Below are 70,081 nucleotides of genomic sequence, written 5' to 3'. Positions count from 1 at the left end.
GCTCTCTGGCGGGGACCGAGGCCCTGAGTGTGTCACATTCACTTGGAAACAGAACCCTTAGCTCGGGGACTCCATCCTGGGAGGGACCAGCTGAGCACGAATCCACTCTGAGGTCACAGACTTGCACTCCTTCCCACCAGCGCCAGAGGTCACTGGGCGAGGGTGTGGAGAGGAGGTCTCCACGCTCAGAGCGGGGCGGGGCGGGAGAGCACGCGGGCTGCAGAGGCCACTGACGGAGCCCGGAGCCACTCGCGTGGGCCTGGGCAGAGCCTCTCCCCGGTGCCTGGCGGCTGGGAGGCTGCACGACCCGTCTGGGCACATTCTGCTGGGCCACGAGGTGTGGGAGGGGTGCAGGCGAGGGGGTGATGGGGCACAGCAGCAATGTCTTCAGGAGATACTGGGACAAGAAACTGCTTGGCAATAGAATGAAATCCCGGATGTCCTACCAGACCGACCCCCAGCAGGACACACACTCAATGCCCCTCCAGGCCTAACGACTATACTCCAAGCAGAGAGGACAGAGGGGTGCAAACCTAGCACTCCTGACAGCTCTGGCTCTTCCTGGGCAGGCAGGAGACAAGAGCGGATGATAAAATGCAGGATCTGCGCGTGCGGCAGTGAGTCTGCTGGGCTGAAGGAGAGCAAAGGCGTTCTAAAAGCCCCTTTCCTCAGAGATCAGCCCCTCAGGAGCCGAGTCCTACAGGGGCGGCAGGACACGCCTGGGACACAGCGTCCGCGCAGCTGTCTGTGCAGAGGTCTCCCATCCCCGGAGGCGAGAAGGAAATCTCGGGTGAGGAGCCATGGGCAGCAGCAGTCTGGCAGCCCCCACAAATCCCAGCAAGCAAAGGAGAGGCATCTCTGTGCAGGGGCCTGCGAGCAGCCAGACCAGGGCTCAGACGTGGGTGAGGCCTGCCAGCCGGGCCCTGCTCCTGCACATACAACTCTTAACCGCAGTGACTGTGGACGCCCATGGAATTCTCTCTGCATTCTGTGAGGGAATAAAAAGTGGGAAACTGGAAGAAAAGTGGGTTCCCTAGGGGGCCTCCGTGGTGGTGCAGGGGTTAAGTCTCAGCACTGTGAAGCTGTCCGCAGCCCCTGCAGCACATTCCATCCCCGGCCAGGAGGCTACCCACATGGCGCAGCAGACCTCTCCTGTCTCCCCCTGCTCCCCGCAGCGGTGGGTTTCGTCAGTCTGCCTGTTCTGCTCCCCATTCTGTCTCTGGTGAATCCCCTCACCCCCGCAAATCTGGACTATACCCCAGTTCTTGTATGCATAAATAAATAAATCTTTAACAAAAAAAGAGAAAAGTGGGTTCCCTAAAAACAATTACATTTCCTGCATTTTTTCAAAGGGAATCTCGTCTCTCCTCATTTAATCTTCAATGCTTTTCTGAATAAACAACAGCCCTCAGGGCAATGACTACACTGCTCCAGGTTTCCCAGGACCCAGCCCTGGGGCAGGAGGGCAACCCCTCCAGAGCGCTGATCCTAGCGAACCAAGAACAGCAGAGTGGGGCTGAGCACTCACCGCCAGAGTGTCCAGTGCGTCCACGAGGGTCAGAGAGTAGTTCCCTAGGACGTCGTTGATGTTCAGGTTTGAACTGAAAAAGAAATGAGATGCAAGTTAAATAAAAGCACTTTATTAGAGAAAGCAGCCGCAGAAACGGAACACCCATCGGCAGCACAGGCGGGGGGCCGCGCGGGGGGACGGGATGGCCGGTCTGCTCCCCAGGTCACGTCCTGAGGGTCCCAGCGGGTGGAGGCAGGGGCGGCGAGGCAGTGCCGAGCCCCGGTGCTCACTCACCCGCCCTCCCGCAGGCCAGGAGGAGCCTCGGAGACAGTGAAGGAAGGACCGACAGCCGCAGAGATCACGTTTAATGTTCATGAGGGAAAAGGCCCCTCTCACTTTCCCGAAGGCCCTGACGCTGCCGTCAACCCTGGCCGCGCTGCAGCCCCGGGGCTCTGGCGGGTGCCAACCTCCCCCAGGCGAGGCCCCAAGGCTGGTCCTGCCCCCTCAAGACCCTGCAGGGGCCCCGGCCAGGCTGCGCTGTGCCACGGCGCCATGGACAGAGAACGGGCAGGCCGGTTTTAGATTTTTAAACATAAAAAGGGCTCTCCTCTCACATGGCGCCGGCAAAATGCAGGGCTGCGCCTCCTGGCCCTCTCCAAGCAGGGCAGGCCCTGCCAGAGGCCCTCCGCAAACGGGCACTGTGGGCTCCCATGGGCACCCCAGGGGCTGGAAGGGAAAGGGGCAGAGAGCGGGGAAGGGCCACGCCCACTGGGGGCCCCACACTCACACTCGGTTCTGCCAGCTCAACGCTTCTGCCCGGCCCGCGTGGCGCGATCCCAGGCCTGTGCTGAGAAGCCTGGCTCATGGGAACTTTCAGCGCAGAGCCTCCCAGCCGGAAGGTGCTGGAAGGCAGGGCCCCAGGGCCCCGCCGTCTCCCGAGTCACACCGACCTGCGCCCACTGGCCCTCCAGCCACCCAGGCCCGGGCTGGAGGGCCGCCCTGGCTGCTGTGCTTCTCCTGCTAGGTTCCGAGCAGAAGGGCCCAGTCCAGCGCGTCTCCCAACCAGGGCTGCCCCGCGGCCGCCGACAGCGAGCACCTGCAGGAGCCACACGCTGAACGCGGACTTGCAGGACCCAAGCAGGTGCCTTCGCGCCTCTCCCCCAGACGAGCCACCCCAGGACAGGCGCTGCGGCCCCACCACGCGGTGCTACGCCCCTTTCACCAGGCGCCGAAACAGAACCGGGAGCGGGGGAGGGGAAGGAAGGAAGACACAGGCTCCGGAAAACCCGGCAGGCCCCCCACAGACCCCACAGACACTCCCGCCGCCTGGCCAGGCGGACTGCGGCTCCGTCCCGGCATCCAGTCGGCCCGCGTTCCTGCCGCCTCTCCTCAGTGGCTGCCCCGTGCCCCCGCGGTGACCGCCCACGCCTCCAGCCACCCAGCACGGAGAAGCGGGCAACCGCGGCGCCTACGGGTCAATCTGGTCACGAAGCTCACAACCCGCGAGCAAGGCCCCCCTGACCGCCCGCGCCCGCCCAGAGCCGGCGGCCCACAGTCCCGATGCGGGGGCTGAAGGCTGGGGAGGGGGCCCGTCGGCAGGGGCCGGGCGGGGGATGCAGGAGACGCGATTCTGCAACAGTCACAAGTGTGACCCGCGGCCCCGGGGCCTGGGGGTAGGGGCAGAGCAGGCGCGAGCCGGGGCCTGTTTCTGTTTCAGCGGCCGAGTCCCGGGCTGACCGTGGCCACCGCCGCGAGACGGGCAAGGGTAACCCCCCGCACTCGGAGACACGCTGGAGCTGCCACCCGGGCCGGGGAGGTACCGGGCTGGCGGGAGGCCTGTGGCTGACGGGAGGGCTTGCTGCTTCTCCAGTGTTCAGGTTCCACGCACTTCACGTTATCACCCGCCCTCCTCGGGCCGGCAGGCGGGCAGGTCAGCCTCGCGGGATCGCCCAGAAACAGGAAAGGGTGCCCAGAGCACAAGGCTCTCCCCAGAGACATGGCCAGGCAGCCTGACCTCAGGGTCCCCACACGGTTACTGTACAAGCAACCCCCGAGCCGCCCCCAGAGACCTCATCCTGGCGGGAAGGCCCCGCGCTCCGGAGGGTCCCCGGGTGCCGCAGGGGAAGGCCTGCATCAGCTCTGCCCAGCCGCAGCCACAGGCGCGTCTGCTCCCAAACCCTTTCCTCGGGAGCAGCGGCTCTGCCCACCTGCGGCCGCGCGGGCCTCCAGGTTTTCCCGCCTCCTTCCCTAATAGACCTTCCTTTTACAATGTCAAAAAAATAAATAAAAAGGCATAAAAGCACCCCAACACCATCCCCGCCCATCCCCGCCCACCGCCACCCAGGCCAGGGGGCCCAGGCCGGCTCCCTGCCTCACCCCAGGGGAGAGCTCCCAGAGGGCGGGAAGGGGGTGCTGGGGCCCCTCTGGGCCCGCGCAGGGGGCGAGGGCGCCCGGGCCAGCACAGGGGCTGCGCCAGGTGAGCCGAGGGCGCTGGGGGCAGGAAGGGGCCGGGCCTGCTGGCCGGCAGGATTTTAGGCTTTTTTCCCTTCAGATTTCAACGTTTTCCTCCCCAAACAACCCCGACGGGCAGCAGGGCACGGGTGTAAAGTCCAGGCGCCGAGCAGGACGGCGCGCAGCCTCCCCGGGGCCGAGGCTGTCAGAAGCCGGCCGAGACCCCCGGAGACCCCGGAGACCCCCGGAGAGGCCAACCCGGGGCGGCCCGCGGGGTCCTCCCTCCCTGGGGACCGGCTGTCAAACCGCTGCCAGGCCGGGCCCTGGCGGCCCGCGGGGGCTCCCTCCCCGGCCCAGGCGCCAAGGCCGCGCACCCCGGGTGCGGGTGGAGCGGGCCCGGGGCGGGGCGAGAAGGGGGGGCCGTCCCCCCCCCACACCCCGCCCGCGCCGTCCTGCGGTCAGGCCGGCCCCTGGCACTCCAGCCGGGGCGGCGTTAGTCCCGGGTCGCAGGGGGCTGGGGTCCGGGGTCGCGGGGGGCTGAGGCCTGGGGTCCGGGGTCGCGGGGGGCTGGGGTCCGGGGTCACGAGGCGGGGCTTGGGGTCCGGGGTCGGAGGAGTCCCAGGGTCCGGGGTAGCGGGGGGATGGGGTCCGGGGTCCCGGGGGGCTGGGGCCTGGGGTCCGGGTCCCAGGGCGGGACCTGGGGTCCGGGGTCGCGGGGGTTGGGGTCCGGGGTCGCGAGGGGCTGGGGTCCGGGGTCGCGGGGGCTGGGGTCCGGGGTCCCGGGGCGGGGCCTGGGGTCCGGGGTCGGGGTCCCGGGGGGTCGCGGGGCGAGCCCTGAGGGGGTCCGGGGTCGGGGTCCCGGGGTCCGGGGTCCCGGGGCGGGGCCTGGGGCCCAGGGTCCGGGGTCGGGGTCCCGGGGTCCGGGGTCGCGAGGCGGGGCCTGGGTCCAGGGTCGCGGGGTCCCGGGGCCCGGGGTCGCGGGGCGGGGCCTGGGTCGGGGTCGCGGGGTCCCGGGTCCGGGGTCCCGGGGCGGGGCCTGGGGCCCAGGGTCCGGGTCGGGGGTCCCGGGCCCGGGGTCGCGAGGCGGGGCCTGGGTCCGGGTCGCGGGGTCCCGGGGTCCGGGGTCGCGGGGCCGGGGGCGCGCACTCACGGGTCCCCGCGGTCCGGGCCGCGGCCGCGGCAGTGGATGGGGTTGAGCTCGTCCTGCGGGAAGGCGTGCGCCATGTAGCTGTCGTAGCCGAAGGCGAACATGCCCCGCGCCCGGTCGCGCATCCGCGCGCGCAGCTGCGGCGGGAAGGCCCGGCTGTAGCGCCGCTCGTACTCGTCGCGGGCGCGGCCGCCCAGCACGGCGCCCCAGGGCCGCGGCCCGCACGCGCCCGCGCCGCGCCGGCCCGCGCCGCGCCCCGCCGGCCGCAGCCACGCCGGCCCCGCCGGCCCCGCGGGCGGCCCCGGCCCCGCGCCCGGGCCCGCGGCGGAAGGGGGGCGCGGGGGGGCCGCGGCCGGGCGGGAAGCGCGCGCGCGGGCCGGGGCCGGGCGCCAGCGCGCAGGCCAGCCAGAGCGCCGCGTGCAGGCCGAGGCGCAGCAGCAGCAGCGCCAGCACGAGCGCCCGCCAGCGCATGGCCGCGCGCCGCGCCGCGCATCCTCCCCGCGCCGGCGCGCGGCCCCTTTAAGGGGCGCCGTGACGCACCCGGAACCGGCCCGCGCCCCCCCCCGCGCCCGCCCCGGCCCGGCCCGGCCCGGCCCGGCCGGCCGGCGGCCCGGCCCCGCGCCCGCCCGGCCGCGGGGATTGGCCCGGCCCGGCCCGGCCTCGCGGGGCGCCGCCCGGCCTCCCGCCCGCGCCATAGGCCGCGCCGCAGCCCCGCCCGCAGGCCCCGCCCCGCCGCCTCTCCCCCCCAGACGCCTCAGGCCGCGCCGCAGCCCCGCCCCGCACGGCCCTCCCCTCACGCCCCGCCCCCCGACGCCTCAGGCCCGCCCCCGAGCCGGCGGGCCCCGCCCCCAGACGCCCAGCACCGTCCAGGGGCCCCGCCCCGCGCCCTCCAGGCCCCGCCCCGCGCCCTCCAGGGCCCCGCCCCGCGCCCTCCAGGGCCCCGCCCCGCGCCCTCCAGGGGCCCCGCTGGCGTGGCGGGCGCTGGCCGGTCGGGCGCGGGGCGCGAACTTGCGGCCAATGGCGGCGCGGCACGGGGCAGAGCGCTCCCAGGCCGCGCCCGCGGGGCAGGCGGCGCTGAGGGGCGGGGCGGGGCGGGGCGGGGCGGGGCGGGGCGGGGCCGGGGTCCCCCGAGGGCTCGCGGGCGGGCGGCCCCGGCCGGGTCTCTCGCGCCGCCCCGTCCCCCGCCCGGCCTGAGGCGCGCGGCCGCCCCGGGCCGTCTGGGGCGCGGCCGAGCGGGGCCCGAGGAGGCGGGCGCCGGCCGGAGCCGCCCTCCGAGCCGCGGGGCGCGGGCCCTGCTCCGCCGGCGGCGGGGGGGCGGGGGGGCGGGGCGGGGCGGGGCGGGGCGGGGCTCGGACACCGCCCGGGGAGCTGCGGCCCCGCCCGCGCCCCGCCCGGCCGCCGGAAGACGCGCGCGGAGCCCGCCCGCCGGCCGCGCCGTCTGCGGCCCCGGACCCTTCGGGGCCCCCGCGGACCCCGCGAGCCCGGGGGCCGTTCACAGGCGGGAGACCCCTGCCCGGCCCCCGCGCCGGCCCCCACCCCGAGCGGCCTGGGCCTCGGCGCCCCGCAGGGCGCAGCCCGGGGCGGGCCGGTCAGGTGTTTCGTCTCCGGTTAAGGTGACCCAGAGGGAGGAAACTGCTCGGGGCTCGCCCTTCCGCCCAGACGGGCCCCCTCGCCGGGAGCAGCGGCGGGGAGACCCAGACCGCCCCCCATTCCATGAGGAAACCCCGAACTTACAGAGGAGCTCGTGGATGCTGCGTGCTGGCGCCGGCTTCCCCGCAGCCCCTCCCCGAGCGCCACGCGCTGACGGAAAAGAAAGCCAGATGCACTTTGTTTGATTTTTAAGATTGATTTATTTATGCACACAAGAGCTGGGGTGCAGGCCAGAGGTGTGGGGGCGAGAGGACTCCCCAGAGACAGAGTGGGGAGCAGAACAGGCAGATGCACTGAGACCCACTGCCGAGGGGAGCAGCGGGGAGCTGAGAAGGGTCTGCTGCACCGTGTGGGTAGCTCCCTGGCGGGCTGGGACCCGAACTCGCGCTGCGGTGTCTGCCCACGGCTGGGGAGGGCTGTCTTCAACCCCTGCACCGCCAGGGCGGCGCCTAAATGCACTAGGTAGTAAAAATGGCTTGGGGGTTGGGGGAGTCACCAGCTCAGAACCTAGACTGGGCAGTGAGATTGCCAGGCCCGACCCAGTGGCAGCTCTGCCCTCTGAGTGACCTTGGAAGGTGCTGTTCTGAGGCTGTTTCCTCCTCTGTACAAGCCGGGCGCTGAGCGCAGGGCTCAGCAGGCTCCTGGCAGCGCATGCAGTGGACGGACAGCCACTCCGGGCCGTGAGCCCACAGTGTTACTCTTAACCCCTCCTTTTGAAGCATCGAGTCCAGCATCGAGTCCAGGTCCCAGGGACATACACACCCAAGTTGCACAGCTGCGTGAGTTAAAAAACTAAGCCCCTCCTGTTTCCAGGGCTCTAGCATAGAGAAAAGATCGAAGACAGACAAGTGTAAAATAGGAGGAGGGCAGAAATGCAGTCTAAGCTCAACTCAAAAGCTGGGACTTCTCAAGTCCAACGCGTGTGCGAAGGGCTGAAGCTGAAGCTACTCCATCCTAACTCCATCAAGGTCCTGGATCTCTGCGATGGGGGGTCACATCCCACAAGGTCATGCAGATCCCATTTGCCTCAGGCTTCGATGGCCGGCAGAGGCATTTCGCAGCCTTTGTAGACAGCCGTCCCTGGAAACAGGCCGGCGCCAGTTTTCCGAACCAGTCTTGCGAAGGTGGGTGGTGAATCACCCTAAGCAGCAAAGCCACAAAAGTCTGACCTCAAAGGATCCTCCTTTGAGAGGCTGCTCAGGGCGTGCTGTTAAATAGCAGGGTTGAGATAGACGACAAGGAGAGATTTCCTCCTCTAAGAAGTTAGGAATTGTTATCCAAAGCCGGATTCTTAAAGATCGAGTCATGTATGATGCCTTGGGAAACTCATTCCTGTTTCTGAAGCAAGACACGCTTGCTGCATAAAGGGACTAGAAACTCAAGCGAAAAAAGTCTATCCCCTCCAGGGCCTCTGCGGTGGCGCAGCGGGTTGAACACAGTGCTGTGAAGCTGTCCACAGCCTCTGCAGCACGGGTTCGATTCCCGGCCAGCCAGGGAGATGCCCACATGGTGAGGCAGACCTGTCCTGCCTCACCCCCTGCTCCCCTCAGCAGTGTATTTCAGTGGATCTGCCTGTTCTGCTCCCCACCTGTCTCTGGTGAATCCTCTCACCCTCCCGCACCTCTGGCCTAGACCCCAGCTCTTGTATAAATAAATAAATCTTTAAAAAAAAAAATCCCCTCCAGAAGAAAGGTGGTCCTGTTTCATTAGCTTGGTAAGAAAAGCTAAATTTCACACTTGGTTTAAAACTGAATAGTAGGGCCTCCCCGGTGGCGCGGCGGTTGAGCGCTGGGTTGCAAAGCTGCCCGCAGCCTCTGCGATGCTGGTTCGATCCCCGGCTGCTCCCCGGCCACCGCGAGGGTCCTGCATGGCGCGCAGACCTCTCCTGCCGCCCGCTGCTCCCCTCAGCAGTGTACTTCAGTCCTGCCTGCTCTGCTCCCCGCTCTGGCTCTGGTGAATTCTCTCACCCTCCCGCGCTTCTGACTGTACCCAGTGCTTGTATAAACAAAACAAACAAACAAACAAATAAATAAAACATGCCTCTATTAAAAAAAAAAAAAAAACACTGAATAGTACACATTATCATCCCCATCTGTTTGACAGGTGGAAATCCAAAAGTTATCCGCATACCACATACACTGAGTTGGCATGACACGGGGGACAGAAGCAGGGAAGGGCTGTCACGTGTCCACACTGACGGACGCAGCCTGGGTTGCTGCACAGACACATGGCGGGGCTGCGTAGACAGGCCACAGGTGATAAACCACCCGGGTGTTGACCAACGCGTGTAAACTGAGAAGAACCCACACACCATGGCTGAGGAGGAACTCTGCTTCTTGCTAGAAAGATGCACCAGTAAGTGGAGAAACCAGTTCAGTTTTGAAAGCCTTGTTTAAATCAGTTGGCTAGTTTTTTCTGAGTGTGATCTTCAAAGCATATTTATTTCTATTTACTTTGCAGTTTGCATTCTAAAAAACACTAGAATGATGAATAAAAATTAACACAAAGTTTCCCCGTCCTCTGGTGGTGAAGGGACAGCTACTCAGATGCAATCGTGGGATCAGGATTTCATGGCTTTATGTATTTTCAATTTTTTTTTTAAAGATTTATTTATTTATTTATACAAGCACTGAGTACAGTCAGAAGCGCGGGAGGGTGAGAGAATTCACCAGAGCCAGAGCGGGGAGCAGAGCAGGCAGAGGGACCGAAGCACACTTCTGAGGGGAGCAGCGGGCGGCAGGAGAGGTCTGCACGCCATGCGGGACCCTCCTCCGGTGGCCGGGGAGCAGCCGGGGATCGAACCGACGCCGCAGAGGCTGCGGGCAGCTTCCCAGCCCAGCGCTCAACCGCTGCGCCACCAGGGAGGCCCTATTTTCAATTTTTGATTCATGGACTTACCTACCTACTAAAAAGTCAACTTACTCAAAATAAAGGAACTTAGGAAAAAAGCAGTGCGTGTCCTTTCCGGCCTTGTTTGACCAAGTCACATGCTGCCATGATCTACCCAGAATTCACCTCGCCAGGCCTGCCCCACGCCCTGCCCTTGGGTTGTGGGTGCATCCAGAACTACACCGATTTTCAACCTTCCTGTGAAGGGTGAGGAGAGCAGCCACTTACAGGAATTAGCTGGTGACACAACAAATTATAGCATTTTGCCCTCAGAGAAAATGCAGGAAGAGCAAATAATGCAGGCATTGGGTGGACAGTGGACAGACATGAGAGGCTTTTATTTAAGATTTATTTTATTTATACAAGAGCCAGGGAACAGTCCAGATGCGCGGGAGGGTGAGAGGATTCACCAGAGACAGAGCAGGGAGCGGAACAGGCAGACTGACGAAGTACACTGCTGAGGGGAGCAGCGGGCGAGACAGGAGAGGGCTGCTCGCCATGTGGGTTGCTCCGCAGGGGATCGAACCAGCACTGCAGAGGCTGCGGACAGCTTCACAGCACTGCACTCAACCGCCCGCGCCATCTTAAAATGCAGTCACGAGAGCACATTGCGTGACTCGACTGGGGCAGAGGATCTGTTCCAGGACACTGTAATTAGAACTGTAGTTCTACTTCCCGTGTGCAAAACGGAACCCTCGGGTTTTGCTGGGACTCCCCGCCACGGCCCACCGGCCTTACTTTAAAGGAAGTGCTTTCTAACTGTTCCACATTTCTTCAAGCAACCACTACAATCCAACAGAACCTCACAAAACAGCAGGTATAAAGCGTTAAACAGTAGCTCCAAACCATTTCCCCCCAAACCGGCGGCAGGCACAGATCTTTTCACACGACACGCTGAAGAAAACCTTACCCTGCCGTCTGGAGAAATGCTTTCCAATTTCTAATGGCTTTCAAGACATCAGCCCCTGTGTGTGCAGCCATTTCCTATCATTGCATCATTCTGTAAAATTCTGCGGCCCCATCCCTTAACTGTTAAAAGTGCAAGCATTCCTGGAGTTGGGGATTGTCCTCGAGCCTGTTAGCATGTTCACACAGAGGAGGGGGCATCTTCATGGCTCTCTCTGCTTCCTGCTTCCATACCTCTGGTACCACAGCCGGGGAGCGAGAGGAATCGAGCTAGAAAGGCTCTCCATTTTCCAGATGGGAAAACCAGGAGCTGGGGCTTCAGTCACTCCCCTCGGGCACTGCTAACAGCCAGAAGTGGAGCCCATCCCCCCGACGCCAAGCCACACCTGGCAGAGCCCACAACCCCGGATCATTCAGGCTGACAATTCTGGGCCGACGGATCCCTTCTTTCCCCAATCCCAGACCTGCCAGCCCCAGCGCCATGAGGCTTGCAGGCCCTGCTCCTGGTGCCTGCTGGGAAATCTGCATTCCAGTCCTCAGTTGTTGAGGAAAGTAAGAACTGCCTGCGAGCTAGCGAAAGAAGTGGAGTAACGAAGAACAGCTCCTGCTGTCACTCCCAGCCACTCCGCCCTGTTGCGGCCCTGGTCGCAGGGGCCCGGAGTATGGAGGAGGGAGCCCTGACAAGGGCCCCCGTTTTACGCACGGCTGAATGTGAAACAGTAAGTGGGGGTGGGGGGATATTTACCAATCCACAGGAAGCACCTGCAGTGGGCAGCCCGCATGGGCGGCTGCAGGGAAGTGGGTTTGCTTCTTCTCTTCTCTTCCAACAATCGTCAGTCCCATGTGCTGAAGGCACAGCCTTCAGTTCGTCACAAAATTAAAATACTTCGAACTCTGGGCGCAGTGGTTTCCCTGTTGAAAGGCACATTAGAGCACTGGCCACCGATGTTCCGGGTTTGGCGGCGCCTGCGGCCCATGAATTTCCACTCCAGCTCTCCATCTGCCAGATGCCAGGAGGCAGGAACTGCCGAACTACAGGATTTAGTGTAACTGACTGTACTGGGCAGGATGCACAGGCCGGCATGTCCTCGGTCAGAAACAGCCAACACTCAAGCGGCCAGAGTACAGATTACCTGGCAAAAGCCAACAGGTGGATTTTAATCGTAGTGGCTGAAAGCAGGTATACACTGAGAGTCAAGGGTCCATCAGCTCCATGGACACCGCATTCCCCAACCCCCCCCAGACTCCCCAGTCTGCCTCTCTCCCTTCAAGAAGCCCTTTGTAGGAGACTGGTGCGAAGACCGGGCTGACAGCTCGACCAGCTGTTGTGCCGACACAGTCAAGAGGCTTAAACATGACCTTCCAGGAACTTCCATCCCAGACACTCAACCACACATCCAGGTGGCCGACGAGGCGAGGACTGGCTGGGCAGGATGACCGGTGGACGGAGGCCAGGCTCCCCTCAGCTGTGTTATTTCAGGAGATCCGCCCGTTCTGCTCCCCACTCTTTTGTCTCTGGTGAGCCCTCTCACGCCCGGCACCTCTGGCCCACCCCAGGGATCGTGTATGCACACATAAGTCTTTAAAAAAAAAAGGGTGCCTTAGGGGGAAAGTCACTGTTTCTCATGTGTAAAGTCTCTTCATTCCGGAACTCAGTCACTAAGAAGGCATGTCTCGTGATTTCTGTTTATTCGTAGAGTTTGTGCTTTTGAAAACAGCTGGATAATAAAATGCTTAACTAGCTCTTGCCACTTTTAAAAATCCCAATGTTAGCATATCACAAGTTTACAGCATGTCCACCTTCCACCGCCCCCCCCCCAAAAAAAAACACAGTATCAATTCTTGGGCCTCCCCGGTGGCGCAGCGGTTGAGCGCTGGGTTGCGAAGCTGCCCGCAGCCTCTGCGGCGCCGGTTCGATCCCCGGCTGCTCCCCGGCCACCGGAGGAGGGTCCCGCATGGCGCGCAGACCTCTCCTGCCGCCCGCTGCTCCCCTCAGCAGTGTCCTTCGGTCCTTCTGCCTGCTCTGCTCCCCGCTCTGGCTCTGGTGAATTCTCTCACCCTCCCGCGCCTCTGACTGTACCCAGTGCTTGTATAAATCAATCTTTAAAAAAAAAAAAAACCACAGTGTCAATTCTTGATATTTTAAAAGTTTATTTCTATCTTAACTAGCCCACAGACCCAATTCTTCGAGAGCTGAGCTGATTTCTTTCCAGCGCAGTCTACGGCGCCTGCTCAGAGAGACCTTCTTCCATCCCCTTCCCAAGTCAGCACCTTCCCTCATGATGCACATTTTAAGTTAAAATTGTCGATACAACCCTCAAAATGCAAGTTTATTGAATAAAGCTGAGAAGAGCAGTAAACAGACAAAAATGCATCCATCTAAATAAAAAACTTCACGTATTTACAAAGTTCAGTAACTGTCAGGTTTCACATGCAGAGGCTGGTTAATGCGCCGGCGCCGGGGGCAGTAGTGTGTGGGTGTCTGCAGGTGCTGGAAGCAACGAGCGGACAGAAGGTTCACTGGGCCCAGCGAAGCCCCCGGCTGCACTCCCCCTGCCCCTCCACCACAGGCCAGCCTCCCAGCAGGGAGCGCGCCACAGGCTTCCCAGGAAGGACAGAACCCATTCCCAGGCCGCGGCTCTACTCCCGGGAGCGACTGGGGAGGAGCAGGTGGAGTCCTTACACAGCTGGGCATCTCGCACAGAGCAGGGTTAAGGCCGTGGCGCGGTCTGGGAGCTGGTGCACCCTCTAAGGAGCGCTGCTCACCCAGGGGCTGGGCCACTGCGCGGGCTGTCGGGTCACCCAGCTGGCACCCGCGGGTCCCCCTCCAGCAGAGGTTGCCACACTAGCCAGCCACTCCCGTGAGCCCCCTCGGTGCCTGGAGCCTGGCAGCGCAGCCGCAGACCCGCGGCCTCAGTCCCTGGCCTCCCTACGGGCACTGCGCAGGGCGACATTAGGGGCGACATTAGGTAAAGCAGGGTCCCAAGAATCATGGTATCTCACGGCACCAGACCAAAAAAGTGCCACTGACATCGACAGGAGAGAAAAATAAGAATTTTCATTTGTTTGTAAGTGTCTATTGTGCTGAAAGTCAACTTTCCAACGGATATAAAAAGTCCGGGTAGAGTGTCAGGTGGAGCCCCGGGCGGTGACTGGAGAGCAAGGACAAGCGGAGTTCAGAACAGGTTTTATTATACAGGCTGGAATGCTCGGAATCCACGAAAGCTTTTGAGAAAATGTGCGATTCCCAACCCCTTAGAAAAGAGTGCTGAACCAGAAAAAAAAGAGAAAAGAGAGAATGATCTGGACAGATACGAAACAGCGTGCCGACCCCTCGCGCGCGCTCTGGGGAGCAGCCTCAGAGCAGAGCTGCCCAGCCCCGCAGGAGCGACAGGGCAGATCTGGGGCCTGCGCCCACGCCTTGCAGACTGCGCTCCAGTCCCTAAGGTGTAATTAGACATTTCACATGCATTTGTGAGATAAATAAACATTATATTTATATCCCACGTGAGTCAGGCTAAAGGTTTCTAAATACTGTGTGTGGCACTAGAAATTCATGCTGCCTCGTCAGCGTCAGGATGAAGCTACTGGACTCTACGCTGGAACACTGGAGACACGTGTACTGAAAACCGATATAAAAATCTGGCCCAGAAAGACCAGAACAGAAATATGCAATTTTCTTGATTTAAGATGGTCAGGTGTGTATTTTAAAAAAGCTCTACACGCTGTTTGAGACAAATACGTGAAAGGAGCCTTTTCGAGGTGCTGACTACCATGCCGCTGCGGCTGATTCTTGGTGAAGGGTTAGGGACGCGTGTCTTCAGCAGTGCACATGAGAAATAAATTCTGGAAAAGGCAATTTCTTGGGTTTAGGAAGGACCGTATTCTGGGAAGTACTTGAGCGGAACGGACAATAATTCTAGGAGGAAAGCCAGGAAGGACTGGAAGACTTCAGGAGGCGCTTCAGCTTCTTCTAGATTTTGAATGTTGAATAAGCCACTGAAGTGTGATATCTAAAGGTGGAGGGAAAAAAACGAAGGCGTTAAGGACACTCGGGGAACCGAGTATCAGAGCCGACCCTGCCAACGTGGCCACTGTGGCGCACACGCCAGGCCGCCTCCTGCTTGCCTGTGTCCACGCTGCTGTCACCCAAGCCCCAAGAGGCCGATCCAAGGGATGGGGAGAAATCAAACCGGGGAGAGTCAGCGTGTGCTCTTCTGGCCACCCCATACTCTGCTGGCCAAGAGGGCCAGGAAGCACAGGGAGTGGAAGGTGTGGGAAAACCTCTGCCCTCAGGAGCTCTTAGATGATATTAACAGCACAAGATGCAAGAGTGTGTGCATTGGGGGGTGGGGGGTCGCTAGACACAAGGACTAAGTGGAAGGTACGGGATGCACAGGGACGGGGGAGGGACCGTCACTCCTGTCAGGGCAGAGCAGGCCCTCTCAACCTTGGCCTGTTGGCGTTTTGGGCTGTGTGTGGCTCTGCTGGGAAGAGAAGGCCTTTCTTGCACGCGGCAGCCTGTTCTGCAGCCTCCATCATGCCCTCCCCTCCTCAGTTACTACAACTAAAAAAATGTGTGCACACACTGCCCAGTGTGCCCTGGGGAGCCACAGTGCCCTTGGGCGAGAACCACAGGGCTAGGCCGGGGAAGTAGGAGTCAGCTCTAGGAAGTGAAGAAGGCTGGCCGTTACTCCCCAGCCCATAGGAAGTTACTGGGGAGCTTTAAGCTCGGCTCCTCACTGCACACCCCCAGGAAGCAGCGAGCACGCACACAGCACTGTCACCAGCACACGTCTCGGGAGCAGTTTAGTAAATTCCTAAGTCTCTGCTAAGACGCTACAGGAGTTGAAGTCCAGGAGGGTGCTCTGCGCCCGGGCGCACCCAGGAGTGCAATCCTCTCGCCGTGCGTTTGTGCGGGCATTGCCACATGCGCAGTGCTCGCCTGCGAGTCCGCGCCAGCGGCCGGCTCGCTGGACAGGGTGGCGCTGGGGGAGCAGGAGCTCTGCAGAGACCGTAGGCAGGGCCTCACACCGTGGAAGGAGCCGCCCGGCACACCCGCCTCGCGCTTCCTGAATGATGTCGGAAGACTTGTTTTCAGGAATCTGGCTAGTGAGTCCTGGTGACAAGACAAGGATTTGCCCCTTCCCTACAAAGCCTTTTTTTTATTTTTAAGCAGCAGCAGTGACACAAGAGAGTAGAGGACTGACAGCGCTGCGCACCACACTGCACCATGGTGCTCAGCTGCAGTGAGAACGCCACGTCAGGCAAGACCTCCGTAGGCGCTGCCGGGCGTCGAGAGCCCCTCTGGCTCACCGACCAGAAGCCAGCAGCACCCTCAGTAAGACACCCCCACATGCCCGCAGACACAGCCAGACGTCTCCGGACGGCCCCGAGTGTGAGCCGGCGCACTCAGGGGCACACATTAAAATCTAACAGGAGCTCCCCCCAACATAGGAAACAAGTTTTTAAATAAGCTCTAAGTAACCACAGGTGCGCAAGTCCACTAAAAAACCCCAGTACATCAAGTCACATTCTCTTTTATATACTAAAGGAGAATCCGTGTCCATCAGTCAACTGCAGGGACCCAGCCTGGCTCCAGCAGGCTTTAAAGGGCGCCCAGAATCAGCCCAGAACGCACACGCCGCGCTCGTCACGGCACGGGGCAGGGTGAGAGACAGGCTGGAATTCACTAGGGAAAAGCGAAGTATGATGGAACCAACACATCCTGACTGAAGGCTGAAGGAAGAGCTCAGAAAATCTGCTTGAGGCACACTGTATGACCACTATTTATTGAATTTTATTCCAACACACGTTTAAAATTAAATACTCTTACCAAGTGAGTTTAGGGACTAAAGTCAAGCCACACACACTGATCCTTTAAGGACACTGAACTGCTTGCACGGTGTACCCTGGACATTCACCAGTACTTGTAACCTCAGAATGTGACTTACTTGGAAACAGGGTCTCTTTAGACACAGGGAGAGAGGCCAGGGGATGGTACATGAAGAGGGAACAGACAGAGGCCTGCACAGAGGAGAGGGCGTGCGGAACCAGAGGCGGAGACTCGAGTGAGGCATCCATGAGCCGAGGAAGGCCCAGGAAGGCCAACACTGGGAGGGGCCCGAAAGGGCCCCCACTCCCCGCTCCCCCCAGATTCAGACCTCTTGGCTCCCAAACACGAGAGAAAACATGCCTGCTGTTCTAAGTTTGTGATGCCCAGCTACGGCAGGCCCAGGAAATGAAGGCGGACAATAAGCAGGTGAAGGGTACTAGCGGCCAGTGCCTCCCAGGGCGCGCTGGCCTGCTGCAGGACACCCTTGCTGAGTCACTGAAAACCTGACAGAGAGCCTACAGACCACATGTAAGAAGTGTTCCTTCAACAGGCCACTTTGTTACACAGCACTGCTGGGTGCTAGTTCTGCAAAAATTAACACAATAAATTGATATCACATGAAGGCTTAACTCAGGCCTTCGTTGCAGTCACGTCTTCAAGGGGTACGCAGCCGGGTCAGGACGCGCTGTCTGTTGCCAAAAGAGATGACGATTGCGCTAGACCCTGAGGCAAAGCAGCAGTGTGGCGTGAAGGAAGCCGCTTGCACAGGAATGGAGACAGTGAACTGCAGGACGCCCTCCCTAGACACCCTCCCACTCACAGCCATGACTTCCCAAACAGTCTTTCTTACCTATATTATCCTTTTCTTTGCAAGAAATTGAATAGCAGCAAATTTCTCTATCCTGAATAGCGGACAGATTCCTACAAGAAGCAGAATTAACAAAGTAAGTCTGTGCTTAAAAGAGCAGCAGTACTCATCACACATTCTGCGTTTCACTTAATTACTTGTTATTACTAGAACTTTAGGGATTCACTTCTCGGGTGGGCCAAGTTCATCTACGGAAATCATGCTACAATCATCACTGAACAGGCCGATGGTCAGCAAAGCAGTGGGTAGAACGATCATTTGAAAGCAGAATTGTTTAGCGCCATCATTCATTCTTTAAGACATACATTTTTTCGATGAGCTGTTTCTCGTCCAAGGCATTAGGAAGATCTCTCTTGTTTCCAAGGACTAGCACCTTTTAAAAGAAAATATATAGACAGTAAACTTCCACGTAAGGAAACAGGCACACGGCCCAGCACCGCAGGCGAGACCCAAACTGCGCGGGCCGTCCTGCAGGTAGAGCGGCTGCGCCTCTCGGCATGCTGGCTCCTCTCCTGTGGCTGCCGAACCCCGCAGGACAGCTGATCAAAACCCCCAAGTCTGCAGTCATGTACTTACAGCACGGGCACCATACTTACTGGAATTCCTTGTAACTGAGGCTTATCTAGAAGGTTATGGAGCTCATTTCGAGAAGCTTCTATCTTCTCACGATCTGCAGCATCTATCATGTAACTTTTAAAGAAATAAATTGATCTCAACGTACCTTCTCCATGAGCTTTAGTGAGCACAACTGAAATGAAGACTTCTAATTTTCTTAAGATTTATACTGTTTAAATTGTTAATCAAAATAAAATTCGGGATAAAAATAATTTTAAAAAGATGGTTCATGAGAACAAATGTATGTGACTGGAAGACATTTATATCCCTTGGCTCTTAGTTGCATAAACCAAAAACATTTTAAAAAACCCTCACCTATGACTCAACTGTTAAGTCTCACGCTGGCAGGATTACCCTAAGAAGGCCTCTAGGGAGACTGTCGCTGTCTGAAATAAAAGTCGAGCCTTTGGAAGTTTTAAAAACAGTTTTTTCTCTGGAGCCTAAGCTGGCTCTGCCACAGCCTGCGGAGGAGGGGGGGTCACTTATAGACGGAGGGACTCCCCGCGCGGGGGTGGGGCGAGGGGTGCTTACACAATGGCATTGACTCCTCTGCAGTACCGTTCCCACATGCTCCGGAAGCGGGGCTGGCCTCCTATGTCCCAGATCTTTAAAACAAGACAGACAATTCTTGAGAGGACATTTCGAGCACCACATGGGGGAAGAAAGTTCGGGCAGGAGGCTCATGGCAGTGAGAGCCAGGCTGCCCTTGAAAACCAGGGCCCAGACAAGCTCTTTTGGGAGTTTTGGGGTCATTTCTAAACCTGACGCTCACAGATCACCAGACGTTGTACTCTCGCTCTGTCGTTCTGCTTAAACAAAGATTTGGTTTGGCACAACACCTCCTTTGCTTACTCACTAATACATTCATAATACTGCAAATACACATCTTTTTAAAATCTACAAAACATGCATCACCCAGATGTGAACATCAAGAACACAGAGTGCGCTCGGAAGCCATGCGTTGCGTGTCCTGACGGGACATTACTGCGAAGTCACCTGGATTATTCTGTAATAACGCGGCCAATGTTTCTACCCGGGAGTCTTTCTTCTATAAAATTATCTTAATCCTATACAGGCCACAGTAATTTCATTGTGGTGCCTACTCTGTGAGGGCTGCGCAGGGGCTGTGCGAGGCCCTGGCTACACAGCAACCACAGCTGTAAAGAAAGGCAGAACAGGTCACAGGACCTGCTACCACAATTGAAACACTACATTTCCAGTGTTACAAATAATAAATCATTGCCTTTCAATCCCAAAATGTCCATAAAATAATGAAATCCCAAATTCCACTTCTCTGAGGCACGACGGCATTTCCCGGGAACGCCGCAACCCCAGCTCTCACGTCTAGCAGCACAGGCCAAGTTTCTGGGGTCCGTTTCCATCTGCAGGTTTTGTGGGCACTCACTGACATCTCCCCCCGACCTGTTCTCAACTGCTAGAGAGAGGAGAGCAACGGCTCGCCCTCCTCCAGAGCACGTCGACTCACCGAAGTGGAGACCGGGGGCCCAGGGAAGGACAGGGAAACCGGACAAGCCCGCGCTGGCACGGCTGCGGGGACCAGGCGGTTGGGGGCGGGGGGCGGGGACAGGGGTGCTGACCTTTATCGTGACGTTGCCCTTGGTGACCTTCCTCATGTTGAAGCCGACCGTGGGAATCATGTCTTCGCTGAACTGACCCGACTGCGGGAGAAAACAGCACGTTACACTGACGGGCCGGCCGGGAGGCGCGGGCGGGGCGAAGCCTCTGACCAACACCCGGCGCGCGGCCACCGCAGCACATGACCTCTGGGGGTGGCTAACAGCCGCTTTAAGGAAGCATTCCTTGTAATCACAGTTTTCGAAGATAAATTCTCCCATTTAAAAAAAGGTATTTCTGAAACTAAGGTCATTTTCTACATTTCCTTAAGCTGAAAAAAAAATATTGTGCATCACAAATACACATGGAAATGTATTGCTTCCCCCACGACACATACACTTCACAAACCAGAAGAAAATCAAAAGAAAACTTGATCACTTTTACTATTTATATAATTTTGACAATCACTCAAAATTCACCACTGAGTAACTTTTCCAGGTTTATCCTTGAACAAGGCTTATAAAGCGGTTTGTCATGTGGGTCTCCCTGCTCTGTGATCAACTCTGTTCTCCTTTCAGCTTATGACCTCCTGTCTTCGACTGAAATATCTTCTAATAGCAGCTATATGGTTTTTTCCAAATTTAAACTATGCACCCACTGCGAATTGGATTACACAATGCAAGAAAGTTTCTTTTTATAACCGGACAACCAGTAATCACCTAACTCCCATTTAAAAATCCAACCTTTCCCAACTCCCTTGAAGAGATCTGCCAAAGTCCGCTGGGGGCAGTTCCAGGCCTGAATCCTCATTCATTTCCACGAGGCTGTTTATTCCTAAAGGCGAATTACTCCGATTACTGCAGCTGACAGTGGGTGTCATCATATACAGCAGGTGGAGAATTTGGAATTTTTTTTAATTGTCTTAATTCATGGAGACAAGCTTTAGAAATGAATCACTGTTCACATAGTGACTGGGCTTACAGAAAGTGTATTACTTTGAGGACTGTCCTTCACCAACTCTTGATGTTTCAGCACTATGAAGCGCCGCCTTCCACGCACTGGGCTTGCGCTGGGCCCTGCACTTACGTATCTAAGGCCCACGCCGAGTCCTCCCATTCCTAGTGACATTCCTACCTTGACAGCAAAGGTGAAGGGCAGCTAATGAGCCTCAGTTAAGTCTGACTTTACATACTACAGATTTACGTTTCATAGACACAACAGTAATTTCTCAGTTGGCCTGAATCTTACAGAAATTACATAGTAAACAGCACGGGATATGAAATGTCTCAACAAGGGGCTGGTCAAGCAAACGGGACTCTCTTCAAGGCTCTGACACTTGCCAATTGTTTGCCGTGACCTTATGCTGGCTACACACACATTCCACAAATGTCTGCAAGTTTGAGCACAATGAATTCTACTAAATTCTAAAACTTCTACTATTTCCTCCCCTGCTCAGTGGAGTTTCAGAATGATTTAACACAACCATTATCACTACTTCCACTTAGATTAGACACACCATGCTCAGAACTTACACATACGTATATGGAAATCTAGTCATGATTTCAAAACTATTATATCCCCAACAAAAAAAGATAGCATGACTGAAAAAAATGGGGCCAGGTGACACCAAAGACAATTCATAAAAACAATTAATAAACTGGACTTCATTAAAATAAAAATCCCTGCTTGGCAAAGACAGTGTCAGGAGAGAAGACAAGCCACAAACTAGGAAAAATATTTGCAAAAGAGACCAATAAAAGTTGGCTATCCACAATATACAAAGAGCTCCTGAAACCCAGCAACACGAAAACAAGCAATCCAGTCACAAACACTGAGCCAAAGACCTTGGAGCCTCGCCAAAGAACACACAGAGACAGTAACCGAGCGTGTGCAAAGATGCCCCATGTCACAGGGCATCATGAAAATGCAAATAAAAACCCTGACACACCACCCCACTCCTACAGAGTGGCCAAAGCTCTTGCACGGATAACACCAAGAGTTGGAGGAACAGGACTCTCCTCACTTCTTGCCAGCAGGAATGCAACTGGTACAGTCACTCTGGAAGACAGTTCGCAGTTTCTTACAACACCAAACATAGTCTTACCATACAATCCTGGGATTAGGCTCCTTGATATTTACCCAAAGGTGTGGAAAACTTAAATCAACACAAAAACCTGCATCAGCTGTTTACAGCAACTTCACTCATACTTGCTAAAAACTTGGAAGCAACCAAAATACCCCTCAGTAAATGAATGGATAAATAAATGACTACACCCAGATAACCGAACATTTATTCAGCACAAAAAGAAGTGAGCTACCAACGCACTAAAACAATGGACGAATCTTAAACGCACAATTACACGCAGGAAGCCAGCGGGGAAACACCACGTGCCGTGTGGTTCCAGGGACACGACACCTGAACAGGCCACATGGAATAAGCCAGTCACAAAAAGACGAGCACGGCATGATGCTAGCCCTTGGGGTGCGCCTTCGATCGCTGGATTCTTAAGGGCAGAAAGAACACGGTGGCTGCCAACGGCTGAGGAGGGGGGGGACCGCTCAGGGGCACAGAACGTCAGTCTGGGAGGACAAACGTGTTCTGCAAATGGATACTGGGGACGGACACGGGACGCTGTGAATGCACTGAATACCACCGAACGACACACTTAAAAAGTGAAAATGGCGAAGTGTATGGTGCGTGTACTTTACCACATTGTAAAACACGCCGCGGCGGCGGCAGCGGCCATCGTCACCGCCATTTTATGAAACAGGAAATAAAGCCCCAAGGTCGCACTGCTCTATGGTGGTGGATTACATTTTCCTCAAAAATTTCCACTGCAATAAGCCCTTCATTAATCTCCTAGGAGAGGCCTTGCGAGAGGGCCGCCTTGGCCTCCGAGGAAGCGCGCGTCTCACACACCGAAGCAGCCGGCAACAGCAGCTCAACTTTTCAGGCGGCAAAACTTTTCAACTAGCTTGTCCTTCCAAAGGCAGCTTCAGCCTTCAAAATGCTTTCTAAAACACAGTCCGCACTTGGCACACTGCGCGCAGCCCACGCACCGTGACTGACCGTGTCCTGGCTGTCCGCAGGGGAGGTGACGGCAGCAGCTGCACGGGAGGAAACCCCATCACACAGCCCTGCAGGCCCCGGGCGGCTCGGGTCTGCGACGCGAACAGTAGTTGCAGCACCAGCCCTTCAGTTACTGGAGGGGGCTGCGGGACTCCGGGGTGCCCCTGGCTCTATCAGATGTTCATTCTGTAACGGGGGTCCCCAGGGAAAGGGGGGGTTCCAGGATTCCTGCCCGCCAGGGAAGGGAGGGGCCGAGCGAGGAGGAGGAGAAGCTAGAGGGGCTGGGGAAGGCCGACGGGCGCCGGGGGCAGGCCGGGCGGAGAGCCGCGCTTGCTTCTCGGCCTGGGACTGGCACCAGGAACTTGGGGGACCTGGAAGGAGACCCTTGGAAGACAGCCGTGGGGGAGAGCCGTGGGGAGGCCGACAATGGCAGCCTTTATCTTCGTCTTTTTCCTTGCAGCCGTCTCTGGCCGGTTCTGCCCCTTCCCCACGGTCCCAGCGGAAGATCCTTAGACTCGGGGCAGAAGTTCCCGCTTCAAGGGGCCCCGCCTGGGGCCAACCCTGTTTGGGAAGATTTTACCCACCAGGGGATGGGTAACTTTGGGTGCTGGATTTGGAAACGATGTTGTCTATTCTTTCCTTTCTCCCCTCGTCTCTTCACTGCACACTGACTGCACAAAAGTTCCCTCCCGGTGAGGGTCTTACGCACTAGAGCAGGTTTTGTCTTGATGTGGTGGATGGCAACCTACTCAGGGTAGGCAGGTTTGGGGGTTTTGGGGTGCCCTTCATCCTGCCCAGTAACAACGCTCCTCTCCCTCCCTGTTACTTCTCACTGCTGGCAGAGGCTAACAATAACTCCCCCTAACTCAGTGGCTACCGCGAACCTGCAAATCTGAAAATGAGGGAATCAAGCCCTTGGGTTCTGAGCCCGAGAATGTCAGCAGGACGGCAAGGTGTTCTCAAGCACTCGGCTCTGGAGCATGAAGTCTGTGGTCTGACTCCACAGCCCTGGAGCATTAATGAAATGGCTAACAGGGAGAAGTAACAGGGAGGAGAGGGGGGATGAACCCCGAAGAAAGCCAGGGGCGCCCTGGAATACCGCAGCCCCGCCAGCGACTAGTGGGGTGGTGCCATAACTAATGTTTTCTTGACTTTCATGCATGATTTGAGACAGATGACTTTACAGAGTCTTGGGAGCATCTTCTTCGTGTCAAATCTTAACCGTCACTTCTCAAGCCCCCATTCAAGAGCGAAGCCTCAGCCGGCAGCTGTGCTCTGGGGAACTAAGAGCGCGTTTCTCTTCTGCTGAAATACACTCAGCTGGGACGAGCAACTCAGGAAACAAACGGATCTTCAAAAATTACTAGCTAATTGTGTATTTTATTTGCTTTAACAAATTTAACAAATAACACCAAGCACTGTTCGGAACGTGTAATAAATATTAATCAGTGTTAAATTGTTTAATTCTCACAGCAACCCTATGAAATAGGTAGCACTGCCCTCATTTTTCAGGCAAGGAAACTGAGGCTAGCTCACTTGCCCAAGTGGACCCCTGACAGCCCTCCTGCATCTCAGCACCCTAAAGCAGCTCCTCAGGGGAGAGATTAGGCTTCACAACTGCTCCTGTGCATGAACGGATGCTGAAAGCAAGCTGGGAACCAGCTGGGAAAAGAAATTTCTCTTTGTCTGAGCTGCCCATCTACAGGAGCAGTCTGAGCCAATCCAATCAGCCTGGAAGAGAAGAGGAAAAATACCGGCTTGACAAATGTCTTCAGTTTTTCTCTAAAGGCCTTCTTTTTCTAAGGCTTTGGACAGCAAGCTGCTGTGTAAGACAGAATGAAAGGGGAGCATAACAAAAGCCTCACACTAAGTTTCTGCTCTTGGCCAGAAGGAACTATTTTCACATGCTAAGCAGGGTGTTTGGTTTTGTTATTTTCACACACACACTAGGCCTCATTTTTTTAATTGCAAAATTCACACACTTCACAAGTCAGAAGACATGGCAATATATACATATCTTCTTTCCAAGACCTTTTAACTCAAATGTGCAATTATTACTGCCAACACTCTTTTTTTTTTTAAAGATTTATTTATTTATTTATTTATACAAGCACTGGGTACAGTCAGAAGCGTGGGAGGGCGAGAGAATTCACCAGAGCCAGAGTGGGGAACAGAACAGGCAGACTGACGAAGTACACTGCTGAGGGGAGCAGTGGGCAGCAGGAGAGGTCTGTGCGCCATGTGGGACCCTCACCCGGCGGCCGGGGATCGAACCAGCGCTGCAGAGGCTGCAGGCAGCTTCACAGCCCAGCGCTCAACCGCTGTGCCACTGGGGAGGCCCTGCCAACACTCATTTTTAAATGAGTACCACCGGTATGCTTCTTGCAGCTCTCGAGGAAGTGGAGCTGGTGGTAATATTACTCTGACATTGCCACTGTTAGCAAGGAAAAGGAACGACAGCCTCTATTAGCTGGTGAAGGACTTAAAATGAGCAGTGGGCAGATACCAGATCTAGGAAGAAATCTGGCTGGGAAGCAGCAAAAGTCTATGGTCTTCAAGTGTCTCCCCACAGGTCGCCTGTCAGTTGCAGGAAGCAGCCAGCCGTCACCCTGACTGAGCCACAAGGTTACCAGGACAAGGCAGCGCAGGTGGCAGGAGGAGTCAGTCCTGCTTTGGAATTTCAGCTGAGAACACACACACTCCAGCTACTCATGAGGACACATCAGACGCCCAGATGAGGAAGATCCGATTACAAGGGAAGTGGGGACTTTTAAAAATGTCTATGTCATAAAAGACCAAAAACGCTGTCACTGACATCATCGAGTCAGCCAACAAGACACGAAAGAACAAAATCTGTGCTGTATCATTTGTGGGCGATGAAGCCGGTACGAGAACACCCTCGTCTCAGGCTGGACACCCGGTGTCCACATCCAAGGGCCACGTGCTGAGTCTCGCGCCCCCGAGGGGACACATGGCCCGGGAACAACGAGGTGGATGAGGCCAGGGGCGAACAGCACCACCCCACGAGGGTGCCCGGGGCTTCTCAGCCACGCTTTATCCAGGCAGTGTCTCTGTAACTCTGAGCCCATTTCCAAGTAGAACATTTTCATGACAATCTTTAAAATCAGGATGATGAAGAATCCCCTTACTCTATAGCACACGAAAGAACCACTAGAATTAGAAGAGAAATTAGCCCGTCGCTACCATCCCATACTATGCCAACAGGGACATCCCCGAATACACCCATCATAAGGAACTGTGACAACCAGTTCAGGAACAAGTCTTTGCTAATTGTTCTGTCCTTTAATAATCCAAAAGGACAGTAAGTTACAAAAAGCTCTCAACAGAAAAACCCGTGTTTTATAGTTTTGGTATAAAAGCCCTTGGGCTTTAAAACTGACATTACAAAATCTACTCCATAGTTTTAATATTTATTTAAAAATCGGAAAATCAAACGTAATTCCTTCCCACAGGACGGCAGTTTAAAAGCACCTGTTAAAAGAGTCTCTGCAGGGCCTCCCAGGTGGTGCAGCGGTTGAGCGCTGGGCTGAGAAGCTGCCCGCAGCCTCTGCAGCACTGGTTTGATCCCCAGCTGCTCCCCGGCCACCGGAGGAGGGTCCCACATGGCGCGCGGACCTCTCCTGCCGCCCGCTGCTCCCCTCAGCAGTGTCCTTCGGTCCTTCGGTCCTTCTGCCTGTTCTGCTCCCCGCTCTGGCTCTGGTGAATTCTCTCACCCTCCCGTGCTTCTGACTGTACCCAGTGCTTGTATAAATAAATAAATAAATCTTTAAAAAAAAAAAAAAAAGATTCTCTGTAGCCAGCGCTGGAAAGGCATCCCAAGCTTCTGGGAGGGACAGACCACCGTGCAGACAGTGGTCAAGGCCAGAGGCTGTCACCTGACCGGCCACAAGCTGGGCTCTGAGGGGTGCTCTGGTGCCCACTGCCGACTCCCAGCCCCCTTCGCAGATCGCCGCTCTGTGCTGCGCTGCTTCCGAATGCAGACCAGAGGCCTCTGCCCTCATTCACTCACTGATCAGCCACTGAGGAGAAAGGAAAACTAGGAAACAAACACACAAAACCATACAGTGACTGTTTGCTACTGAAAGCACAGGTGACATCACGGGGTGGGGGTGATGGTCTCTAAAGACCACTTTGAATCACGCAGGAGAACAGACAGCTCCTGGCAAACACCTACATGCTGCCCCACTAGACGGCGAGCGAGGAAATCCAAGCTGCAGTCCCAGCTACAGGACTGGCCCTTACAGTGACAGAGCTCGCATCACACCCCCTCCTGCTGAGCCAGGGCTGCCCCACTGGCCTTGCAGCTGCCACCCAGGAACCACAGCCCGCTCACCGCCTCCATCACTCAAGTGTTTGCTCCGCCCTTTGCTCCTTTCCTGAGGCTGAGCTACCTGAGAAGAGTCTGCTCTCCCAACAGCCCGCCTTCAGCAAAGTGTTCCCACCATGTGGGAGGCGAACAGAGCCATCCACCAGCCAGACGACACATGGCCTCCCTCCAGCCTACACTTGCCCACCCACCTCTGCCCTCAGGGGGTTCTTGATAACTTCGGGGTGGCTGGTTCGGGAATCAACCTGAACACTAAGGGCCCAAAAGGCAAGTCCCCTAGTTTCAGTGTTAACCTCCCTAGGCCTTTTGCTTTGCAGCTTGGACGGGTTACCAATGGTAACCTGGCAAGCAGCCAGGTCTGCCGCGGGTCTGGGAATGGAGACTTTCTCTCCAACTTAAGTATTGACAGGTCTTGTGTAGATGGCCCGCATCTAGGACACTCTCCACAGTAACAACATGAATTTAAAACCAATCTTTTGGGGTAGCAGAGTAAAACTGAGTGAGTCATTGTTTATTTTTCTGACATTAGGCTATGAAAACTGAGGATCACAGTTAAAATTCTCTAGATAAGAACTTTTTATAAAGGATAATGGCACAGGGAACTCTAACTACTAATTAAATGCCTGTCATCATATTCAGCTCTTCTGAAACAACTCATTAATCCTTACTGCCTGCAAATACCAACAGAGCTGCTTGGCAGCAATCTCCTTTAGAGACACCTCCTGAGGATTAAAGTGTTCCCAACCCCACAATTTCAATCGGGAGCCTGAAAACTCCCATTAGGGTAAAGAGGAAATCACAAAAATGTTAACAAAATATTTTAAACAAATTGAAAAATACGTCAAAATGTGCGGGACGCAGCTAATGCAGTGTTCAGAAGGAAATCGAGACTTACATGTTTGTAGTAGGAAAAAAGGTCATAAATTAACAATTCAGTATGTCAGGACAAGAGGAAACACGCCCCACACAACCATGGCCGACCCCGCGCCATGGCGCTGTGCAGAGCGGAGATCCCACTCAAGGGAAAACATCGTTTTCTCTTTTATTTCTGTAAATCCCTGCACGAGGACGGCAGCTCCCGAAACTGACGGTGCTGAGGCCAGTCTGCCAAAGGCAAGCCCCGCGCCCTGCACCCCGCAGCACCCCAGCGGCGCTGCGATGACAGGGGCAGGGCGAGATGAGCCCAAAGCAGAAGGAAAACTTAGTTGGGAACAGAAACCCCATACAAGGAAGACTGATTCTCTGAAATGACAGAGCTCACAAGCTGCCGAGAGCAGCTGAGGAGCAGGAGCTGCCCCCACGAAGGGTGGAAGGCAGCTCCCCACAATGCGGACAGGAGGGTAAGAGCAGACACCGGGCCGCGGGCAGAGCCCGCAGCCCCAGGGGGAGGGCCCGCTCCTCCAGAGCCACAAGCCACCCGACCTTAAACAGTTCTCGAGCCACCAAAGAAATGGGATTCGTAATCCTGAATCTTTTTCAAAACAAATCCCCAGGCCCAAGTGATGTCCCCGGCGAGCTTTGCCACTCAGGGAAGAAGTGCCGCCTCCACGAGCCCCTCCCCCAGTAAGAACAGCCCCCCCGACTCGCGTCTGGCACCACTCCGGTTGGTACCAAACAGTGGTTTCGATTCTCGAACAGTCTGGCACGCCGTCCTGAAACAAGGACAACAACCCGAGACGGCCCCCGGAGCCAGAAGAGGGGCCCCTGGCCAGAACACGCACGCCCTCCGCGAGGTCGGGCAGTCCTGGAGCTGCAGTCGCGTTGGGACGACGGCCCTTGGTGAAGGCGCAGCTGTCACCGCTGAACGGCCCCGACTGTCGACTCTGTTCACCCAAAGGCTGGCGGGCAGAGGGTGCGGGGCGGGGGGAGACCAGCCCCCCGAGGAGTTTTCCGGGGGGACCCATTGATGCTGCCTGGGAGCCAGTTATTCTGGCCCCAAATTCCCACAGTTCCACACCTATAGGCTGCTCCCCTCAGAGTGTCTTTCCTCTCCCGGCTCGGTTTTAAACAATCTAGAAAGTACTCCAACACTCACGACACAGAACTAAAAATACAATTAATCTGCAGCGGATTTTAGCCACGAGGCTTCGTTCCTGGTGAGCCAACAGCAGAGCATTATTTTAACAAGTGCCACCCTCATCCCCGCAGCGGAGGGCACAGGGAACCACATCTTCGGGAGGCCGGCGCCGTGGCCGCGGCCATCCCCAGCCCTGAAAGGCGACGGCCAGGCCCTGGGGCTGCACGCTTCGCTCAGGCCTGAAGAACTGAGCTGGCTCACGCGGGACCCCAGGTCCAGCATCGCCCGCTGACTACTTCTGCTGCTTCTCGAAGGGAAGGCACAGGGACAGTTCTCTGGGCCAGGAAGAACTCTACCTGGTGACGCGCATCTGACCCAATTCTCAGAGTCCGCCTCATTCTATACCCGGGGAAATAAACATCACCGCCCACGGGTAACAGCCCCGGCGGCCACTAGAGTCACAATTAAACAAATGTCAGAGACTTTACTGAGAAGTTACCCAGGGGCAGGTTAGGGTTCCCCCGTGGCTTCCACTGCTGCTTCCAGATGGAGCGAGCCTCCCGGCGCGCCAGGGCAGGTCACAGGACCTCCCTTTTCCATCTGGGAGGTAAATGAAGCCCCTGAGACCCTGCTCCACAGGGAGACACATCACCACGAATGTGATGTCAGGCCCTGGAGCACCGAGCTGGGGCACCCATCACTCAACCTGGCCTGGCACGACTGGGCGGCGCCTGCCTGCCTGCAGCCCTGACTCCTCACCCAGCAACCGCAGGTGGATCCCTGGGTGTTTCCCTCACTGTAGTGTTTCCTTTTTCAAACAGGAAACGGCTGCTAATTTCCTAACAGCAGCTTATTAGGCCCGAGCAGCGCATACTTGAGCAGGGCACCCGCCCCGCCCCCGGTCTCCAGCGTGGCCGGCCGGTCCCGCCCTTGGCTGCCGGTTCCTGCAGACACACCACCCGGGCGCAGCGGACACTGGGGTGGGGGTGGGGGCACTGGGAGACCCTGAGTCACACTCGCACACGCCTCGGGGCCCAAGCCTCGGCGCCTTCTAGGTTAGGACGTGGTCATTTATTCAGGAGCTGCCGACACCCCGCCTGCTACCTCCACCCAGCCTGCTACCTCTGCAGGGAGCACGGAGAGAGTAAGCAGAGGAGGAAGCTGGAGAGCCGAGCATGCCTTCGGGCACCGCAGCCCAGGGGACGCTGCAGAGGGAAGTGGGCGCGGCAGGAAACCATCACTGTGCTGGCTCATCTCACAGAAAAGAAAGCTTGGGAGCAAGGTCACAGCTCACAGGCACGGCTAGAAAGTAGAAATCTGGGGCTTGAACCCAGGTCGGAACCACAAAGCCCTGACGTCACCCGCTCCTGCCCCACAGGACTCCGCAGGCCGAGTACGCTCGCCTGCGCCCGGCCGCGGTCACTCCTTCCAGGCGGCCACTCCTTCCCGATGCGGAAGCCTGCGCCCAGCACCCAACAGGAACCGCGCCAGGCGCCCCCCGGGCAGTGCGCGCAGACCCCGGCTCTACTCTCCCCAGCTGCGCAGTGAAACACCAGCCTTGAGCCACGGCGCTCTCCTCCCGGAACACTACAACAGGCTGGCGAGCAGGAAGGCAAGCACAGGGACTGGCCATGTTTTCAACAGGTTGCCCCGGACATCCCAGCACACCCAGAGGGGCTGCCTGTCCGTTTCGGGTCTCTCAGTCACGGAAAACCGTCATCAAGACGAATGGTCCCACACCCAGGACACCTCCCTCCTGGAACTCAGGCACCTCCATCCCCTGCGGAGCACTGGGCGCTCAAATGGGGGGGAGGGGGGCGCCTCCATTTCATCAACGAACTAACTGGGCCACAGGCTCCTCTCCTGATCCCCAAATATCCATCAACATCAGTGGCAGGTTTCAGCCACGGCGCACCCGCTGCACGCCGGGCACGGCGCTGACGGACCTGTTGTGCACGCACGCCAGCCAGCAGGAAGGTGAGGCTTTGGGGGGACAGAGCTCTGGCAGATCTACCCAAGCCCCAGCCTTGAACACTGCCCTACAATGCCTCCCGCTATTAATTACGGAGCAAGGACTGGCCCAGCCAGGCCCAGAGCGGCAGTGAGAAGCACAGATAATAAGGAAGCGCACAGTCCGGGCCAGAGACAGCCGGACAGGTAAGCGGCACAAAGCCATCCACTGCTAAGCAAAGTGCTATGAAAACGGCGCAGGGGCCAGCTGACCTCCCCTGGAAGGAGAGTGGGGGCCTCGCAGGGCAGACGCGCCAGCTGTGCTTCCGCTCCTGCGGGGGAGACACGTTGCGGGCAGAAGAGCCTCAGTTCTGAGGGTGTCTCTCTCCATCCTCACCAGTGTCAGGCGTACTGATCCCGAGGCCTGCTCTGCCAGCCTACTCACGCCGTCTTGCTAATCATCACTGGCAAATTTATGCTCCCCTCTGATGTCTGTCCCCCCAAAACGCTAATATATACAAGTGTTGATAAGAAGGGTAATACAGGGGATCTTAAAGCTACTAGTAGCAGAGTAAAGGAGACTTACAGCATCTGATAAGAGCCTGAGGGGGCAAAAAACACGCATGGGACTCAAGTCACCTCTGACTTCCAGACCAGGTCAGTGACGGACTTGGAAGAGCTGTGACTTGCCAAGCAGCAGCGATGCCAACAGAAGCGCCCGCAGCTCGATCCATCAAGCTCGTCCCTTTTACACACACAAGAGCATTGAGGTGGAGGAGCTGGAGCTGAACTCTGGACCCACTGCGCCATGTTGTTCCCACCCTGCACTGCACGTAAGCCCAGGACTGTCCACCCAGCAAGGGCCAGGCACGGCGGCCACGGCCCTTCAGAGGAGGGTCACCTGTTGCACTAACACAAGTTTCCCTGGACAGCCTGTGTGTGCTGAAATCGAGGGAAGGCAGTTGACACAGAGGGAAGGCTAGCAACGACCTCCGAGCTAGCCTCCCAGACAGTCGCAGCTCGTGCCTCCTCAGCTGCGCGGGATATGCTCAGCAAGGTGACCAGGTAAGAAAGAAAACTAACCTGGCCTAGTGCTACTTACAGGATCCCCTGACACCTGATGGAAATCCCAACTTGGATCCTAAGAGGCCAGAAACACTGTGTTTAAAGCACGGAAACCACTGCTGACAGCGTTGTCACTGAGGCGGGGGCCGGCTGATGGGTGGGGGCAGGCTGCTGAGGGGGTGCTGATGGGGGCCACCCTACCGTACGCAGGCAACACGGCTTTAATCTCCGCTGCCCCGTGAGGCTCTTCTGGATCATCTCAGAGGGGGAAATGCGACCGTCTCAAGGGATACACAGTGCAGCCAAGTCAACCCCCATCCCACATCTGCCCTACCCCAGAACACGCATCCTGAGCATTCCCGCAGAACTGTGCGTTCATAAAGAGGCTATTTTCATCATTTCATATTTTAAATACAGTCATGCCTGCACATTCAAAGCTGGACTTGCACACCCAGTGCGCGAGGCAAGCTCCAGGCCTGCGGGGGAGGACAGTGGACGGAGCGCCGGGCCCCACCCGAGGTGTCGCAGGGGGCGCTGACCCTCAGGCCGCACTTCCCCGGTGTTAACACCCCACCAGCTCCGGGAGGCAGAAACTACCTTCACTGCGTCTTCTAAACGGAGGGGTTAAGTCACTTGCCAAAAATAGCACGAGCACACTTGGAAGTCAGGGTCGGAACCTGAAGTCGGGCTCTGTTCACACCCGCTCGGCTGCCACTCCCGGGGCAGCTTTCCCTGCCAGCCCCGGCCGGCGTCCCCGCCTGCAGGCCAGTTCACACGCACGCACGCACACGGCTCTGCTCGGCTGGCGTGGGAGTAGTCAGCGCCAAGTCAGCTGGCACAAGAGACTACATTTTCAGACCTTTACCAATCAGCACCCAAACTGCTTTTTTACGGCAAATGATTACCTTTCCAAGCCAGTTTAAAACAAAAGGCCTCAATTTTTTTTTTCAAGACCTCAATGTTGAAGCAGAAATGTCACTACGTAGATACCTGAAATCTGAAATTATTTTGCCTGCACTGCAGTTTTTTTTTAAACGAACTTGAAACGAACCCTAACACTTTGTTGAATTTTAAAATTAAGTTCTTTTCAGGACATGGAAATAATGCTTTCCTAGTGTATAAAACTGGGCAAACTATAAGATCTGACCCAAATGCAAGATCCAATACCTTATTTAAGAAACAGAATAACCTTAAGGAAAAAAAACACACAATAGAAGGTAAGACTTGTGATTTTAACTTTGAAGAAAGCAATTAACTCAAATTATTCCATTAGAGATTTCAATCTGGTTTACCTCATCTCAGAAAAACTAAATGCCTTAAATTATCATTTAATTTTGACCTACTTGGCAAACAGGTTAATGTTTTTCCTATTTACATGCTCAAAGGACATGAATCAACTTTTATAAAATTATAAACAATATTGAAGTTATGAACTTAAAAAATCCAATGACACAGCCTCGAAAAGTGATTTGCCCCCACGCTGCTGCCTCTGCAAGAGACAGCAGCACCCATCACACTAGGACGGGACCTGGGAAAGGCTGCAGGCGCACGCCAGGACTCTGAACACAGACAGCAGGCCCCTCGCCCAGTAAGCTCAAAGCCCATCGGATGCGACAGTCAGAGGAAATGGGCTGCACTTATAGGGCCTGCCTGCAATAAAAATAAAAAAATTGGAAAGGAATTATGTTCCTGCAGTGCAGTCTCAGCAGCTGCCTAAACATGAACAGTTACTTCTTTGGACATTAAACTTGCAGACAGTAATGATCTAAAAAGATACTTGAAAAATACTGCGGACTCACTTCACCTTAGCAACAAAACTAAGTCATTCTGCCCTAAAGGTGCCGAAGGACAAAGCCCTTAGCGGCCTGCCCGGGCCTGCCCCGGCGCAGGTGAAGTCTGCCCGAGGACCGCAGCGGCAGCGCACCTTTCTGCAGTGCGCAGGCCATCAGACACGGAGCAGACGCACACGCCTCGCCCAGCACTGCCAGGCTGGAGCGCGCCTTCCGGAAGTGCAGGTGACATGCAACAGCAAACCCTGGAAGCCACGCAATGTCCAGCAACAAAGAAATGGCCCAATGGATAGCCCGCCCACAAGACAGGCCACACGGGAACACATTACCAAGGCCTTAAAAATGGCCTGGTATGGGGCCTCCCCAGTGGCGCAGCAGTTGAGCGCTGGGTTGCAAAGCTGCCCGCAGCCTCTGCGGTGCCAGTTCGATCCCCGGCTGCTCCCCGGCCACCGGAGGAGGGTCCCGCATGGTGCGCAGACCTCTCCTGCCGCCCGCTGCTCCCCTCAGCAGTGTACTTCATCAGTCTGCCTGCTCTGCTCCCCACTCTGTCTCTGGTGAATCCTTTCACTGCTACCCCACCTCCACACCTCTGGCCTGTACCCCAGTTCTTGTATGGATAAATAAAAATCTTAAAAAAAAAAAAAGGGTCTCCCCTGGTGGTGCACCGGTTGAGCCCTGGGCTGTCAAGATGCCTGCAGCCTCTGCAGCAAAGATTCAACCCCGGCCACCAGCGAGGGTCCCACATGGAACACAAACCTCTCCTGCCGCCTGCTGCTCCCCTCAGCAGTGTATTTCATCAGTCTGCCTGTTCTGTTCCCAGCTCTGGCTCTGGTGAATCCTCTCACCCTCCCGCGCTTCTGACTGTACCCAGTGCTTGTATAAACAGAACAAACAAACAAAAAAAGAAAATAAATAAATAAAAAAAACATGCCTCTATTAAAAAAAAAATGGCCTGGTCTGTCGAGAAATGCACAGACCACAATTAAAAGAAGTAAAGCGTATGCAAACGTTATGAATAATCTTGTCTCAAAACTTTTTTTAAAGCATTTCAAAATTTTGACAGTAGTTAGCAGCGGGTGGGAGATGAGTGGCTTCTTGCACTTTGTACTATGCTTTCCAATGTTCTACCACTCCCCTGTTAGTATTTTGATAATGGGGGGAAAAAAATCTTCTAAAAGTAACATTTAAGTAACTATGTGCAATGCATTTTGTATCCATGTTTGGTGACTATCCACTTTATTTCAGAAAGTTAAGTGCTTTAAGCTGTCTAACAGCCTGTATCTCCTTTAAAAAGCATGACTGCATTGGAACAGCTTCTTAGCAAGGGCATCTGCTGCTGGAACTCTATGTCTGCCTGGATAAACACCTGGATGGTGGGAAGGGGAGGTACAGAGGTGCTCCAGGCCCAACGCCTCGGGCCCCCTGACGTGGGATCTGAATTTGACCTGCCTCACTGGGAGGCAACTTTACAGGAAAATCTCAGATTTGTTAAACTTTTAGACTTGACTACAGCACACTGTCTGTAAAAACTGGTTTTTGCCATTCTTACCCCAAAATCATTAAATAATAAACACCAAACACAGAATTATTTCCATTTTTTAAAGATATTAAGCATCGTTCAATAACCCAGTAATGCCTGTTAGTAGTTATCTAAATAATATTACACCTACTTTGCAGAAAGTATCATTCCTTCCTCCATTTGTTTATACAGAGAGAGAGAGAGAGAGAGAGAGAAAGAGAGAGAGAGAGAGAAAGAGAGAGAGAACCTAATTACAAAAAAAGATTTTTAAAGGACTAAGATTTCCCAGTCACAGCTCTGCAGTTCTAGTCTCAGCTGGATCTACCAAGGCAGACAGGAAAAGCACACAGTGACAGGCCTTGGGTTCTAATTTTTCCTCCACCATACGAGCTCCGCTGCCTGAGGGACTTGACTGAGCCTGCCTGAGTCTACAAACTCTTAAAAATTATCATAGGTTCAATTACTACAATCTTCCAAAGTATCTCCTTTTGGGTAGACAAGTTTGCAGGAACAAACTTTCCTTAGGATTAACCCATCAGGTATCAACACTTCACAAAAATGTGGATAAATTTTCATACAGTCACTCATTTAAAAAATACACACTGTGCAAAACATAGCCTACAACATGGTGATAAATCCTGTAAGACATTCTTAGCAGTCATCCTATTACACATCTGAGAGTCTCAGTTAACAACAAAAATTACTCAACATACATACACATATAGGGCACATGATCTGTTGTGCAATAACGACAGGAAAACTCCGCAACAACCTCCAGCATTTCAGCCCTTGACAAGAACCAGAAATTTCACAGCTGCTTGTGCTTCTTTTCTCACGTCTAAGACAAAGGAGGAGGACACTGTGTATATCGAGGGTCTACATAAAATGCATCACTACATTCTGACACTTTATACAATACATAAAATACTCACTAATGTGAGGTATTGATCTATCTATCCACATATCAGAAATATATATATTTCTGTTTTAAGGCCATAAACGTCTGCATTTTACAACTCAACTTCTCTTTAGGGGCCTCCCCGGTGGCGCAGCGGTTGGGAAGCTGCCCGCAGCATCTGCAGAGCCGGTTCGATTCCCGGCCGCTGGGCAAGGGTCCCACATGGTGCGCAGACCTCTCCTGCCACGCCTGCTGCTCCCCTCAGCAGTGTATTTCGTCAGCCTGCCTGTTCTGCTCCCCGCTCTGGCTCTGGTGAATTATCTCACCCTCCCACGCTTCTGACTGTACCCAGTGCTTGTATAAATAAATAAATAAATCTTTAAAAAAACAAAAACAAAAAAAACCTTCTCTTTAGGTAAAGTGATTTCAAAGTGGACAAACCCTACACATAAGTAATTCAGCTTCAGAGACCTTTCCAGTCAGTTAAATGACTTCTATTAAATTTTTATTAACTTTTAAGGCAAAAGACAGTCCCATTTTAATTCAATATTTACAAAAGGTTAACTTTTACCAAAAGAAAATTGGCTTCACCTGAACTCTTTCATGCCTACAATGTTGTTAATTGTAAATCAAAGTGACAGAAAGTGCTCACTACATCTGCAATTCCAAGCCTAGAAAGGAGACATTTCAAACAAAATACAAGACAGATAAGGTTAAAGTTACCATTTTGGACACACTGTTTCTATCTAAAGGTCTGTAACCGTCCCCTCTAATGACTAACCTTGTCTTCTTCCTCAAGGTATTCTGTAAGAATCACAGATGAGGTTAGAGTCTGAGTTTAAAGTAAGTTTGAAATTGAAGATTTTTTTTTTTTGCATCTGAAAGGCCCATCAATTACAGTCCAGGCTTTTGTCTTAAGAGACTCTATCCACAGCATTATCATCCCAGAACAACTGTCTAACATTTAAAAGACAGCAGTTCACTTTGAGTTCAACAGCGTCCTGGAAGTTTTGTTGTTGAGTAAAAGAACGCAAAAGCCAGGGACAGGAGGTCAGGACATGAAGCGGTTTCAGGGCACAGCCCAGGCGGAGGCTCACCGGGGTTCAAAAGAGGACTGACCCCGGCTAGCTGCTGTCTAATAATTTTCAAAACACGGTTTCTCCTCTACACAACTTACCAAACAGAAACAACAACAAGAGTGACCATTCACCCAGCCCCTGCCTGCAGTCAGGATGCTGGTCACTTCACCGCCGCCAGGCCCCTCCTCCCGGAGCAGCGCTAAGGAGCCTGGCGGTCACCAGCTCAGTCACCAGCTCACGGGGAGAGAGCAGGGGCTGGGCGGGAGACAGAGCTGCTCGGTGGCAGAGCCAGACCGCCTGACCTCAGCTCACGCTCGGCTCGCCTTACTAAGCAACACCGTCCACAAAGTTCCTAAGCATGAAAATCAGCAAGAAGTTCCCCGAAGAGGTGCCCAACTGTTCTCGACTCCACAAGCGTCATGGCTTCCCTGAAGCAACACAGAACGGCGCCGATGCACCCCCCTGCGCTTGAGTTAACCCAGCCTTATCGGGAGGGTGGGAGTCACAAGTCATTCCCCACCTCCAGGGAGTATCAGAAACTTCACAGCTGGCGGAGCAGCTGCGCGCGGGCTGGCCTTTCCCATAAAAGAGACACTGGAGCCTCCCCCAAAGCCTCCCTTGCCGGCCTCACGATGGGAGACACCCCGCCCTCCCGGGCCCCGCGCACAGACCAGGGGTGAAGCGGGCGCTGCCACTCGGGCGCACCAGAACCTCCTCCAAGGATGCCCGGGGGCTGGGCTCGGGCTCTCCAGCGTCACTCAGGGAGGACTCAGAGTCACAAGCCCCACACTCGCGCCTCTCACAGGAGCTGCGTGTGCATCGCGCCTGTCGCCAAACCAGTCGGGCAGCTGGCGAGGGAGAGCCCCGCCGCCCTCAGGACAGCCCAGGGCTCAGTCCCGACAAGCGCAGCCCGGCCGCTCAGACCCGGCCGCGGAAACTCGGGGCTGGAAAGACAGACCGACCCCACCTCCCGCCTCCTTCCCCGGCAGCCGGAGCAGCAACTCAGTCACCCCCTCCCCGCCCCGGGACACCTCCCGCGGCTCCCGGGTCCTCCCCGCGGGCCCAGCGCCTTCCCTCGTCCCCGCGAGGAGCCCGCGCGTCCCCCGCCCGCGGAGAGAGCTGGGGTCACGCAGGGACCCCCGCCCCGGGCCTGCCGCCCGGTCAGCTCGGCCTGGGTCCCGCGGGGCCTGAGCGGGGGCCAAACGCGGGCTGATTCGCCCCCCCTCCCCCCGACTCCGGCCCTGCACGGGCGGGGCTCTGACCCCCGGCGAGCGAGCGGCTGCCCACAGGGCCAAGGCCAGGCAGCCCCAACCCCCGCGCCCCGAAAACGGGACGGGCCCCCCGTCTCCCTTCCGAGCCCTCCGCGCAGGCCGCGTCCTCCCTTCGGGCCAGACCGGCCAGGGGCCCTTCGCTGCCGGCGGCGACTCCCCGCCCCGCGCGCCCCCCCCGCCCCGCGGGGACGGCACCCCGGCCTGCGCCCCTTCACCCCACGGCACCCGCCCCGCGCCCCTCACCCCGGGGACGGCACCCCGGCCTGCGCCCCTTCACCCCGGGGACGGCACCCCGCCCCGCGCCCCCACCCCGGGGACAGCACCCCGCCCGCGCCCCTCACCCGGGGCACGCGCACCCCGGGGACGCCCCGCGCCCCTCACCCCGGGGACGGCACCCCGGCCTGCGCCCCTCACCCCGGGGCACGCGCCCCTCACCCCGCCCCGGCCTGCCCCTTCACCCCGGGGACGGCACCCCCCTGCGCCCCTGCGCCCCCTCACCCCGGGGACGGCACCCCGGGCCCCTCACCCCGGGGACGGCCCCGCCCCGCGCCCCTCACCCCGGGGCCTGCGCCCCTTCACCCGGGGACGGCACCCCGCCTGCGCCCTCACCCCGGGACCGCACCCCGCCCCGCGCTCACCCCCGGGCCCGCGCCCCTCACCCCGGGACGACACCCCGGGCGCCCCTCACCCGGGGACGGCGCCCGCGCCCCTCACCCCGGGGACGGCACCCCGGCCCGCGCCCCTCACCCCGGGGACGCACCCCGGCCCGCGCCCCTCACCCCGGGGACGGCACCCCGGCCCGCGCCCCTCACCCGCCCCCGGGGCACCCCGGCCCGCGCCCCTCACACCCCGGCCCGCGCCCCTCACCCCGGGGACGACGCGCCCCTCACCCCGGCACCCCGCGCCCCTCACCCCGGACGGCACCCGGGGACAGCACCCCGGCCCGCGCCCCTCACCCCGGGGACGGCACCCCGGCCCGCGCCCCTCACCCGGGGACGGCACCCCGGCCCGCGCCCCTCACCCCGGGGACGGCACCCCGGCCCGCGCCCCTCACCCGGGGACGGCACCCCGCCCCGCGCCCCTCACCCCGGGGACGGCACCCCGGCCCGCGCCCCTCACCGGGGACGGCACCCCGGCCCGCGCCCCTCACCCCGGACGCACCCCGGCCCGCGCCCCTCACCCCGACGGCACCCCGCCCCGCGCCCCTCACCCCGGACGGCACCCCGGCCCGCGCCCGGGACGGCACCCCGGCCCGCGCCCCCCGCCCGGGGACGGCCCCCGCCTGCGCCCCCGCCTGCGCCCCGCCCCGCCCCGCCCCGCCCCCCCGCCCGCGCAGCGCGGGCCCCGCCGCCCCAGGCCCGGCCGCCGCGGGCCGCGCACGCACCGCGATGACATTGACGAAGGTGGTCTTGCCCGAGTACTGCAGCCCCACGAGCGTGAGCTCCATCTCCTCCTTCCAGAAGAGCGAGCGGAACCAGTCGAGCAGGCGGGAGATGAGCGCCAGCATGGCGGCGGCGGCGGCGGCCGGGCCTGGCCCGGACCCCAACGGCTCCTCGGCCGGCGCGACGCGGCGGACTCGGCGGCGGCGGCGGCGGCCGAGCAGGAAGCGCGGGTCACGTGACGCGCCGCCCCGCCCGCGCCCGCCGAGAGCGGCCCCGCCGCGCCCGCCGCCGCCGCCCGCCGCGCGCAGCGCCCCCTGGCGGGGCCCCCGCCCCGCGCCCCGCGCCCGCGCCCCGCGCCCCGCGCCCCGCGCCCCGCGCCCCGCGCCCCGCGCCCCGCGCGCGGGGACCCCGGGGTCCCGGTCCCGGTCCCGCCCCCCCGCGGCCCCGGCGGCGCGGAAGGCGGGAGGCGGGAGCCAGGGCGGGGACGCCGGCCGCCCCGGGGGAACCCCACGCGGCCGCCAGAACGGCCAGAGGAGCCGCTCCGCGCTGGCGGGGCGCCGCGGGGCCTCTGCGGGGGCGCGTCGCCCCCAGGGGCCGCCCCTGCACCCGCCGGGCGCCCGGGCACCCTGGCCGCCAGACTCGGGCTGGCTCCGTGCTAGTTGTTCTTTTTTACTGAATGTGTCGTTTTTAACCGTGTGAGTGGGTCGCCGCGCCAATTTTTTAAAGATTTATTTTATTTATTTACGCATGCATGCAAGAGCTGGGGTGCAGGCCAGAGGTGGGGTGCGGTGGGTGAGAGGATCCACCAGAGACAGAGTGGGGAGCAGAACAGGCAGACTGACTGAAATGCACTGCTGAGGGGAGCAGCGGGGAGGCAGGAGAGGTCCGCCGCGCCGTGGGGGTAGCTCCCTGGCCGGGGATCGAACTCAGGCCGCAGTGGCTGGCGCTAGTTGATAGCACTGAGACTGAACCCCTGCACCACCAGGGGTTAAGTGAGGAACCCAACGTTCCTCAACCTTTACAGCTATCATAGTCCACCACCAGACTCATGAGTTTATAGAAAACTCATTTCTCATCTCCTGATTCTGGTTTCCCATTTTAAAAAAACTTCATTAAATAATTTAACTGTAAAAGTATAATGTGATGGTTGTAAAAAAGCAAAGGGTGCAGAGGTGTGATAAGATAAAGGAAATCCTCTTGGCGCCCCCAAACCTGTCTCTGAAGCTACCCACTGCAACAGTTTACTCTTTTTTGATCAAATAAATGTTCACAGGCAGGGTCGGGCCCCCACACCTGCATGGTCTAAATGGGTTCTGCCAGCCACCACAAAAAGACAAAATATATTCCTAGTGCATAAGACCCTCAATAGAAAGAACTTTAATAGAATTAGTGTGCAATAGAGAGAAGAGAAACAATATAGTTTTCAAATGAAGCACCCAAAGCTACCCATCCCCTTGTGGGTAAATGCCCAGTCAAATAGGGTTGCCCCGAAGTGGGGCCACTGAGGCCTGAAAGCTGCCCCAAGTCCAAGGCAGCTTGTGGTGGGGCCCCATAGGAAAGGGACAGGAGGGGCCAGGCAAGTCTGGGATCAACAGAGGAAAACAAAAGTACAAGTCAAGATAAAGGCTGCCACTGTCGGCCTCCCCCGGTCGCACACCCACGTCTCTGTCTCTTAAAGTGTGTCCTTCCCAGCCCCCCAAGTCCCTGGTGCCAGCCCCAGGCCCAGAAGCAAGAGCACCTTCTTCACATGTCTCCACTCCACGTGCCTCCTCCGGGCCTCCTCCTCCAGCCTTCTCGCCCAGGTTCTTTCAAGCTTCCCCTGGCTCAGCTCCACCCTTCCTTAGGTGGGGCGGGGAACCTGGAACCTCCACTTTGGATGGGAATTACACTGTTACATAAACACTTAAGCCCATCAGTGGGGTGGAGAGTTTCCTCTTATGCACAAAGTTTGGAACATGTTGTGGGAATGACTCAATCACATCCTTTGTTCACTTCCCTGATTGCCAAATGCATTTTATTAAAAATAAAATCATTAAACACTCAAAATTCATCGTTTCCTCATATTCTACTACAGTATACTATTCTGTGTGGTCTTGAAGTTATTTCCATGCACGGTGTCCATCTGCTGGCAATAGCGTATCGTGAGAGCTACTGAAGTCTCTTCCCAACTCTGGAGTCACCAGTGTCACCTCGGTAGCTTGAAATTGGCCGGAGCAGGAATATTGACACCATGGAAATTGGCAGACACTACACATCGGCCATCCCTGCTCCCTACAGACTGGCTCATAATACCAAATTCATAGCATTTGAGTAAGGGCTGAATAAAGCAACATGAAGTTGGATGGATAAGGCGAGGAGACACATACCACATACAGCCTACAGTTAGATGGCTTGTTCCCCTAGCAGCTCCTCGGCCTGTCTGCTGTGGGACCTGGGCAAGCTGCTTAACCTCTCTGAGCCTCCATGCTCTGCAAAGGGAGATGATCTTGCTGTCTGCCTCAAAGGTCTATTATGGGGAGCAGATGAAGGTGCGCGGAGGGAGCTCTTCTAGCAGAGCCCAGCACAGCATTAGCGTCCCCACAGCGCTAGTTACTGTTTCTGAAACACAGCAACTCAGCTCAGTCTCTCCTCCATAAGACAGGGCTGCGAGGATCCCCATCTTACTCAGTGTTGTAACTGAGGAGGCATTTCCTACAAGAGTCGGTCCAGCAGTGGACAAAGTCCCGGGGGGGGGGGCCTGCCCTTTGAATGTTGCATAGAATTAAGTTCAGGGGAATGTGGGGTCACGCACTCAGCCCTGTTCCCCAGTGGTGTGTAAAGATCAGGAATCCTAGTGCCCTGGGAATGCAGGTGCTGAGACGGGGGCAGGAGATAAGAGTGACCTGTGTTGGCCACGAGGCTGTTGTGTAAGAGGGTAAACTCGACGGAGCGGAGCTTCAGGCTTCCTTGCAGAGCATTCTGGTTTCAGCCAACAGAGGAAATGTCACAGTTCAGGATGAGATTTTAACTTATAACCTCCCAGAAGGCAGGGACCGCGTCTACCTAATCCAGGGAAGCCTCTCTGAGTAGATGAGCCCGTCAGTGGGGGCTCCTACAGTCTCCTGGGACTTTGTTTCGGTAGAATCGCATTTGAAATGGGCGTGACACGTTCCAGATGCCTCCACCCTCGCCTGATCATTGGCCTCGCGGCATCTCCGGCCCCAGTGCCCACACCTGACCCACAGGAGCTCTCTGTACCTGCCCGAGTCAGAGAGGAGCCAGGACTGCCCCTCAGCCAACATGTCACTGCCCCCCCAAACCTGGAAGGGTCAGAATGTCAGCCCTGTCTTTTCAAAGGACAGAGGAGAACTCCGGGAAAGGAAAACAGGGGTCCTGGCGGGGCTGAGAAGGCAGCTGTTCTCCCGCCGAGCTCAGCAGCCGCACCGTAAGTAAGGCTGAAGCCTGGGGAGCACCATCCGCGGAGCGCGGCCACTGAGCAGACCCACAAAGTGGCCTGGAGCATTTGAAGCTTCTCCTCCTCCCCTGGGAACGCACCTTCCCTGATCAGCCTCCAGGGAGTATGTCACGAGGAGGGGTGACGTTGGGCCATCTGAGCCAGCCGCGTGACTCGGCCCAGTTAAAGCCTCTATAAAACACTGCCACTTGGCCGGGGGTGGCTCAGAGAATTGCTCATTTTGCAGCCGCCCCAGACAGTGCCTCGTGAGGAAATCCCAGTCCATGAAAACTGCTCCCTGCCCATGGGGGGCACCTCGCCTGCCCTCCGCAGCTGGGAGCGGCTTGCAGATGACACCTGGGACACACCTGGGCCCACACACACCCACAGGCCCGAGAATCCCAAAGGCAGAAGACAGGCCCTCCCCACTGCTGGCATTTGGAAAACGCCCTCGCCTCTTCTAGCCGGAGTCCGGTGCAGGCAACCACGTCTGCCTGGCCCGCCGGGTGCTTGGGAGCTCAAGGCAGCCCCAGGTGTGCGCCCTCGCCTGCTGTTTACTTCTCAGCCGGGGATGCCAGCCTCGTGGGACCACTCCCTCTTCTGAGCTCCCGCGACGGGCAGGCCGCCCAGAAAATGCTCCCTGGAGTCCCCTCCTCCTGAGAGCGCCCCTGGCTCACCTGCCCTCACACGCTGCGTGGAAGTGCTGCGTGCACACCCGGGCTGCCACACGGAGGGCTTCCTGGCAGCGCCGGCCTCCTCCTGGCAGGTGCCCACGCCGCTGGCCTCGCCCCAGTGAGGCGCCCAAATATCTCCAGACACTGGCAGGTAGCCCCGGGAGCAAAAATGTCCCCCGCTGAAAATGATGGATTCCACACAGTCCTTTCCCAGGCCCCACCGTCCTGCCCCAGACCCGGTGCGCCGAGGGCCTGGCGGAGGCCCCTCAGGAGTGTCCGGGGCTGACGCTGCCCGGAAGGCCCGGGATGGCCCACACAGGGGAGGCAGAAAGAGGATCAGCACGCGCCGGTCTGCTCTTGGAACCGCTCTCCAGACAAGCACCCCGAACCCTGCACCCCCGGCACCAGCAGCCCCCGGGGGGTCGGAAGCCCTGTGCCCCTCCCCCCGCTCCTCCCCCTTGGGGAGCAAAACATCCTGCTCAAACTCACCGCACCTACTAAGAAACTGAAAAAAGCAAAAAATTATTTCAGAACTGAAAGAAGAAAAATGTTTCCCTGCCCCCCCGCCCCCCCAGCCCCAGCTGCAGACGCGCCGCTTGGAAGGGACACCCGAGAGCGGCAGGTGTGTCTGGTGGGTGTGCCCGCGGGAACTCAGGCGGGGCACGGACCTCGGAAGTGGTGCCCACAGGGCTGGAGGCCGGAGGCTGGAAGTGGGAGATCCGGTGTGGGCAGGGCCGGGGAGGGGGGAGGCCTGTTCTGAGCCCCCCATGCCCTCCCCCAGCCTACAGTGGCGTGTGGGAGCTCGCCCACCTCAAGTGAAGCTTCGTGTGCCTCCTCCTTGTGTATGCTGAGCCCAAGGCCCCTTTTTACTGACCGAGGCCCGGCCCCTCATCTTGAATCTTCACGCAGTAACTCTGGTCAATGACTCCTTACCTCCAGATCAGGCTGCCTGGAGGTGCTGCAGATTAGGACTTCGGCACTGGGGTCACCATCCCATCCCTCACACTGTCCCCTATTCTTTCTGGGAAGGAGGAACTTGGTATTTATCCAAAATGGGACCCTTTTGGCCTCCCTGGTGGTGCAAGGGGCTAAGCACCGCACTATGGAGCAATCTGCAGCCTCTGCGGCACGAGTTCGATCCCCAGTTGGCCAGGGAGCTACCCACATGGCGCAGCAGACCTCTCCTGTCTCCCCGCTGCTCCCCTCAGCAGTGGATTCCAGTAGATCCGCCTGTTCTGCTCCCCACTCTGTCTCTGGTGGATCCTCTCACCCCCCACACCTCTGGCCTGTGCCCCAGCTCTTGTGTGCATAAATAAATAAATCCTTAAAAAAAGGGGGCCCTTTTGAGGGTAAAGAGGGTGCTGTCAATAATCACGCCAGGACTGCAGGTGTCCTGCAGAACCGTCCTGATCCCAAGGGGGTATAGGTCACCTCCCCGCAAAGCTGCAGACCCAGGGACTGGGGTGTGGGGGCAGAAGGCACAGCCTCCACTGCAGCCTCCACCGCACCCAAGAGGTGTGGCTGGTTCTGGGAACATCTCACTTGCCTTGACCAGACCCAGGTGGGCATCTCGGCTCCAGCCCGCGCTCGCGCTCCTGCCCTTACAGTCTGAGAGCAGCATCTTTCCTGCCGAGGTCGCCTCCCTGCCTGACCTCTCCCCTCACCCCAGGATGCCACAGCGGACCCCACCCCAGTTCTCTCCCAGGCGCCCCATCGCAGTTCCCTGGAGGGGGTAGAAGGGGGATGGAGGAGGAAGAAGAAATGGCTCGCGGGCTCATGTTGGGTAATGTGCAAAATACTTCCCGGAGGCCATTCATCTCCCCCTCGCGCGCCTTCCTAGATGGAGAAACTTCACACCCTGCTTCGCAGAGGTAAAACCAAGGCTTTGAGAACGTGGGTAAACTGCCTAAGTGTGCACAGCTTTCACCCATTTTTTCTCACACATTTGCAAACATAATGTGCATAAGCATAAAATGATGCCGGGAAACTTGCCTTTTGCACTGAATATATTGTAGGTTGATGATTCTGCCTCATTCCAACCAGCCAATCGCTCCAAACCCCCGTCTCCCTGTTATCATCCTCCTGAAAGTTAGCCTGCGTCCGGGAGACACCGAGACACACCTGCAGTGCTCCGGAAACAGCTTCCTCGGCGGCCACCCGGAGGCCAGGACCCCCCCTCGGCTGGTCTGAACTCCGCGCGAGCAATCCTAGTGCAACTAAGACCGGCTGAGTGTAAACCTCTTGCCAGTTCTCTCTGGGTGTTTTACTCCGAGACTTTGGCTGTTGTGGGTTCAGAAAGGAAAGGGGAAAATAGACAGCTGGGAAGGGCTGTTTAGGGAAGCCCGTAATGAGGCTTAGCAAAGCAAAGGGAAACGCACCCTGAGCCCAGTCGCTCGCAGACTCCTGGCAGCCGGAGAGTGAGTCTGAAGCCGCCTCATGCCTGAGCCCCTCGGGCCCCTCGAGACAGGGCCCGGGTCGGGACGCGTCCCAGGAGCCGCTGCCACCCGGCTACCAACCTCAAATAATGCGGATTAATTTTTGGTCAACTCTGCTGGGGCCTTAATAAATCAGGAAATTGCAGCTTGCCTCAAGAACACAGGTTGCAAATTGAAACCGCTGATTTCTAACTCCCAACAGAGGTTTCTTCTGTTACAAGGGGCGGAGATTCTGGAAGCTGCCACGTAGAAAATAGATCTATTCTGCCTGCCAATTTCTTCTACCAGAGCAGAAGGACAAAGGAACCCTTTGAAAGTGTGGTTTCCTCCAACAGACATTTATTAAGCACCTACTGTGTGCAGGTCCCGTCCTAGGGAGTGGGATATCGTCAGAGAACAAAATGGCGAGGTGGGGAAGGGACAGAACCGTCCAAAACCTCGTTCGTCTGAACTTAGGAGGAGCCAGGAAAACCACAGTTCCTGATGGTGTGTTTTAGGGTCAAGCCAACCCTCGGTAGTGCACAGGGTAATTCGATAACAATAATCATTCCTTATGCTTATGTAACCAATACGAATTGCCTCGTGATCCCAGCTTCATGGCAATTTCATGTCTCTGTTTTGGAAATTGAGTTAGGACCAGCTCACAGCCCTGCATCTCAGGACCAGCAGGGAGGCTGGTCTCTGTCTTCTGGGCGCTCCCTTCACCCTGGCAGGTCAGGCTTCCTCAGGGTGCCCCAGGATTCAAAATATACTGCGCCTCCAACGCTCAGGATCCTGGTTTCTCAGTGCAGGGTTGGCGGGGGCAGCTGATGCTCCAGGCTGTGTGATGGCATTGTCAGAAATGAGTGACCCACTCCAGGGGAGACCGCAGATGCTCAGCCAGCACAAGACCAGTTAGCCATGGGGGGGGTGCAGGCTCCCGGGACCCCTGCATGCTTGACATTAACCTTTTTTTTTTTTTTAAGAATTATTTATTTATACAAGCACTGGGTACAGTCAGAAGCGTGGGAGGGTGAGAGAATTCACCAGAGCGGGGAACAGAGCAGGCAGAAGGACCGAGGACACTGCTGAGGGGAGCAGCAGGCGGCAGGAGAGGTCTGCGCACCATGCGGGACCCTCCGGTCACCTCCGGTGACCGGGGAGCAGCCGGGGAGCGAACTGGTGCTGCAGAGGCTGCGGGCAGCTTCGCAACCTGGTGCTCAACTGCTGTGCCACCAGGGAGGCCCTTGAAGTTAAACTTTGATACCAGATCCTGGGACGTTGGGGGAGGGAGCCTGTGAAGGGTCACAGTAGAGAGCACCTGAGGGGTGGTGGCATCAAGGCACCATCTATTGATCAACCGTTAACGAAGCACTTTGATCTGTTGACCACCACATAGCTGCACCTGTGCACACAGGTAAACAGCCCAGGCGGCCCCCTGTCTGCTGGGTGGATGCTGACTGCAGGGATGGATGGTGGCTTACCCAACACACAAGACTTTCTTCCTGGCTCAAATATATAATGGAGTAGGGAAAACCAGGTTCCAATAATAAGATAGACCCAATGAAGTGTCAGAATCCTAAAATGCATGCCATTCATTCTTATACAAAGGTTGGCAGCAAATTTAGTGCTAAACTTGCAGGTGGCCATGCAAAAAGGATAGTGCAATTATTTTCAAGATTGATTTTGCCCCATGCATATAAGATTAAAATGTATTTTAGGGGCCTCCCTGGTGGCACAGGAGTTAAAGTCTCGGCGCCATCAAGCCACTGCAGCACGAGTTCGATCCCCAGCCAGGGAGCAGACCCTCAGGGTGCATCAGACCTCTCCTGTCTCCCCACTGCTCCCCTCAGCAGTGAATTTCAGTAGATCTTCCTGTTCTCCTCCCCACTCTGTCTCTGGTGAGTCCTCTCACCCCAGCAGCTCTGGTCTGCACTGAAGCTCTTGTATGCATGAGTAAATAAAAATAAATCTTAAAAAATGTATTTTAACTGATTTTGCATGCATGCACAAATGCGCACGCGCGCACACACACACACACAGAGTGGTTGTTCAAAAGAAAGCAGAGTCGATGTCAGAGGACTTTCTCCTTCATAAGAGGTGTGAGGACTAATGTAATGGAGATATCACCACCAACATGTCTATAGACAACAGAATCGCCAATTTTCTTGGCTGTTCTTATAGTGGCTGCAGGAAAGCCGGGGCATTACTACGCCTGATTTAATGCAAGGGCTCCTTCAGGGACCCATACAGTCCAAGAAAACAGCCCTCTCACGCTGTGGCTTGATGCCCAAACTTGCCAGTGAGAGATTAACCTGTCATTTCTAAATACCTGAAAAGCAGCTATTAGCTCATGTACAGGACAAATGTTTCAAATTCTATATGCCAATATCCATCATCCATGCAAGGACACAGCCCAAGTCTTGGACATTCTTTGATTAAAAAGCACTGGAAAAGATTAAAATGTTTCTTGGTTTTGGATTATACTACTCAGATTTTTTTTTTCAATAGTAACAATTTGCTTCCCCTCCTGTCTGGATATTGGCAGTGTACATCCTGACATCCACGTGGGGACTGATCCCAAGGGATACGGTACGAAAGAATTTCCATTGAGGTGAGGCAATCCATCACTGCAACTTCTATTTATATTTAGTTTTTTAAAAGGAAAGGGGCAGAGGGAGGGATGGAGGATGGAAGGAGGAAAAAAATATAGAAAACTTCCTCTGCCTCACTCCCAAATGACCAAGTAGAAATGCGGGGCGGGAGGCATTCAGAGAGAATTCCACATAATGAGGGGTTGAGAGGCCCTTCTGTGGGCTGATCTGCTCTATAGGGCACCTCTACACACCATTTCAATATCCTTTTGACCCCAGATGGTGCAAGGACTGGCCTCCCTCCCTGTGGGGGGTCAGTGTTAGGCCACACTAACACAGCCTGCACTTTGGACCGTTCGTCCTGCTCTGGGACCTGGGATTGCCTTGGCACAGGCTGGAAAAGCATGAGCTTTATGCCCACGAGGCCCGCCTTGACCAGTGGGGGACAGGAGCTGGATCTAGAGAAGCTCCTCTGTTGTCCTGCAGGCACACGGTTCAGAAATGAAATCCTTAGGGTTTCCCAATGAGTCCCGGTGGGATGAAGCATGAAGCTCCTTTATCCAGAGAGTGGGGGAGCCACGTGATAGGCGATCCTGGTGCCGGTTTTCCAAACTTTGCTGCCCCCTGGCCTCCCTGTGTCACTGTTCCCCCAGGTCCACATTCCCCATTGAACTAGCTATGAGCAAGACTTTGTACTAGGCTCTACTTTTGGAGGACCCCAGTTGAGAATCTGTTTCTAGCATATTTTACTGTGTTCCTACTTAGACAGGTTTATAAATTTGTCCTTCAGTTTTAATAAAATTAACCTTTGCCTGATGAGTAAGTGGCTTTCAAAGACTTTGCCGTAAAGCTTCTGAGGGAAATAGACCTGGGATGCTACACAAGACTGTGAGAAAAGAGCAAAATGACTCTTATTCACAGGATGAATTCCTCTTCAGTCTCAAAGGGGAAAGAATAATTTTTTAGCTATTAAAATAACCAAGAGGAGCCTCTGAGGAAGGGTGGAGTCAAGAGGGATCCGGAGTAGGGTCTAGAAGCATGAAAAAAAGAATCTGGATGCAAATGGAGAATCATCCACCTAAGGAACATCCCTGGTCCATATCAGTCTAGTCGTACATCTACTCACACACAATTTGCTTACCATTAAAAATTTCATTCACAGGGAATGAGCCCAGAGATATGGTATATATGGCACATAAGTCACTTCTCTTTCTGGAGCTCCTCTTTAAAATTCAACTAATTAATCAACTACAGAGCAGCAGAATTCTCCGATTCTCACACCAGGACCAGGAGAGATTCATGCAGCTGTGTATCTGAAGGTGCATCTCAGTCATAGAGACAAAGGATCAGGGAGACAGACTTGTGAGCAGCCGACCTGATCTGAGGTTCCCAAGAGCGGAGGGCAGAGACAGCAAAAAACCCCAAACCCTCAGCCCAAGGGTTTCACAGAGCATTGAAGGCGAGGCGCAGTCCGTGGACGGGACCTCCACCAGGAACGTGTGCAGAAAGCAGGAACCACTTCCAGTCCCGCAGCTCAGAGCCATTGCCCCAGGGAGTTCCAACAACCCAGTGACTCCAAGGAGGAGGGGAGGTTGTGGGACAGTGTAGATGAGTCAGATTCCCCTCTCCTGCCCAGGGCAATGACTGGATCCTTCCACATACCTCACATCCTCACCAGTGTGGTTGTCGAACCAGAGCGCGCAGCTAAAGCCACCACCCCAAGCTGGAGTTGGTAATGCACTTAATGACATTAGGAGCAGACAGACCAAAAACTAAAGCCATTGCACCACCTACTGAGAATACAAAGAACAGCATCCTATTAGAAAGCTGGGCCAGAAAACGTGGTGGATGGAGCCAAATGTGCAGACAAGCAACGTGAAACGATATGAAATAAAAAGAGAGAGAATAATAACTCCCCCCAAATCAAACAGATAACTGACCCTAACAGAGTTATTGTGAAGAAACTCAAAGAGAGACAATAAAACTCAGAAAAGCAATCCAATGAGCTCAGGAAGAAACTTGATGAGAGGGAGTACTTTATAAAAGAGATTAAACTATAAAAAATTAACAGAGGTTCAGCATGGGAACAACATCATAAATTATATGAAGAATGCTATGGAAAGTTTTTGTACTAGAATAGACCCAATGGAGGGATGAACTCAAATTTAGAAACATAGTCATCAGGTGGCAAAAGAGAAATAAGATTTACAAAAGAAGAAGAAATGCTACGCGATCTATCCAGTTCCATTAGGAAAGGCACCATAAGGACAATGAGGATCCCAGAGGGTGAAGAGAGAGAGAAGGGAGAAAAAAACTTATTCAAAGAAATAATAGCTGAGGGCCTCCCCGGTGGCGCAGCGGTTGAGCGCTGGGTTGTGAAGCTGCCCGCAGCCTCTGCGGCGCCAGTTCGATCCCCGGCTGCTCCCCGGCCACCGGAGGAGGGTCCCACATGGCATGCAGACCTCTCCTGCCGCCTGCTGCTCCCCTCAGCAGTGTGCTTCGGTCCTTCTGCCTGCTCTGCTCCCCGCTCTGGCTCTGGTGGATTCTCTCACCCTCCCGCGCTTCTGACTGTGCCCAGTGCTTGCATAAATAAATAAATAAATAAATCTTAAAAAAAAAAAAAAAAAGAAATAAAAATAGCTGAGAACTTTCCAAACTTGGGGAGAAACTGCATGAGCAAGTCTATGAAGCTTAGCTGCATAGTTACCTAAGTGCAAAGAGACCTATACCAAGATGCATAACAGCGAAACTCAAGTCAGTGACAAAGAAAGAATGTTAAAGGGATTGTGAGCTGGGCATGGGAAGCATGCAGCCTATAAAGGCACTCCATCAGGCTATCACGAGACACCTCAGCAGAAACTCTACAGGCCAGGAGAGAGTGGAACAATATATTCAAAATACTCAAAGATCAACACTGTGAAGAATATTCTATCTAGCAAAGCTATCTTTCAGATATGACAGAGAAATACAGGTTTTCCCAGACAAACAAAAGCTGAAGTTCGCCAGGCCTACTTTATTTATTTATTTTTTTAAGATTTATTTTTATTTATTTATTTTATTTATTTATACAAGCACTGGGTACAGTCAGAAGCGCGGGAGGGTGAGAGGATTCACCAGAGCCAGAGCGGGGAGCAGAGCAGGCAGAAGGACCAAAGCACACTGCTGAGCGGAGCAGCGGGCGGCAGGAGAGGTCTGCGCGCCATGTGGGACCCTCCTCTGGTGGCCGGGGAGCAGCCGGGGATCGAACCGGCGCCGCAGAGGCCGCGCGCAGCTTCGCAACCCAGCGCTCAACCGCTGCGCCCCCGGGGAAGCCCTGCCAGGCCTACTTTAAAAGGAATGTTGAGAGAAGCTTTCCTATGTGAGTTTAAAAAAATGTTCACAAAAATTGAGCAGGTGGTAAATAGAAAGAACCAGAAAGTTATAACTCTATGTGAGAGCAGGGTATTAAATTCTAATTCACAGAACTGAGGTTAATAGGAGAAAAACATCCAAACACTTCAAAAAAAAACTGAAAATGGAAAATTTCCTAACTTGTTTTATGAAGACAACATAATCCTGAATCTAAAAAGAGACAAACACACCACAACAAAAGGAAAACTAGGGTGGTGCAGGCGGTTGAGCGCAGTACTGTGAAGTTGTTCGCAGCCTCTGCAGCACCGGTTCCATCCCCGCCAGCCAGGGAGCTACCCACATGGTGCAGCAGACCTTTCCTGTCTCCCCGCTGCTCCCCTCAGCAGTATTTTCAGTCCTTCTGCCTGTTCTGCTCCCCACTCTGTCTCTGGTGAATCCTCTCACCCTCCCGCGCATCCTGTACCCTGGTTCTTATATAAATAAAATAAATATTTTTAAAAAAAAAAAGGAAAACTACAGACCAATATCTCCAATGAACATAGATGCAAAAATCCTTGACAAAATTTTAGCAAGTCAAATTCAACAATACATAAAAAGGATCATTTATTATGATCAAATGGGATGCAAGGCTAGTTCAACATACACAAATCAGTCAACATGACATACCACGTCAACTAAGTGAAGGATAAAATGCTGCATTATCATCTCAATAGATAGAGAAAAGGCATTTGACAAGAGTCAACAACCGTTTATGATTTAACTCAAGAAAACTCAATAAAATGGGTTATAAAAGGGACGTACCTTAACATAAGAAAAGCCACATGTAACAAACCCACATCATACTCAATGGTGAAAAGCTGAAAGCTTTCTCCCCAAGATCTTGAACAAGACAAGGGTGTACACTCTCATAACAACCATTCATCATAGTAAAGTGCTAACCAGAGTAAGAACGAGAAATAAAAGGCATTCATTCGGGAAAAGAAGAAGTAAAACTACCAGTGTTTGCAGACATGATTTTATGCACAGGAAACCCTTAAGACTCCACAAAAAAATATTAGAAATAAATGCAGAAAAGCCGCAGGCTACAAAATCAATATACAGAAACAAGGTGTATTTCTGTACACGATGAGCCATCAGAAAGAGAAATTAAGAAAACAACACCATTTACAAATGCACCCAAATACAGAGAAAACATCTGGGAATAAATAAAGTTAACCTAGGAGGTAGAAGACCTGTGCAATGAAAACCACTGGCATTTTTAAAATAAATAGAAGCTACAATGAAATGGAAAGATACCCCATGCTTATAAATCGGAAGAATCAACATTGTTAACAATTGGTAACCTAAAGCAATACACAGATTCAATACAATCCCTGTCAAAAATCTCAATGGCAGGCCTCCCTGGAGGTGCCCGGGGTTAAGTCTCAGTACCATGAAGCTGTCTGCAGCCTCTGCAGCACGAGTTCCATCTCCGGCCAGGGAGCTGCCCACATGGCACAGCAGACCTCTCCTGTCTCCCTGCTGCTCCCGTCAGCAGTGGATTTCAGTCAGTCTGCCTGTTCTGCTCCCCACTCTGTCTCTGGTGAATCTCTCACCCCTGCATCTCTGGCCTGTACCCCAGCTCTTGTATGCATGATAAAATAAATCTTTTTTAAAAATCCCAATGGCAATCTATTTCTTTCAAACTATTTCTTCACATAAATAGAACCAAAAAAATCATAACATTTCTTTGGAACTATGAAAGGCCCCAAAGAGACAACACAATCCTGACAAGAACCAAAATGGCAGCATCACACTCCCTGACTTCAAACGACAATATACTGCCAAGCAAGGAGAGGGGATCCGTGTGCCAGAGGATGAATAATGCCCCTGGGGGAGGGGACCGGTGCCCTCTTAGGCTTCTTAGAACTTTGGAGCAGCAGCAACTTTCTGTTGATACCAAGAGATGGGCAGGGGAGCTTCTGCTGGGAGCTGGTGGCGGCAGTGCCAGGTGATTCACTTTTCAACGACTTCCACACCCAGCAGCTGGTGGCAATGGCAGCGCTCACCGAGCGAGCTGAGTAAACCAGGACAGCATGTTTCCACACTTCTCAGCCGTGTATTTCTAAACAGTGTGTGGAAACCGTGTCTCTGAGAGCCTCTCTCCAGGGAGTCGTGGGCGTCTGCGTGGGGCTGCTGCCTCCGGAGCCCTCGGGACCGCCTGCCTGCGGGAAGGCCGAGATGGGCCCTCCACACACACACCCTGGACATGAAGGAAAGAGCCACAGACACCTCCACTTTTCAGATGATGAAAACATCAGGCTGTGGAGCATCTGCACTCCACACATGCTCTGCCTGGAGCGGTTGCCATGGGAACCCCGTCATAGTGGAAGGAACCCGCCATATTGGAAGGACCTCACGTGTTTCAGACATTACTTTGTGAAACCACTGAAGGAACTTACGGTCAGTGAGAGATGATGAACTTCTTAGCAAATATTGTATGCACCCGCGTCCATGCCACGGTTTAAAGCTGATGCTGAGAAGTGTCTTTCCAGGAGAGAACTCAGGGCCAGCTTGTGCGCGGGCACGTGAGTAGCGCTGGCTGGTGGGTGGGTGCAGAAGTGACAGGTGTCTCTTCTGAGCCAAGGCAGATGAGAAGAGAGGGCATCCTTTTCCTTCTGTCCCTCTCCTCCTGGAAGTGAGGTCCCCGGGCCCCGAGGGACGGCAGAGCCCTGGGAAGAGACGACCTTGCTTCCTGAATCACTGCAAGGCCACGAGCCACCAGAAGCGCTTCGTCAGATCGCTAGGTGAGGAGCAAAATCGTCTTTGCTGGGTTATGCCCTTGACATAGGATGTCATCGTTCTAGTGCCTGCGTTCCCCTATTAACACACACCCAGCTTCCACCCCTCCTGCTCGTGCATCCATCCTCGTCACAGCTCCGCGTGGGGATGGCCGGTGTCCGGCGGTCAAGATCACAGGCAGTGGTGGCTGGTCGGTGTAGGACTGGAATTCCATTTTCGACACCAAACTCGCTGCATGTTCTTGGGCCGTGGTTTTCTTACCTGTGAAATGGGCATAAGACAGTGCTCGTGTTGCAAGGAGTGAGCGAGCCCATTAGCACAGCAGCTCTCCCAGTGCCCAGCAGAGTGTCTGCTCCGCTTCCGCCAGTGGCCACCCACCGGCGCTGCCGGCCCTAGTAAAGAGGTCAGCTTGCAGGTCTGGCGGTCACCAGTCACCTGCCAGGATGGAGGAACTTGGGGATACAGATGGCTTCCCTACTTGGTATCGGGACCTTAGAAAACTGGATGTGGGGCTGGGACTGGACCAGGCATCCCAGCAGACTCGGGTCCAGGTGCCTGAGAGACCCGTGTGGGTGTCTGGCCACTGAGAGTCCCGCGAGCCGGGCAGCAGGGACAGCGCCGGCGCTGTGGTCTCCGACCCAGGGGCACCGCCGGCGATGCGAGGGGATCGTGCCGGCTGCTCTCCCAGCGGGCCTCGGCACACCCTCTCCTGTGTCGCGGGCGCGCCTCGGAGATGCTCTGGAGCAACGTGGGAAAGGATGCGCCGCGCCAGGAGAAGGCTGGGGGGCCTCCGCCGAGAGCCCAGGGTGAGGCGGTCACAGCGATGCGGTGGGCGCCTGGGGCCCCAGTCCCTTGTCTTTGTCCTGGAGAAGTCCAGGGGCCCTGCAGCCTCCCTGCTGGCCTCGGTCACCCTCGCTTAGCACCAGGACTCTCCAAGAGGAAGCTGCCCCCGTCTGTGCCGGGATGCTGAGGGTCCGGAAAACAAGAGCAGGCAGTTGGCCCAGAACCACTCCAGAGAAACAGGGTACCCCCTCCTGGCTGCCAGCCCCAGGGACACCGAGGGCAGAGGGCCAGCTCGGACCACATCCCGACAGTGCCCATTCTCAGCAGCCCTTCCGCCAAGCCCCTCAGGCAGCCCCTCCTGAAACCCAACCTGCGGCTACTTCAGGCCTCCCTGCAGAGGCGACAGAGCAGAGACGGAAGCTCCCTGCCATGACCATGGCCGCCTCTGGGAAGCATGCTCGCGCCTCTGGGGCACACAGAAACTAGAGGACAGACAAAACTGAACCACATCAGAACCTACAAGTCTGACTGCAGAGTCCGGACTCCTAGGGGGTGGGGGGTCCAGAGGACAGAAAGCAATCGGGGATTCAGGGGTCGGTGCAGGCATGGCATCACGGAGGAAGGAGTGTGACTTCCCCTGAATCACACCCAGTGTTGTAAACCAATGCTCCTGCCACAGAAAATGATGCAATCTACAAAAATTTAATAAAAAATAATATAAAGTTTCTGTGATTGGTGTCTAAAAGCTAGACTGAGACGCAGAATAAATAAATAAAATCCTGTGTCATCCCTCGAGGCCTGCTGCTCCGCTACCCCCAATGTGGAAGCCTTGGGATCTTTCGAATTTGTGTCTGCACCCCGGTCCCAGCCAGCACCAGTGGCCGCCCCAGGGCTGCCGGGGCCCTCAGCGTTGTCCTGAGCTGCTGCCACAAGAGCCATCGAGGCTCCTTCCAGTTGCTGGATGGGGCTGCCCGCCCCAGGGAAGTGTGGCCTTGGAGGGAGCTGGGCAGGCAGTGCAGCCAGTCCCCAAGCCAGCTGCCCAGGAGTCTGTAGGCCAGCAGCGCCCCCTCCCAGCGTCCTGGGGAATAATCTTCCCTCCTGAGGGACCTGCGCTGACCCCAGGGCCCACCACATCCTGGGTGGCTCTACAGCACCCTGGCTTTCTTGAGGACTGTGGGGACAGGGCCAGAACTGAGCTCCAGTCAGCGCTGAAACGTCCGTAAACCACACACAGGACTTGCAGTTGGAGAGCTGGGTGCCCCCTGCCTCCCCACACGCCAGGGTCCTCCCCCCAGCCCTGGAGACAGGGGCCCCAGTCCCTCCTCCTGGCCTCTGCTCAGGGGGATTCTCTCACCTGTGCAGGACTCTGCTGCTCAGCTTCCCCCACCCCACAGTCTGGAAAGGCATAGGATAAAATACCTGCTGAGGAGCCGGGCAGAGTGGGTGCTGCAGCCAAGCACCCCGGAAGTGTACGACGTCCTTGGGGCCCTGGCAGGCCCTGGGTGAGTCTGCAGGAGGGTGCTCCCAGCCCAGTCCTCGGCGGCAGGGGTTGTCTTGCCCTCGGTTGGCACAGGTGTCCCCTCTGTGCCATGTCCACGCCTCCTTGTCTCACAGGACGTCCACCCCACGAATCAGGGCCGTCCTGGAGGCCTCGACTTAACCCTCTATACAGACTCCGAATGGCCCCATGCTGCGTGGGTCCGGAAGGATGGGGAGGACGCGATGCACCCCACGGCAGGGGGAACTCAAAACCTGTGTCGAAATCGTCTTCCCTCTCTCGAGGGCAGGGTGACCACAGTAGCAGCTGGCTGCGCCCCAGCACCCCCAGGCACCCCACCACCAGAGGGCGCAGATGGCCTCACATCCACCACACTGACAAGAACCCAGAGGCCCGGAGATGCTAGGACGTCCTTGTTCAAGGTCACAGAGACACACAGCAAGGTCACAGAGACTCACCCCCAGACCACCCGGCTCTGCACCCACACAGCTAACCACGCCGAGGGTGTTTCCTCATCCTAAGCCCGTGCTTTAAAGTGACAGCATCTGCCTCACAGAGACCCCACGGGTGTGCGCACATGCTAGTCTGCAGTGCCCCCTCTGAGTCACCTGCATCGGGGAAATAACAGGTGCCAGATGCTGCCCGCAGCCAGGATCCGGGAGCGCAAACGACTTATTTTGCTCCCAGCACTGCCGAGGCCCATGCTACGGCCTTCCCTGAAACTCAAACCGACGCCAGAACTTCCTTCATTCTTGGTTTCATTAGCTTGGAATCGGCCCCGGTGAAGGTTCACCACGCGAAGAGTCTGAGAAAACTGCAACCAATTACCCCGAGAAATATGCTAAGCCCGAACAGATTTATTCAACTTTGCTTGGTGGGTGGTTTCGCGGGCTGGGGGCCAGGATTTATCATCTGCTTGGCTTTGCCTTTGATTATTCATTGACTGGGATCACTTTCTTACCATAAGCTGATACCGTCTCCCGTCTCAGAAAGGGGGGCGGGGTAAAGAACCCAAAACACCACGTTGACTGATTCATCCCCAACAGAATGTTTTCAAGAGAGACAGCCTTGCACTACTAATGAATATTCCCTGCTTTTCCTTTTGAATTCACAGCAGGAGATTAATGAAAAATTGAGTGAGGATGGAGGGTGGAATGTTCTACCGATTCCACGGGGTGTGTCCCCAGGCGCACATAACTACCTGTTAGAAGCTGCTCGGTGCTAGAGGCCCCCAAAAATCTCATCTGGCTGGCACAGCGCCTTGTTGGTTTTAGGGTTGTCATCTGCTTTGGGGAAGCTCATCTTCAGAACTGCATGGTCCGGAAGGTCACTGGCTGCAGGTGGCTGTTTAGACTGAAACGAATTAAAAATTGAAAGCCAGTCCCTTAGCCGCATTTCAAGCCCTCCCAGCGCACAGGGCTGGCTTGGGGCTGCCGTGTGGACAGCAGGGTCTCAGCATTCCCATCCTAGAGCCTTTTGTGGGACACGTTGCTTGAGAGCCTGGAGGCGCAGACGGGCCCTTTGCTTCTGCTGGCCTGAAGTCCGCTGGCTCTGCTGCTCCTCACTCTTTACCGCACCTGCGACAGGTGTGAGCTTCCTGCCAGCAGATCAACAACTGGACCCTTGTTTCTTTGGAATTCCCAGGCCAGCTCATACTCCTGAACTAAAACTTCTGCCCTGAAGCGCACGATGAAGAGTGCTCAGAAGTGACCAGCAGGTGGTGTGCACGTCCCGCGTCTCATGAGCCGCCACCTCCGGGACACGCTCAAGAAGTGCTCGCAGAAGCCAAAACCTTGTCTCCTTGCAGATAAAATTGGAACGGAGCTTGCTCTCCCCCGTCCCCTCTCTCTTTAAGTTCTTTTTCTTATCACTCAGACACTTTGCAATCAAGATGTTTAAGAACTGGAAAATACAGCCACCTTCCAATGTCAGCTCCCTCGGCTTTAAATATAGCTCCGTGTGGATTACTTTGAAATTTACATCTCAGGCAGACTCGTCCTTGAAACTCTCAACGCCTGTCTCCAACTGCCGACCGGACATCCTGCTCCGCGTCGTCATTTCAGAGTGAAATGGACCAAAAAGACAGTCTCGCCTTGCTGACCCCTCTGCTGACCTAACGTGTTCTTTGCCCTCTTTCTCTGTTTCTATAAATGGCACCGGCACCCACACTGCAAATGCTGGGCATGATCTGCATTGGTCTCTCTCTCTCTCTCTCACACACACACACATACTCACACACTCAGCATCACTCCCAGGTCCCACCTGGGAAAGCGATCTTGAACGCTTTTGCTTCCCTCCTTCGCAGACCCTGGTCCAAACCCTCACGCCCTCTTGCATGAACAATCGGAGGCTCCTGACTGGTCTCCCTGCTTCAGCCCTTTTCCTTCTCCTGCCCATTCTCGACAGAGGCTGCTTAAAACCAAATCAAAACAAGTCGCTCCCTTTAGATAAAATGCAGACTCCTGCCCCGGGACTTCTGGCTACCTGCGTGACCAAGGAGCTCTGACCCCACCTGCCTCTCCGACTCACTTCTCAGGGTCGCCTGGCCACCTGGTCACTGCTGCCTCAGGGCCTCTGCACAATCTCGGGTCTCTATTCAGGGGTCACCTCCTCAGAGAGGCCTTTCCTGACCACTCTTCCCCTTCTGGCCTCTAAAGCACCACCTCCCTGGATCTAGGGGGTCGTTTACCCCGGTGCTGACATTCTCCTGGGTTGGCTTAGTGTGGCTCTCCTGTGCTGGAATAGAAGCTCTGTTCCCCTCTAGGATTCCAACTCAAATCCACCAAACTCCCAGGACATTTCAAACAAGGGGAAAATACATTTATAGGAATCCATACATATGAAAGCATATTTTCTATAAAAATTGTCCTCTGTGTTATTTTTGTGGACTTACCTTTGGTATTCCTGCCTTGGGATTTCCTCCAGAGCCCAGGTACTCAGAACGCTTGGACTCAAACTGCTGCTAAATGTGCGGTGATACATTTAGAACGGCAGTGGGCTGTGCTCTGTTTCTGAAGTGGAGCAGCACATAAACTACCTCTCGCCCTCCGCAAACACAGAAGGTAAAGCTCACATCCCAACACCTTCCATGGATGCGTTTTAAGTCTGGAAGGAGATTCACCAAACTGCTGAGGGTGTTTACTACAAGGACAGGAGAATTTTCCAAACCCACCACTGCTCCTCAGTGTTGGATCTGGAAGCAAGATGCCCAGGAATGGGCAGGGTGGAGCTGGTGCATTTCTGGGGGACCACACCAAGGGCCGCGGCCAGCGTCCACTCTCACTGGGCAGTCTGTGCAGAGCTGCTATGACCTGTCTTCACGGACACCAGGAACAGGCTCTCTGCCAGCGCGTGCCCTTCCGGTTTTGTTTCTTTTTAAATATTTATTTATTTATGCAGGAACCAGGGTACAGGCCAGATGTGCGGGAGGGTGAGAGGATTCACCAGAGACGGAGTGGGGAGCAGAACAGGCAGACTGACTGAAGTCCACTGCTGAGGGGACCAGTGGGGAGACAGGAGAGGTCTGCAGCACCGTGTGGGACCCTCGCCGGCCGGCGGACGGCTTCACAGCGCTGCACTCAACCGCCTGCGCCACCAGGGGAGGGCCCCCTTCACGTTTTTCCAAGTTGGTATGATGCCAGGCATTGGTGCCCTTTCCTCGCCTCAGCCCTTGACAAAATTCAGCTCTGCTCACTGCTGAGCCACCTCGACGGCAGGTGCGGAGGACAGATACATACCACCCCCCCATCCCAGGCGCCGGAGCAGCACAGCCCCTTACCAACAGCTGTCACCCTCCCTGGTCATCCAAATGTGCGCTGAAAAACCGTCCACTCTCCCAAAATCAAAATCTTGTTTGAAAACAGAAACCTCGGCCATCCTCAGGCCGGGAGAGGACCGTCAGACCCGACGTTGCTTCTGAAGATAATTCCAAGGAAAGAACCAAACACCGCGGGAGCCGAGATCGCCAATAAAACAGGCCCCGGACGCCCACAGGGCTCGGCGGGGGCTTCGTTCATCTGGTGTGTAAACTCCGGCCCCAAAGCGAGGGGTGGTCACTGTCATTTCCTTGGCCTATCCCTCTGAGCCCATCACACCCCCTGTTTCTCAAAGCAAGTGTTTCTGCCGCGTTCCTGTCGCCTGCTGAATTGAAATGCACGGATAGTAGGATCTACTTACAAAAAAATTCTAAGGCTCCACGTCATGTCCCAGCTGTTTTAGGGAGAAACCAGGTAAGTGGCAGCGCCGTGGTCCCATGGAAACGCGTCCTGGACACTGAGGAGATAGGCCCCGGGGGCCTCGGGCCGCGCCATCTTGGACCGGCTGAGCAGCCAGGCCTGGCCTCCCCCGGGCCTCACGGAGCCTCTGTGAAGGGAGCGATGAGAGGCAAGGCTGCGGTGGCACCTGTGGCTCAGACCCCAAGGGTGCCATGCCATAGAGGATGTCACTTTCCAGAACGGGGAGCACCGTCTGGGGGCCTCCTCGCCTCTACGCAGTAGCAGGCCCCCTGGGCGGCTCTGTGACGGTTCAAGCCCTGCTGGCGCGTGTTCGGATGTGAGAAACCAAACAGGAAAGGAGGCAGATGCATGCTCAGGCCCTGACGACGGAGTTCTCCATCTGCGGAGACGTCCAGTGGGGCACGGCGAAGCCGGCCACCTCCACCCCACACCCCCACCCCGTGAGAAGTCCTCCAGGAGAGAACCCGTCCCCGGAGTCACAGCTTGGACGGGGACCTCCAGTGCTTGGGTGTCCACAGCACCTGCGGGGGCCCGGCCCCCCGGCTGGGAGTCAGGGGGTGGCAGCAGGCAAGCGGGGTACCCTGGGACAGAATGACAGACCCAGAGAAGGGAAAGGGAAACCTCCGGTGACAGGCCGTGGGGGGCTCCAGCTGCAGGCCTCGGCCCCGGGAGGCGGTGGGGAGGGGCTGCCAGGGCGCTGAGGCCGCAGGAAGAGGGGGTGGCAAGCCGGTTCCGCCCTCAAGACCAGGCCCCACGTAGGAGTCTGAGCGAACGTCCAGAGACGCAGAGGCAGAGACAGGCAGAGACACAGACAGAGCAACGCAGAGACAGAAGCAGAGACAGACGAGGGGGCAGCGGGTCCTGGTCAGGAGCTGGGCTCGCGCCAGACGGGCTTCATCCAAGCCCCATGCGGATAAGAAGTGTGACCTTTGGCCAGTGGCTTGACCTCTCTCTGACTCAGTTTCCTGAGTAAACGGCGGCGCTGGTAACAGTCCCTCCCACGGGGTGCTGGGGGAGAGTCACAGGAAGGTGCTTGGCGTGAGGTGGTGCAGGGTGGGGTGCTGCAGCTGCTGCGGGGGGGCCTGTCCTTTGCTCCTCTGTAGCTGGGGCCCTGGGCGTGTGCCCGCCCCCACGTGGCCCCAGTGAGGTCCGTCTGCCCCTACTCTGGTGAGAGACCTCGAGTCACTGGGTTAAGGAGCTGGGGTCACGAGTGGGGTGATTTCTTCACAGGAAGTGAGATCAGAGGAAAGCAGGTCATGCAGGGCCTGGGGCCTGGACCTTCCCCGAGCCCTCTGGGCTGGACGGTGGTGGTCTCAGTGGCCAGGAGAGAAGGAAGCCCAGGGCCTGGGGCCACAGGGAGGAGCCGCCTGCCTTTGCCCCAGACACTGGGCACGTCAGGACCGAGGGGCGTCAGAGGAAGGAGGGGAAGTAGGCCAGCCCTGGCGGCTCCCACCTCAGCGCCCAGAGCCGCTCCCCTCTGGCGTTTCACCTCCAGCCACACTGGCCATTTCCTCGTTTCTCGAAAATGCTGAGCTTCCTCCCCGCACACTGCCACGGCGCTGCCGGGCTAACTTCTACCTGCCCTCGGGTCCCCTCCAAACAGTCCTTCCTCAGAGAGGCAGCCCCAGGCCCCCAGCCGGGTGCGGGGCCCGCTTCCCCACTGAGCCTTCACGCGCCGCATCCAGCGCGGTCCCACTTACTGTTGGTGGCTTCTCTCCCACTAGACTGGACACTCTGGGGTGGCTCCACCCCCTCTGCCTGGGGCAGGGCCAGCCCCTGGGAGGCCAGTGAGAAGGGGGACAGTGCCCCAAACTCAAAGTAGAGCTCCTGGGTGTGTCCTAAGAAATGCCTGGATCAGCAGATTAAACTCAAGAAAACCGGGGCGGGGGTGGGGCTCTGGTGGTGGACAGGGTGTGGGGACAAACATCCGAAGAGGGTGAACCTGCACCCCCTGAATCATGTGCAGTGTTGTAAACCATTGACACCTCAATAAATCACGCAATAAAAAACGTTCGAAAACTAAAAGAAGAAGAAAACCAGGCACTGACGTTCCTAGTTGGAACGTCCTTGCATTGCAGGAGGCCAGGCCGGGCCTCGCTCCCAGAGTTGACCTCCTCTCGCCCGCCCCTCCGCTGCCCCAGGCCGACTCCACATCCCTCCTCCCAGCTCCCAGCAGGATGCCGCCTGCATGTCGGGGGCAGGCCTGAGGTCTTTCCACTCTGTTGATCTTCCTGGTGAGAAAATACTTTGGGCACTGTATCCCAGGCGTGATGAGAGCCAAAAGTTCATGCTTTCAAATGTCCGGTGTGCCCCGCTACCCCGCCTGGAAAGCCTCATCCATCTTCGAGGGCCCCGCAGCCCCTTCACCATCCAGCTCACATGCAAGAGTCCATGGTCACTACGGGCGCTTAGGTCCTCTTAGGTGCCGACAGGGGCAGAGGACCTTTGGCCCCGAAGGCCAGCTCTCGGGTCGGCGGAGAAGGCAGCTCCCCCACACGACACTCCGGGCAAAGCCTCTGCTCCTCTCAGACCCTTCACACGGAGCCCTGGGGGTCTTCCGGTCACGTTGTGCAGTGGACGCCCTCCCTGCCCCCTCCCAGGCAGGAAAAATGGCCAGCAAGCACAGTCAGCCCGGGAGCAGGGGAGGACAGTGCAGAGTCAGGCCCGGCCTCTGCTCCGCAGCCCAGTCCTGGGGCTGCACAGCTCCCACATGGTCACCGCACCCCCCACTCCTGGGGCCCTTTGCCTGCCTAGTCAGTGAGTCATTGGGATACCATCTCGCAGGGAGGCAAGACCCTCCCTTGGGAGACCCTCCTCCGCGCTCTGGCCCTCTCCGGCCCAGCCGGGCAGCTGTGCACGCCACTGGGCGTCTGGCCGCTGAGTCGGCCGCAACACAGCTGCTGAGCCCCCCCTCCGACAGCATCACGTGGCCCCCAAACAAGCAGCCGAGGGGGATTTGAGACGCGTCTGCGGAGGTGACAAACCCCAGCTTCTATTACGGTTCCAAGAACTCGGCTGTCTCCCCACGAAGAGTCCTGTTATGATTCACGCGAAGCCAGAGCTCAGCGGCAAGTTCAAGTCTTTTTTTAACTCTGCCGACCTGAAGAGACCTGGGGAAGATGCGTCTTCACCCCGAGGCTCCGCCAGAGGCCCCAGAGCTGCCTCAGAGAAGGGGATATTTATACACGTCCAGGCCTCGAAGCTGGCCCTGAGTGTCAGACGCTGCTTTTTAAAAAAAAAAAAAAAAAAAAAAAAAACAGGGCAAAGCTTGATTATAAAGAAGCTGCAATTCTGTGTGGAAGGTCACTAGGGATGGGGTTGTCTCCTTGGACAGGCAGACAAGTTGGGGGGGCTCGGCGCTCTGGGGGTGGGGCCATTCAGTCCTGGGCCCAAGTCCTGGCCACAAGACTTACTGGCTATAGGACTTGGGCGTGTTCTTTACTTCTCTGAACCAACACTGCACAGACATAGCCCCGGGGACGGGGTCTGCTTGGAATTTTAAAACAAACTCCTTAGGCCAGCAGAGCGCGTGAGACAGGGCTGCTGAGACCTTTTCTTTTACAGCCAGGCCTGAGATCAGGCCCAGCTCTGCTGTCTCCTGTGACTCTGGACAGTGGCTCGGCTCCCTGACCTGCCGATGACTCGTCCTTGGGGAGGTCACCTGCTCAGAAGACCGGCGGAAGAATGCCGGCCACGGCATTGCAAGTGCGCTTGACTTTGGGCCTGGCACTTAGGAGACTCCCGAAACGGGGGTCCTACCCACCAGCGGCAAACCCACACCCTGGCTTTCCTGCGATCTGGTCAGAGGTGTGAGGTCAAGGCCCCAGCCTGGAGTCGGCAACGGAACTGAGGGTCAGCGGTGGGGCCCAGGTCAGTGGGCACTTGGCCAGACCCCCTTGGCCTGCTAGGAGCTGCTGCCCCCTTTCTGGATTCATAGGTTTGGGCTTTTAGGACATTGGTGCATCGAGCCACAAAGTCTGGGGCAGACCTGCATTTTCATCCGATTCCCATTTTCCTTCTGGCCAGAGGCTCTTAAAAGAGTTGGTGGGGAGAGAATCCCAGCAGAGCTTGCCTGGGCCTGCAGTCATGGGCGGCTGCTTCCAAGACAGCGTGGACACATCCCTTTCCCAGGTAAATTTAGTCCTGGAAAAAGCTGCAGATAAACAACGCATCTGTTCTCCTGCCCCCCACAAAGTGGGCACTACTGCCGCTTAAAAGGGAGCTCCGCTTGACATGGGCCAGAGCTTCCAGCCCCAGAGCCAGTGGTTGAGGCACGGAAAGTGGAGAGTCACCTTTTCCCGTCTGCCTTCCCCAAAGGGCTTCTTACTGTTATTTTTAAGCCTGAGAGTCCGCTATAGCTGAGGCGACGGACGGTCAGGCCAAGCGCAGCAAGCAGGGCTGTGGGGAATGCTCCCTCACCCCGCCCCGCACGCTCACCCCGACCCTCCCCATGCCCCCAGCCAGACAGCAGGCCCTGGGGTTTTGTCATTCCAGCCCCTTCTGTCCCCTTCTGTCTTAAAATCAGAGATGAGTTGGGCTCCCTCTGCCCTAGGTGAGCCATCAAGGACGCGGAGACGGAGCTCCCCAGCTTGCTTCCCGTGACCACGACAGACCCAGGCGTCTGTAACCGACACGAGAACTAAACGGGGTTGTGCTGTGAGACGTGGGGGTGTTTGTGATGGCAACACAGCGTAGACTTCCGGATGGCGGTGCTCAAAGAACAGGCTGGAGACCCCACAGAGGAGACAGGGTCACGAGAGAGGTGCCAAGGACCAAGGAAAGGCTCGTCTTTGTGATGTGAAAAGCCCGATTCCTTCTGGATAACTCAGCCTCGGGCCTGCGTCCTCTGCAGAATCGCCGGCTCCTCCTCCCCTCGCGCCTGGGAGTCAATGAGCCTTAGTTTTTGAAATGTGATCTGTGATAGAGAGAAGGTTTCAGTTCTGGGCGATTCATGAAACAATTCTGAGAGCAGAATTGCTTATAAGACTTGAAGGGTGGTGACCCTTCATAAGGTAAAGAACTGTGTTTGGATTGGAATGAAATCTCCCACATGATAGGACCCGGCCAGATGAATGTCCTTCCACTTGTTCTAGAAATATTTGCTCTGGCCTTGCCATAGAGCAGGACAATAATCAAGGCTGATTTTATTTTATGTCTATACCAGCCGTTGCTGTTCACGGTGGCAATTTAGGGCATGCAGGCATGCAGAAAGCCAACTAGAACCATCCGTCATCCCGTCTCCCCGGGAGAGGCCGCGGTGCTGTCTTGATGTCTATCGACCCCGACTTTCTTCTCTGTGACCTCGCCGTCTCAGCTTCATCGCCGAGCGTCTCAAGCACGCTGCGCTGCCGGGTCTGTGCGGTACGGGGAGCCTTTGCCTCCTCCTGCCACAACCCATGGGGTGTTGCCTTTCGTTATCCCAATTTTATAGTTTGGAAAACAGACTCAGCAAAGTTCAGTTGTGTAAGAGCACACGGTGAGCGGTGCGGCGGGGGTTGAATGAAAGTCGTCTCTTTTATGATCACCGTCCCAAAATAGGCTGTATCTGCTTTTCTTTGCTCCAAAATATATCATGAAGTTCTCTTCCAGTAATAAACCTATCGTTTCATTTTTTTTTGTAACCCTAAACTCAAGATCTTCCCGTTAAACCTAGCTGCCTCTCAGCATCTCACAGATATTATCAAGGGTGAAAGGGAGAAAATGACAGTTGACGCCACGCTCTGAGTCTCTCCCCTGTGTGGAGCAGCCCTGACACGGCGGTGGTGGGTTTCCAGAAGGCTCAGCGGCGACGGAGAGCAGGGCAGGAGGCAGTGCAGCATGTGAGATTTCCAGGGATTTTTCCCCCGGTGTACTGAGCAGCAGTCGCCGTGCGCCACCGTGTAAGCGTAAGGCACGCGGCCGACGGGCCCACCCCCGGCTACTGTGAAATGACGCTCGAGCTCTGCAGTGAGCTCCGGGATCCGGGTGATCGCCAAGTCACCCAGCCAAGCGTTCGCTGGGGCACGGGCCGGGTCTGGTTTTCCCACAGCTGTGGGGCCCTCCGCCCGGGGACCTGGGGGTTCCCAGGAGCTTCACTCGCCCACTGGAAACACACAGCCCTTCCTGACCCGTCACCCCGAGGCCTCCCTTCATGTCCCCTGCGGAGCCAGCCCTCCCCCCCGGGGAGTGTGCTGGGAGAGAAGAGGAGGCCTCTGAGACCCTCCACGCTGGGCTGGGGCCGTCGGAGGCGCCTCTTCCCTTCCCGGGGACAGTGCCTTTGGCCTGCGCCTGGGAACATGGCTTCCCGGAGGCCGCTCCAAAGATGCAGCTTGGAGGAGACAAGCCATGAGCCACATGTGGCGGAGACCCCATCCGTGACGAGCTTGGTTAAGGAGTCCCCTCGTCTTGTGGCTGCCTGCACAGTCTGCAAGTCGGCCCCTTGCTTACCAAAATGGCCACCTGCCCCTGGAGGCGCCTGCCTCTCTCTCGGCCTCCCCCTGCCTCCCTGAGGATGGAGCCTCCATTGCCCATCCGGGTGCTCCTGACTCAGGTCACCCGCAGTGCTCCCACCCTCCGATGTCAGCGTTTCAGTTCCTGACCCGATGGGTGGTTCTCTGGCTGGGCTAGCCACTCAGGCATCCCCGGCGTGGGCAGCGAGGCACGGACCTCCATCACCACTGTGTGCTCACCCCTGCTTCTCCAGTGCAATCCCCGGGCCAAGCAGGTAGCTCCGTGATTGTAGAATGCATTAAAGGGAGCAGAATTATCCTGAATAGTAACCACAGCAAGAGAGATGGCCACTTCTTTTTGAAATCCACGGCCTTGCAACATTACGTAAGTGTGGGGTGTGCATCCCCATGAACCGGCATATGTCCATGCTACATCAAGTCCCCCCCACGAGTGCAGCGCACGCCCGCTCTCCCCACCCAGGTGCTGGGGCTCATGGCTTCTGTGCAGAAGAAGCTGAATCTGAGAAGTCAAATAACTTGCCTCCAATGACCCAGCTGATGGAAGAACCAGGCAGTTCCGTCCAAGCACAAAGCCCACGTCCTTTGTCACCACACCAGTGTGGTGAAGCGGGCCACACACTGTGCCTGGTCCTTTCTTCCAGCAAGGATTAACTGAGCACCTACTACATCCTGGTCCTGGACACAGAACAAGACACAGAGGTCTCACCTCCCTGGAGCTGACAGTCGAATGCATCAATCAAGTTTGAGGGAGCAGCAGAATCACGGGGTGGGCATGCTGAGAACGCAGATCTCCTAGCTCTGGAGATTGGGGTTCAACCTGTCTGGGGCAGGGCCCGGGAATCTGTAATAAGGCCCATGCAGGCTGACGTTCCACCACAAGCACTGGCCCGCTGGCTGCTGGAGTGCTGACCTATTTCTGAACCTGTGGGTAAATAGACATTGCCTCCCGGGACCTTGAGCGCAGGGGACAGTGGTTCTTGCCTGCAAGTGTCCCCATTTCGGTGATGACAGTCCCACATCCTGGGCCAGGCAGAGTGGTTGTTCACCACATCCGAGAGTCTTGCCACCCTCCCCACCCCCCACCACGGTTCAGAGCCTCAGGGCCTGCACCAGCCCGGAGGGCCTCGCCAGCCAGCACTGCCCTCTGACTCGAGGGAGTCCCTGCCTCATCTCCTGCGCATCACACTGTGGGCCGTCGTGGTCCTGATGCAGCAGGCCACTGAGCCTCTTCGAGAAAGCTAGCCGGGGTGCCTGCTGCCAGGCCAGGCCCGGAGAAGGCTTTCCAGAGCATGACTCTAGAAACCCTTACCCGATGCTTTACACAGGCCCGGAACCACACAGACTTTACACAAATTAACTCACTGAACACTTTCCACAGCGCTATCACTATTCCTGTGGGGCAGACGAGGAAATGAAAGCCCAGCAAGGTTCAGCAACCGCCCCCAGATCGCATCGCTAAGAGGGCAGGGGCGGAGTTCGAATTCAATTCTGCTCCAGAGTCTGGCCCAGGGCTAGTCAAGAGGGGCAGACCTCTTGGGCTCCTCACAACAGGCAGAGCAGAGGCTCTCGAGACCCTGTCCCTCTGTGAAAAACCAGAGCTGCAGGCTTGTTCTGAGCGCTGAGCCAGGTCTGAGCCCCGGGGGCACGTGCAAAGACCCGGGCCGCCGGCTGCCCTGGATTCTTCTGCTGCTCGTGGCTCTCTGCAGTGCTGGCTCAGCTCCCCAGCTCTCCTCACATGGCAGCAAACGCAGACTACCAGCCACATTTAGGAGTGAGGGCTGGCGCATATGTCAAAGCCAGAGAGAGGAGCCAGTGACAGCCTCCTTCCGGAAGGAGTGTGAGCGTTTACAGGCAGGGCTGCTTTCTCAGTGAACTTCTCTTCAAGTTGGAGTCCACCTGTTAACAGGGGCCAGATGGCCCCTGTTAGCCTTTTCCTGCGCAGGCTTCAAATGAAATGCGACACCCTCTGAGATTTAACCAAATTCCACCCACGGACATCAGCTCCCTCTTCACCCAGGTGCTCTCCAAGTCAG

The 70,081-nt window shown here is 56.4% G+C and overlaps 2 protein-coding genes across 2 annotated transcripts in view; both read right to left on the bottom strand.

The window, feature by feature from the left end:
• EDEM1 (ER degradation enhancing alpha-mannosidase like protein 1) overlaps nt 1-5,579 on the bottom strand; it is an 18,658-nt gene extending 13,079 nt beyond the window's left edge. The window contains 3 exon segments of the mRNA XM_037522083.2: nt 1,529-1,601; nt 5,112-5,453; nt 5,455-5,579. Of these exon segments, the coding sequence (XP_037377980.1) occupies nt 1,529-1,601; nt 5,112-5,453; nt 5,455-5,579 (540 nt within the window).
• A 7,083-nt stretch (nt 5,580-12,662) lies between these two features.
• Nucleotides 12,663-40,013, bottom strand: ARL8B (ADP ribosylation factor like GTPase 8B). The gene is made up of 7 exons (XM_037522078.2): nt 39,839-40,013; nt 19,471-19,551; nt 18,404-18,477; nt 17,854-17,947; nt 17,563-17,630; nt 17,240-17,310; nt 12,663-14,566 (listed from the first exon to the last, which is right to left on the bottom strand). Exons 1-7 carry the CDS (start codon nt 39,959-39,961, stop codon nt 14,517-14,519), a joined length of 561 nt encoding a protein of 186 aa, XP_037377975.1. The 5' UTR covers nt 39,962-40,013; the 3' UTR covers nt 12,663-14,516.
• Between the last annotated feature and the right edge of the window lie 30,068 nt (nt 40,014-70,081).

The sequence above is a fragment of the Talpa occidentalis genome, unplaced genomic scaffold (genome assembly GCF_014898055.3).
Source record: "Talpa occidentalis isolate TD23 unplaced genomic scaffold, MPIMG_talOcc4v2.1 talOcc4.10, whole genome shotgun sequence".
Classification (NCBI taxonomy): Eukaryota; Metazoa; Chordata; class Mammalia; order Eulipotyphla; family Talpidae; genus Talpa; species Talpa occidentalis.
Note: the sequence above shows the minus strand (reverse complement) of the source record. Positions and strands in the feature narration are given on the sequence as shown.

Coding starts and splice junctions, on each gene's coding strand:
- ARL8B (XM_037522078.2), bottom strand. CDS start 39,961: ATGCTGGCGCTCATCTCCCGCCTGCTCGACTGGTTCCGCTCGCTCTTC. Junction 19,552..39,838: donor CCTTCGTCAATGTCATCGCG/GTGCGTGCGCGG, acceptor TTTCTCCCGCAG/TCGGGTCAGTTCAGCGAAGA. Junction 17,311..17,562: donor AAACAGCTCATCGAAAAAAT/GTATGTCTTAAA, acceptor TGCTTCTTGTAG/GAATCTGTCCGCTATTCAGG.